This window comes from Chroicocephalus ridibundus, chromosome 14 (assembly GCF_963924245.1).
Source record: "Chroicocephalus ridibundus chromosome 14, bChrRid1.1, whole genome shotgun sequence".
Taxonomy (NCBI): domain Eukaryota; kingdom Metazoa; phylum Chordata; class Aves; order Charadriiformes; family Laridae; genus Chroicocephalus; species Chroicocephalus ridibundus.
The window spans coordinates 2373210-2440801 of NC_086297.1; the positions used below are offsets into that span (position 1 = coordinate 2373210).

The 67592-nt window shown below is 45.6% G+C and overlaps 1 long non-coding RNA gene across 1 annotated transcript; it reads right to left on the bottom strand.

Annotated features, from left to right (window-relative positions):
* Positions 1-20972: 20972 nt before the first annotated feature.
* LOC134523384 (uncharacterized) lies at positions 20973-52665 on the bottom strand. Its single transcript, XR_010073312.1, has 3 exons — positions 52385-52665; positions 22230-22485; positions 20973-21753 (listed from the first exon to the last, which is right to left on the bottom strand). It is a non-coding gene; the product is annotated as an uncharacterized LOC134523384 (long non-coding RNA).
* Between the last annotated feature and the right edge of the window lie 14927 nt (positions 52666-67592).

Consider the following 67592-nt stretch of genomic DNA (forward strand, 5'->3'; position numbering starts at 1 on the left):
CAGAATGCCATCTGCATGAGATGGCATCAGTGCTGCGCTTGCAGCAGCCGTCATTTGTCACAGCAGCACCGTCCTCGTCCGCGAGCCGCAGGCTGCCCTGCACCTGGGGACACCGACACCGTCCTCCTCCTCCTCCTCCCAGAGGAGAGATGTCATTGTCACACAGGGTGTCTTGACAGGGACATCTCCCACCTTGAGAGAGACGCTGCTGGTGTCCCTACAGGGAGTGAGGCGGGACGGGGGACACGAGTACCACGATGCTCGGCTGGGCTTTGTCCCCTGCTTTTCAGGGCATTTGGGGCAGGCGCGTCACCTCCCCACAGCACTCCATCTCCATCTCACGAGTCCTTCTTTTCCCATCCCACACATCGCACAACAGGCTGCAAACCCCTCGGAGAGCACTTCCACCAACGCACAGGAAGAGCTGTGTAGCAAACGCGAGTGATAGCTTGTGGTTTGATTTTATACTCCATAAAAGTCCATTCCATCTTGGAAGGAGAAACAAAGAAGTGGGGAATCCAACTGTATCCCTTGGAAATCGCCCAAGTGGCTCCAGAGGAGGATCAAATCTCCACAATGCAATAAAGCAGACAAATGAAAAAAGATTCTGTAATCGAGGTGAGGTCCAAATTTCCTCCATGTCAATGGGGAAAGTCACTGGCCTCTAGTCAAAAGCATGTTCCGTGCTGACCAAGTAAGTAATGCACAGGATCAGAAGCTGAGCAGTTTTGGAGAGATCGTACAGTGGGAGAATAAAGGGCTAAACTGATAATCCTATCAGGAAAATATAACTTAATCTGGAGCTACGTATGAAAGATCGAATCCAAATCATAGCAAATTCACCAAATTTGCCTCTATCTGCTTCTCCTGCTGACAGTGGAATGGGCTGCCCAATGTTTTCTCTCTAATGACCTGCGTGACAAGCGAAGTGCACAGCTTTCCTTAGAAGAGAACATTTTAGTTTGTTTGGTTTTTTCCTGAAAGTTTAATCCTCGTAAGAGGATTCCCGTTCTGTCCTTGGCAGAGTCAGAAATCGGGCTTTTCACATCGCCCTTAGCAGAAAAAGGAACTTCTACACGCTTCACATCCGCGTGCTGCTGCTCAGCAGGGGCTCCTCGCACAAAGCTCTCAGACTCACCAGGGAACTAAGCCAAGCTCTGCTCCAGTTTAGTGCCCTTTCTTTTCACTTTTTTCCCATTTCCTCGCTTTTTTTTTCTGTTTCTCCTAGAGACTCCTCATGGCCCGTTAATGGCACGTGCCTGGGAATTGGAATATGCTCCACTACACGGAGCCTGAGCTGCAAACATCTCGCCGAGGGCTGGGGCCCGTCTGCCAGCGGGGCACCAGCAGAAGCAGCCTGGGGGCATCTTGACCTGTGCACCGAGCTCACAGAGCTCCAAATAATACGATTTTACTTCAGTGGATTAAAAAGGAGTAAGCCTCAGACTGCCCGTGTCCTGGACGGAGCAGTTCCACCAAGCCTGGCTTAAAGTTTTATCGTGTATACGAGGAACACAACCGAAAACGCAGACGTTTATCTAACCAAGCCCACGGGCACGCAGCATATAAAAGAGCCACTGATTCACTCGCCTTTGCTGGCACTGAAGGAAGCCCGCTATCTGCGAAACAGAGCTGTCTTCCAGGGATGAGGATGTCAGCACTGGATTAACTCTTATCTCTTGCCAGGGATGCACATCGCTACCGCATGCGACTCCCTCCAGCTGCCCCAGGCTGGAAGCTGCAGCCTGGATAACGGAGCCAAGAAGCACCTGAAGGATAGGAAAGGATGGATGGGGAGCTCACTAGAGAGAGCAGCACTGGGAAACCGGTGCTCCTGTGCGCATTCACCTGGGAACAGCCCCACTGCCCCTGTGCCACCCGAGCCCGGGTGTCGGGGCATCGCCGGGCAGAGCCGTGCTCCGGCCGCGCCAGTGAGGCCAACGCCTCCCGTTCACACGCATCGCTCTGGTGTCACGCACAGGTCTGTGCCAAAACCTGACCCAGCTCTCCCTGCCCCCAGACACACTCCAATCCATGGGATTGATCCATGGGATCAATTAGTGCCTCCAGCTGCCACAGCAGAAATCATCGCGCTAATGAGACCCTGGTGAGTCTGTGCTGACCAGTGGGGCTCATGAAGCTACTGGTCCCGCTGACGTAAAGTGCCATGTAATAACAAATAAAACTCGTCAGTGCTGCTGCTGTGAAGTCATCAGGCAGCAAATAATGGGGAGGGGGAAGAAAAACAGCAATTCACAGTTGGATGGATTTTATTTGCACTTGCTTTAAAGAGACTCCTGTCTTTCAAGGGGCTCTCCAGGACACCTTTGCAGGAGCAGCCCAGCTCCGGCTCACCCCAGACCAGCTGGGAGCCCCAGTTCCAGCAGAAGGGAGGGTGCTGGAAACACCCCACCACTGACAGGGCTGGAGGACATCGATGCTGCGAAGACGTGGACGCTTCACGAAGGGCGAATGGGAACAAGCCGGCCCTGAGCTGCTCATCTCCCACCGACACTGGCAACCTGCTCCCCCGTCCAGCAGCAGAAGTTATAAACAACTTGTATCAGGGGAACAATAGGTTTAAAGATGTACCCTAGGAAAAGATAAAAGCGGGAGACTCATGGCGGGTACGAGGGTACATGATGTTCTGTGAGCCCTGACTGTCCTCTGCAGCTTTCAAATGCTTCTGTGGCAGCGGATCTGTCTTTAAAGCTGTTTGCAAAGCATCTGCTGCCCCGACGGTGCTGTAAGTACTGAGGAAGGACAAACACAAAACAGGCTAGAGCTGCTCTGGGGTTTGAAGCCACTCAGTAAAAATAAGGTGAAGCACCACTCAGCTCCCCGTTCAACAGAAGCAGTTCTTGGAAACGAACGAAGGAAAATAAAGCGCACGTTCATCTGCGTGGTACATAGCAGAGAGGCTTTTCGAGAGGAAAGCATTTAGAATCCGGGCTTTGTAACAGCAGCGATGAAGTTACCTCCTTGCTCCAAGGCTTTGCACATCTGTAGGATGTTGTTGGTTGGGTTGCAATAGCGGGGCCACATCTCGCCCCGGGCGCTGGGAAGGTCGCGGGTGGGCTGCAGGGACACGCTACCCATCACTACGCACGCGAGAGATCACCCAGACACCGGGACCCCAAGCGCTGTGTCAGCGCTGGGCTTTAACCAAAAAGCACCCTAAAAAGGGGCTCTTTGGTGCGTGCTCAGCAGCCAGCTCTCCACAGGAGAAACATCTCCCAGCGATGCTGCCCGAGGCTGGTGGGTCGCTGAGTGGGACGGGACAACGCTCTGAGCAAAGCAAGACTCTCCTTGCTCCCAAACTGCCCTAAATTGCCGTAACTGCCTGCAAATTGCTTCCCTTTCAGGAGAGAGCACCTGAGCCCACCCGCCAGTCAGGGATGTGCAAACCTGCCAGCCCTAATAAAAGATTTTTATAAGGGCTACATCTATTCAAACTCCTTTTACCGTTCCATCACAAGGCTGCTAAATCTCTCCAGTCTCCTGAGCTAATCTGGCCTCCTTCAAACTACTCTAAGCCCAAGTAACAAGTGCAACCAGCAGGGAATAAACCTTTTCCAGGGAAGATGGCCTTTCTCCTCCGTGCTCCGCTCATACAAGTGACTCTGGTACTTCAAGAAACTGCGAGGAGCTCTCTGCACACTCCAACCACGGGGTATCTTGCTTAGCACATGTGTAATTTGTTAATGGGGTAATGTAAGCATGATTGGCTGCAGATGTTGCAGCAGCTTCAAGCGCTGGGCCTGCATCAGAATTCCTTTAAGGTTGCTAATATAGCAAACTGATTGATTAATTAGCTTGCGAAGCATCTGACTTCCCGCTTTTGTGGCAGTATCTGTTGGAATATCAAGTCACTTGACAGTGAGTAGAGAAAGAAATATGTAAGATGCCATGCATACCACAGGCGGCAGCTTCATTTTTTGACCAGCAAAATAAACATTTCAGGTCCTGATCGAAAAATATCTTGTTTGGAGATTGCTGCAGTATAATTAAAGGCAGGAAAAGGAAAAAACACAGCTGCCACCTCCTCACTCCACCGCTCACAACAAGTTTGGGGGCTGGGAGCGGGGGGGCAAGCCGGGCAGGCCAGGGTTATGGAAAAATTTGGCAGGTCTGAGGTCGAGTGTGCAGTACCAGAAACTGGTGCCAGATTCTCAGTCCTGCTCAGGCTCCTTCTCTCGCTCACGGAAAACAAGATCAGCCCTCCAAGTACTTGTTCAGCAGAGCAGCTTTGCAGCTCGGCGGTGCTGCGGGGAAGGGTCTTCGCCCACGTTCTGCCTTCGGCAAAATGGCATTTGCCGGCACGTTTCTGGCTGCGGGGGCAAGGGCAGCAGCTTGTTTAAATAAAGATTATTTGCTCAGAGGAAGCTTCTTAATTGTCACCCAGTGTCAGGAGCAGTGGAGAAACGGCATGACGGAGAAGTTCAAACGCTGGGGAAACACAGTCAACCTATAAACAGGAAGTTAAAAAAAAAAAAAGAAACCCTAAATCCCAAGGCGTGTCCTGCCCTTAATCTCCACACACTCAGCTGCCACCGCGCTGCTGTGTCTTCCTTACCGGACCGAGTTCTAGTTCCTTGTCCTCGGCTGAGCCCCTGCTCCCCGGCAGCAGGAGGGCTCTCGGGTAGCAGCACCAGCATCAGCATCTCTGCTTGGCAGAACATTTTTAATCTCCAGCTCCATGCCATACAAAACTCCCTTTTCTGCTCCCACGTACCAAGCTTCAGCGTCGTGCAGAGTTTTGGTGGTGGCTGCAGGCCTGGCTGTGCAGGCGCGTGGGGGACAGCAGGCACCTGACGCCAGAATGAGCCAGCGCTTGCTCCCTGTGCCACCATGAGCATGATGGACCCCGTCCTGCACATGTTTTTTACCCCAAAATAAGCCTTGTTGGCCTCAGGCATTGCGGTGACTGCTCATGCCCTCTGCTGGTTGGATTCCTGGGAGTTTGAGGGATTTTGTGCAATGATCTTTTTTGTAGGAACAAACGCATTTGATTCAGCCTGGCTCCAGGGCTGGGATTTTCAAAGAGCTGGGTGAATGTCTGACGGAAAGACTCAAGCCAGGCTTATACGATTTCTAGCAGATTTGCACACACGTTGCTCTTTTCTGAAGATGTCCCACACTGATTGCACCCCATCGGATGGGCTTGAGCTGGAGAGGACATGCAGGACTCCAGCTGGGGACATCTGTGGGAGGTGGGATGGGATCGCATGTTGGCAATGCCCAAGTGCCAAACTCAGAGCAGGAGAGTGGGATGGAATGACCAGGGTTTGTGCTGCATTTATCTGAACCTACTGTGCAAAAAATGGGAGTTTGGTCCCATGGGATGCTGCAGCTCCAGACCTTGAGGGTGGAAAGCTGTGCTAGCTCTGTGTTTTGTGGTGAGCTACAGGAAAAGCCTGGATCTGGGAGGGAAACAAAGTTCAATGCAGACATCTTACGCTCATTGCAGCAAAACCCCAAACTGCTCGAGCACCTCCCACCGATCCCGTCGGGGAGGATGGCCAGTAACACTGACCCACCATGCAGGCTCAAACCTCCATGTTTGCATTCATATAACTCCCTCCATGGAAATGATGATGGGAAATGAGGCAGTATTCCTATAGCTTTTGAGATACAGTTGAGAAGGGCGGTTTGCCCAATGTCTTCAAAGATGGTTGCAGACCATGACTTGATCTCACGTGGGACCTTCCACCAGATGGGGCATCGCATCTCTTCCGAGCATTTTGCTTTGACTAAACCCACGCCAGCGTAGCTGGACCCAAACCCAGGGACACGTTTTTGAGCAGTTTAGCTGCATCTGCCGAGCAGACGGGCAGCTCCCGGCGTGGCTGCGGGAGGACACGGGGTGGCAGCGGCAGGACGACTGCTTGCCAAGGAGCCAAGGGGCTGACTCACGGGCCCTGAGCCCCTGCCAGCACCGCCGGCTCCTGCTGAGAGAGTTCTCGGTGTTTCTCCCTCTTCCCTTTCGGCACAGGAATCGTTACTCATTCCGTACACAATGCCAGGTACGTTTTATTGTGGAACGGGCAATGACATGGAGCGGCTGGGCATGGGAATGCAACTGATTGGAACTCTGGGTTTCCTACATGACTTCAAATTATAACAATCCCAGATATTAAGATTTTGGCACCGGGAACAGTCCGGAGGATAATTATGTGCTATGATCTAATTTTTGGGATCTGCAATTAGTGCCAAATCTCTACGGCTTTCCTGTCTCCCTCGAGAGCAGTTGAAGCTGCAGGTTCCTTAACCCTCTCATCCCCAGCTTGTTCTGAGTTTTTCTCTTTTTTTTTCCGTCTTTCCCTTAAGCCTGTCGGGAAAGCCTCTATCCAAACTTGGAAGAAGTCAGGCTCCTCTTCTAAGGTCTCTATCACTGTAGTCCATGGGGAAAAAAAGAAATTAAAGGGGGACAGAGTTGGCATCTTTTGAATTTCATGCACCACGCGATTCCAAAAGTTGGTGCTCCTGTAGGTTAAATAACTGGTGCCAATGTCAGGGTTTTACAAATGTACACAAAAAAAACCAACCCTCCAACTTTATCACTATTGATTGAAGAGTCATTTTCCTAAGTATCGGTAAGAAAAAAACAAATATGCAAGTCAGGAGAACTGCAACATCGCAGGGCTGATGTCCCCTCTGAATGAAGCCCTTGTAAAGTGTCTTTAGACACAAGAAGTGGGGGCTTCAGAGGGGACAATGACGCTTCACTGGTTCTCTGCACCCTGTTTTGGAGTCCTGACACCACCGCACCCCCGCTTCTGCCCGGGATTCCTCATATTGAGGCAAATTCAGCTCCAATCTGGTCCCTAACGCTGGCAGCTGCTTTTGGATTAGTTTTGCTCTGTGTAGATAACTCAGCAAAAACAAAGCACGGACCTGACGTGCGCGGGGGAAATATTTCTTGTGTATCCCTGCAACGTGCAGCAAACGCTCCCTGTTTCAGGCCGTGCTCCCAGCCAGCAATTCACGCTCTTCCAGCTAAAATTTCTCTGGATATTATCTCTTCTGCGATTCGCTTCTTCACACCAAATTTAATTCTTCTGAAAGGCTCTTTCACTTTCTATGACTAATTTGAGGCTTTGTGTTTACCCGCAGTAGTGAACCTCGGCGGCAGATATCGTTAGGATATCGTGTGATATCGTCAGGAGCAGTCGCTAACGACGGGGCAGCTCGGCGCAGAGACACGGAGGAGCTGCACACCTGAGCCTGAAGGAAAAGAACCCTGGGGTACAGTTTGCATTTGGCAGGATTCCTCCCGACGCTCAGTAAGGGCTGGCATTGCCACAACGTCCTGGCATTTCAGTTTTCAGCTTATAATGTATCGGATGGCCACGTTTTGGGATCACTGAAGCTGGTTATTTTATATTGGAAATAATGTCTCTTAATGTCTACAGGAATCATAAATTATTTGTAAACGATCCATGAGCAAAGAAGAGTCCCGAAGGCATGGAGTTCTCTCGGCAGTCCGCGGGCCTTTCACTAAAAGCAGAGTTTCAAACGCACAGAGCGAACAGCTCTGCCTTTTTTCTCCCAAAAAACCCAGGTGCACTGTAATTTTAAAAATGTGGGCTTTGATTTTGAGCATCTCAATTTTGGGGACACTTTGCTTCATTTTGCTCCAAAAGTACCTATTTTCTCGCAGCAGTAGCCCCTTTACAAGTCCCTCCATCCCCGCACGGCTGAGTAGAACATTTCCTTGTAGCAGCAGCTCCATCCATCCCATCCCCGGAGCTTCCCCAGCTCCATCAGCATCCTCAGATCCTGCTCCGTGGCACTCTGGTACCCCCAGCCAAAATGCAGCAGCCCTGAGACAGCGCCTGCCTGGACCGCCCGAGCTTGCTCCAGTAAATTTATTCTAATTTCCTCCTAAAACAAGCCATCCCCCCTCAGGCTTGCTTCTGGGGGGGAAAAAAAAAAAAAGAAAAGAAAAAAAAGAAATCAATCAAATACTGAAAACATGTTAAAATAAACAACACGCACCGAAAAATCTGTTTTCCCTTGTTTTCCTTAGTAGGAAGTCAGCAGCCTCGGCGGGGCTTTGATGTGGGGATGCACATTTGATGTCAGCGCTGCTGACAGACGGGCCTCAGGAGGCTCCGGCGGAGGGTTTGAGTTCACACAAACACTCCCAACGTTCGGGTTCTTCCCCCTAAGGGTGTCCCAGCGCTCCCAGTTGCCTGAGTCTGCAAAACCCAGACCTTGTGGGCTCCTGGGGACGGGCTCCCGCCGGCACCTGCTCGAGCCGCTGCCGCAAAAAACGATGTGTGAGGATTATTTTTTTTCACTTCGGTTCCTGTTCTGGCTGGAGATTAAACTGCAAAGTGTCAAGAAACTGAGCGGGAGCCCCACTCTGCTCCAAGGCACAGGAGACGCTCGGGGAAAGGTTTGACTTTGCCGAGGTTTGATCTGAACCTCTGTGAAGACTCAGGTGAGCGTCAGAGCCCGGGAGCTACGCGGGCTTCTTAAAACTTGTGATCTCTGGAGCAGAGTTGCAGTCGCTCCCAGAAAACACCACGCAGTCATCTACAGCGACGTTCAAAGCCCTGAGAAAAAAACAACAAACCTCTGGCTTTTTTCTTTACTGAACGCTCGAGGCTGCGCGGAGCCTGGGTTTGCTCGTCACGGTGGGTAGCAAGGTGCCACACTCTCCTCAGCGCTGCTGAAAGTCATTTTTCCAATAGTCATCGTCCATCTGAAGCTACTCAAGGAGGAGGATTTGTTCTTCTCCTGGAGTTTCGGGAGTCCCTTTGCACAGCCCTGTCATTGCCGGTCTCCCAGTCACCTACACCACACTGACTGCCAACGGCCAAGTTCTCCAAACTCTATGAAAACACAAGAAAAGGGTAAAGACAGCTTAACGACAGATTAGCAGGACTCTTCGGGTTTGGGTGACACCATTCTTGTTAAAAGTAGCGCTTTTCTGCCTGTTTCAGCAGCGCTGGGCTGGAACCAACCAACCTTTCGGCCCCAGGACTTTTAAAACAACATCCACTTGTACCAAGCTGTTGCTTGACCATAGCGATGGTTTCTGTTGACACCAGATGGTTTTCATATAACTCAGTATTTTTGTTCTGAAATAATAACATTGCCAATTGCGAATGAATTAAGTTGTCTCGACCCCCACTTTCCCACCAATTATAGTGAATTATGAACAACTCTTGAATAAGAGAATCTCCCTTATAGTTATTGGTGCTAGAAGATATATTTGCCTTGTGGCCAGCTCTATATTATTTGACTGATTTATAGATCCATAACTTATGGAATTAGAGGTGATCTTTTTTTCAGAGCTTTAACTCAAAGTAGTTTCCTTTTTCTTTGAAATCATGTGGAAAATGAAGATGATAGATTTTCCCTCCATATATTTTCAGTCCTCTAATAACGAGTTGAATCTCACTTGCAGCTTTCTAGCCTGCACCTTCACCCTACATTAACTCAGGAACTCACCATTCCAAACTCACGCCATCTAAGCTGAAATGGACTTTAAATTTTCTAAATTATTGATCAGCCTTCACCCCTGCAGAGAGCCAGTGTGAGACTCAGGAACCCCTTCATAAATTTAGGCGTATGGTGATTTTTTTCCATTGAAAGCCAAACCCCCAGCAGCAGATTTTATATGAGGAATAGTTTGTCAGCGTTATCAGCAGGACTTGTCTTGCAATGAATGCTCCATTGCTGTTGCTAAAACACAGTTTTTTGCCCAGTTTATTTGGGACACAGAAAAAAAAAACCTACAACCTTTACTCCTATCTGAACAGAGCTGACACAATTCTTAAATGATGGAAAATTTTAAGACTATTGTGTTAAGACATTGCTATGTCTGACCTGAAGTGGAAACATCGGAGTCAGAAAGCCTCCCCCTACGAAGGCGGAGGTTTCTCATCAGGCCTACTAAAATTTATGGGGTCTCCATGGTTGAGTTGAGGTTGGAGGATTAATTTAGCAAGATAAAGATGCCAACTCTCCTACACTTATCTGAACCTAAGGCAGACTCTCAGATTTCTCCAGAACAAATCTGTACTTGGAGTTGTTGACAAGATTAAAAAAGAAAAGCACCCTTGTACTTCAGAAGTTATTCTGGGATTGAAAAAATCCAAGAGATTTAGAGATTTTTAAAATGCTCACTCAAGAAAACAGGTCCTTTGGCTTCCTCTTCTAAAGGCTGCTAATCTACCGGAGTAGATGGCTATGTGAAATTTTGCTGCTGTTGGGCTGGAGTTCAGTCAGATTACTATTTTTTTTAAAGTTATTTTTTCTGGTAATTTCTAATAAAATGGAAAACTGACAGTAAAGATACCTCTGCCTGGCCCACCTGCAAATGATGTCATGGAATTTCTCCGTTCCCTACGTGCTGGCCAGCCAAATGTCTCATTAGAAAAGGGGGGAGGGAAGTATTTGTTGTGAAATAACAAAAAAAAGACTATTTAATAGGTCAGGCTTGCAGAAACGCCTCCAGACAAGCTGGGCCAGTTGGGGTCAGTTCAGTCTTGCAGGGCACGAGGCATTAGTAGTATTTTCCATGGGCTAAGTACAAGAGAAAATTGGCTCTGGGTGTTCCTCCAATACCTGTGCTGCCTGCAATGATTTTTTGAAATCCTGGTATGAAACAGCATTTGCTGTTGGGGCCTTTCAAATTGGGTTATGAAAAATCAGTGGCGCTTTGCCCCTGTTCTTCCATTTATTCCATTCTCTGGATCACATTTTCCTTGACCCAGAAGTTACCTCTTTGCTCAGAGCTCCCCTTGCTTGAACGGGTGCCCCATCAGTCGGTGCTCACTGTTGGCACCGCATGGCCACCCTTTGAAGGCGTCGAGCACCATCTGCATGAAGCACATGCTGCAGAGCCCTGGAAGACCCAGATCCTGCAGCTCTCCAAACCCCCTGAAGGGATGGGACAGGCTCTGCTCCTCGGGGAGCTCCAGCTCCTGTGCTCACCTCCTGGCTGGGATCCTGACTGGGATGCAAGTATGGGGTCGAGTCCACTCTTGGCTCCCTGATGCACTTCCAGAGGACCCATCCAACCTCAAACAGCTACACTGGGATGGGTGGAAATACCCTCTGGAGGTGCCCACCTCCCTGCATGGACTGCAGAGCGGTGGCAGGGGAAGGAGACCCACCGCACTGCCTGATGCAGACACGGATATTTGCTCCTGCTGAGCTCCCCCCACCCAGGTCCCACCAACGGATGGTTAAGACAGCACCGACACCCTGCCCCATCACCACTTTCCCACAGCCAGGGGAAGGTACAGCTGGGAAGACACTGGTGGGACGTGGCTCATGAGGATTTCTAAGCCTGTCCACGACGGCGCAGTCCCTTCTAATGCTACACACCATTAACGGGGTCCCGCAGCCCGTGATGACTTCTGGACGGATGCCACCCAGCCACTTTGCCTTCCTCGGGCTCGCATTCTCCTGCCATCTGCAGACAATTATTGCAAAGCTCGAAGTCCACTGGCTCCTGAACAACCCCGTCCAGTTATCCCAGTAGGCTAATTCGATGCGGTGTGTGCTGGGGAGGGAGGGGGAGCGCTGTTATTATTCATCTCATGAACGAAAGGTGCTCGGCTCTGGTTTGTTTTAATGGCGCAGTAACCACAGGCTAATATTATTAACTGGTCCTCAGCAGCACGCCAAAAATCCAGTCCTGTTGTGAGAGGAAAAAAGGAATAAAGTACTTGAGAATCCAATATCTTTGGTGCTAATTTTAGGCATGTATGCTGGCACGGGGAGCTTGTTTCATCCACTCAAATCTGGTGCTGTGCCACAGAGTCGGATTTACAGACTATTAGTGTCTCAAATAGCACTTCATGTGCAAGAAGCAAGGGGAAAAACACCGGGTCCCTCGACTTTGTGGGGTTTGAGCTGAGTTATGCAAACAAAGTTACTTTAACTGTGGAGTTATTTACAGGTTGGCTCGTAAAAGTCTTAGTGACAGATTTAAATGAATTAATTTTTCTGACTTTCATTTGCTGTCTTTCCCCTTCTTCCCCCTCTAGCTATTACATGTAATTACAGGAAATCTTAGTATATCACATCTTCAAAAAGACACAATGAAAAGCAATAGCAAAGATATTCATTTCTTCCTTCTTTAATATTTCTCTTGGATGGGAAGAAAGGGTGTGGCGGCGTTTCCCTCGCAGCACCTCCGAGCTCTGCTCAGATCACCCCGCACAGACACCCCGAGCGCTCCTCTCCGCTCCTCTCCCTCCCTACAGACAAGATCTGGCAACCCTGCAACAATTATTTAGTGCTTTCTTGGCCTTTGAAACGGCTTTTAGTGATGATGTGACACCCCCACAGTAAGCCGTCTAAATATGGCCCCCTTTTTTTTTTTTAAGCATTAAAGGAGGAATGTACGTGTCTTTTAAACCTGTGTTTTGGACCCCGTGGAGCAAAACTGTTGTTGACAGTCGTGCTTACATCTAAGCGGCAAGGTTCAAAAGCACAAGCTTCATTCTGAGCCCATCGTTAACTCAGGAGAAGAAAAGATACGGCCATGCCTGCAAACGACTCCTAAAGTGACGTGTTTGAGCCCAGAGCTTTGCTGCACAAAGATGGGGGATACGGGAAGAAGCTGGAATTTGCCATGATCCGCTCCAAATATCACCCAGCGCATCTTCATCCCAACCAGAGCGTCTCTGCTGCCTCGGTGAAGCCACCCACCAGCTCTGCTTCCAGCGGGTCTGCCCCACCGCCCAGAGGGTCTCACCTTCTGCAGCTCCTTGGGCTTTAACAGCATTTTCCAGCTTGTCGGAAGAACAGCTCCACATCCCTTAAGACCAAAGAATACTTCTCCGAAAGTACAGCTGATACAGAGCTACTGTATTGTCTCCAAAAGCTCCACCAGCTGCTTTGACATGTCCAGTAATTGATTATTCAAAGAAAACATAACACTCAATTAGGAGAGAAAGAGAAGTAAGTAAGACAGATGGTGGACACAGTTGGATAAGAAGAAGGAGAGAGATAAACACTGCTAGTTTGGTTGCCCTCAAAGAAAGAAATTTGCTTTTTAAATGGAAAAAAAAAAAGTTTCCACTGGAACCTGGGCAGAAAGTCAGAATCAGAATCAAATAGATACAATTTGAGGCACAGTCCCAAATGAGGGCTTATATTACTGATCCTTTTCTTTTTTTTTTCTAAATGATCCTTCTTTTAATTTTACATACTCTCAGGAAAACCTCTTAAATACGCAAATACTGTTGGAATTTAAATTGTTATTAAAAAATCTTGGGGTTTTTTTTTTTTTTCTTTTCTATCAGAGGCAAGTCAGATGATAATGGCTTGGTCTACGAAAGCAACATAACAAAGTTTACCTGCAGAGCAGTTATTACCACTTACATCAAGCGCAAAACACTTGCAAACCACATTGAATTTCAAGGCACTGGCACAGACTGGTGTAAAGGGCGCTTGATTTAAAGCAAAATAGGGTCCAATTCCTCACCCCTGTTTGTGACTTCAGGGCTGGGGATGTGTCCATGGGGAACCATTTCTAGTCACGATTCAGATGGACCCAAGGCCTCCTCTCGTCACAGCCATCGCGCTGACATCTTCTTTGCAGCTCCGTGCGTTTTTACCGCCGTATAAATTGCATTGAAGCCCAGTGATATCGCTGCTCCAGAAACCCCCTTAATCCTCCAAGCAGACACAACCACAGGATTTTAAGCACCTTTGTTAATCCCCGCTAGAGAATAATAAATCACTTGTTTGATGAAACCTTATCTTTCAGACATCGACACAGACATGCCCGTGACACGAAACGCCAGAAGTGATCCGTGGGTTAAGCGCAGGAAGTCAGACTGAAAACGCGACTCAATTAAATCACAGATTTAGACATTTTTTCTGATCTGCAGATGAAGGCTGAGTTACTGGCAAGTGATGTAAGTGGTACCTTGCTGATCGACACCACTGCCGATGGCACACTCTGGGTATCCCAGAAGAAGGGGATGAGCCCAGCTGAGGCATTTGCCTAATTCCCAGCAGAGGCTGTTTCGCAAGACTCTGCTTTCCCGAGTGGGTGCCTGGTCATGAACATCAGCAACTCTAACACGAGCTCTGGAAAACGGTCCCCCTGTCCCGAGAAAATGCCTGGTCTACGGAAAAACCATGAACCTTTACCCCATACAACCAGAGCAAAGGGACCTAAAAAGTCCCCAAAAGACTGCGGCAACCAGAAGACATCAATCTCCTTATACTTTGCAGACACGGGCATAGCCAGGCTGATGGGCTTTAACAGCTTTGCCGAAAGCTGCTTCTAGCTAGGAAATGTCCTTAGGGATTAAAAAATGCCACCCATACACTCCCATGTGGATAACTGACTCTTATCTATGGCAATGCCCCTCCTTGGCTGCTTGAGGGATGTCAACCAGCAGGAGATGAAGAAGGACCACGATGTGGGGCACATCCACAGCACGTTGTATTTTTCCTCTTCTCAGTTGTTCCCCGCTGGTGGCCAAATATAAACAGATTTCCCTTAAATTGGGCCATTATGGTAATAATCCTAAGTTTATTTAGTCTCATATTCTGAGAATTTACAAACCGTAACAGCAACACAAACAACGGCGCTAACAACAACTCAGCCCATCGCTGAAACGGGGCCAGGGCAGCAGTGAGTGCTCCGGAGCAGGGAATTTGGCTTTTTCTGTGGGAAACTGCGGGGGAATTTAGGGAGACGAACCGTAATCGCGCCCAGAGGACTCTGCCCAGCTGATACAGATGTAAAAGTCCTTTGCATCCCTCGAGTTTGATTTTCAGCCATATTTTCTTAGAAAATCAGGCTGAAGAGGCCAAGGGTAAGCATGGTGCATCGCCCTGCACTCGTACGGCACGTTCTGGGTACCCAGGCTTCCCCCAGGCTGCAGCACCGGGATGCTGGAGCTTGATGAGTCTTACTGTCTTTAATAAGATCACTGGAAATGTATAAATGCTGGTCCAAATCCAAATGGAAATCTTAAATTAGGTAGAGAATATAGTAGTGGTTGAGGTGTTTTGGAAGCGTGGACATGCGGCAGTGAAACGCTATCCTTCCGCGGATGCTAACCTCGCTGGGGCTTGTTTGTTCTGCAACACCTTCTTAGCCCTGTATGGTTACAATTTCATTTGCGTTTTTTTAACCTAAAAAAGGGTAAAGTGAGAAAACAGAAGGGGGAAAAAAAAAAAAAAAAGTGATTTTTAAATCAACTGTCATTTCTGGCAAGGCTGAGGATCCCAGCAAGGTATTTGTTTATTATCAGGTATTTCCTCAGGATCAAGTCCAGAGGAGAGAAGTCTGGTACTAGTTAAAGTCTGCTTAAAATCCTTCTTGAAAAGAGATTTATGCGAGGAAATTACCTAACCTCGGGACAGGGGCTTAGTCAGCGGCCGCGCGGCTCTGCCGTGCGCATTGTTGGTCGCAGCGCGGGGTTTTTTTTAGCCCCGCCGAGGGCGCACAGTGAGAACAGCGGCAGGTTTTCGCTCACATAACGGGATCAAAGCTCCCAATTGTTTCGAAGGAAATGACCCAGCAGCAGGAGCGTGTCGGACCTCGGCTTTTGCTCCCAGCCCTGGCGAGCGCCAGGCGGCTGCTGCCTGTGGCTCAGGGGTCCCCCACCTTGGGTGAGGGGTACAGGGGCGTCCCCCCCAGCAGCCCCGCCGACTCCATCCTTGGGGAAACGGCATTTCCTAAATCCCGCCTTATCCCCAGCCTGCTGCTTGTGAGCTGGGGCCGTACAAAGATTCCCACCTCCCCGGCGTGTTTTCCCAGTCCTTGGCCGCTTTTCCCTCTGCAGCGGGAGAAGGGGACGCGCGACCTCCTGGGCTCGCAGCGACGATGCGCGGCATCGTGGTGACACGCTGCTGGCGGGGACAGCAGGAGGACAGCCCTGGCGGCTGTCACACAACCCAGCGGGTCACCACTGATGCGCTGGTGGGTGCCCGGAGGACGCAGCAAGCAGCGGCAACGGGTACGTGCAGGGACCCATCCAGGCAGGAGATTTAGAGCACAAAGGATGGAAAAGACCTATGAGTTCATCCCTGCCACTTCCCTGCCAACAGCGAGTCGGACGCATTTAATTGTCTCATGATGGGACTTCCACTGTTTCTTTGGGAAAAAAAAATTCCCATACATGGCTCACCTCAGGGACACTTCAACCCACGGTCAGGGCAAGCAGCTCCAAAGCACATGAGCAGGGTTGAAATGAGGTTTTGGAGGCAAAACACCGACTGAGCAGGTTGTCGTATTATTTTTTCGAGGTCACCACTAAAATATCTGGCAGGCTTATCTTACGGCTGGGAAATTTTACTGTACTTGCAGAAAACAACCAATATTTTTTATTCTGGTGCCCGACTCCTTGCTGTTTGTGTTGGTTTAACTTCACTGACCCTAAAACGCGAAACTGGAGTAACGTGGTGTTGAACTGGATCCCGATATGGATATGAATTATGTGTGTAATACAGTAAATTATTGTGAAACAAACATTCAGCAAGCATCCTGTATGGAAACTCTTTCTTCTTTCATCTCCATTGATCATTGACGTCTCTGCTGACAGAACGTGGTTATGCCGGCAGCCTATGATCACTTCGAAATGTCCCAGAAATATGTCTCCATGCAGTTAAGGTTTTCCGCTGCTAAGAAATATCTTAATGCTAAAGGTTTGTTTACAAGGGGTGGCTGTTTCCACTTGCTGGAGCATTTAAAAAGTTGTTTTTTCCAACCACTAAGTAGATCTAAACATTAAGTGTTTCTTAAGTTGGGTTTCCAGCTCCTAGACTGCTATAAACATTAACTTTCATTGGTTTAAAGCAAAATTAAACAAAAAAAATTGCTGCTTCCACTTAGCCACTCATAATGTAAAAAAAAAAAAAAAAAAAAAAGAGTATTTTTTAAAGAGGCTTTATTTTTAAAAGGCCCGTTGTGCAATGCCAGTGCCGGCCCCGCAGGGCTGCGGTGACAGAGCGGTTCCCCGTTTCGGTTGGTGGTGCCAGGGGGCAGTTTTGGGTCCCGTCCCCCCCCATCTGCAGCATCACTGCTCCCTCGAGGAGGGGAAGCTGCGAAACGCCGGCTCTTCTGCTACCGACTTCAGCCAGTGGAAGTGTGACTCATGGTGCCTTCCCTGGGGGGACATTACCTATGGGGGAGCTGCTGTTGGATGCTTTTGGGTCTGCAACGGCCGTGGGGCTTGAGCTCTGCTCTGGGAGAGTCGTCCCTTTGCTTGCAGTTGACCCCACAGTTTGCAACAATTGTCCTTGCTGAAAAAAAAATCCCTTTCCTACGCTGAGCATCAGGGTCATTCAGGAGCTAAAGCCAAGGAGAGGTTGGTGCCCACCTCCTGCCACGTGCTCTGGAGCATCTCTACGTGTCTCAACACCTCCCGCATCAGGCTGGATTTGAAGAAACCACTATGATGGTGATTATCACGGTCACCTCCTCTTCAAGGGTCAGCGATCGGGCCCCCAGAAACATCTGGCTCCTCTGCAAAATGTTACGATGGTTGTTTTGAAAAGCGACAACCAAAATCAGTGATTTGTGTTTGAAAATACAGGCTGCTGTATCATTACACATTTCCAGTTAGATCACTGGGAACGAATGATCGATAGTAAAATAATTGCTGTTTTGGAATGGAAAACACGGTGTCTGGAAAACACTACTGCAATATAACGGCAGAGCTTCAGTCAGCTGTAAGAAATGCCACTAACCACTCCAGCAGCCGAACGTGCCCACCGGTCTACAAAAAGAGCTCTTATTCATACCCAGGTTTTATTTACCACAGTGTTTTTCCAAACTCTGTAAAATGACGGAAATTCTGGTGTTGGTGGGAATTAATTCATGACTTGAGCGTCCTGAACCTCCGATGAACTCTGCCTAGGCTGGAACTCATTGTGGCTTCAATATCTGAATGATTAAACTCGAGTCGGGCCAGACTGGCTGCTAGGTGTTGGGAGATGCCTTTCCTCACCTGGGAAGGGTGAGCCACTTTCTGATGGCTTCACCTGGGGCTCGGGTCACCATAAATCTGCTGTGAGAACGCGCAGCAGTAGATCAAAACGCACGACACGCCGCACCGGCCGCTTGGAGCTCACTCTCCTGTATCCCATCGCTGTCCCCATCACTGCCACGGGTATCGCCTGCCCTCCCGCCCTCCTGCCGCTGCCCTCGAGGTGATACGGGAGCTCCGACGTGATCTGGCCAATGCCACAGAAATGAGCTCAGACTTAACACATTTCACATCTGTTCTGCTGGGTGGTCTAGTGATGCTCAGACGCCACGTTAGCAATTCTTCAACTAGATTGTGAAAACTCCACACTTTTTTCCTTTCTGGTGTATCCTCGCTTCCCTTACGGAAAAGTTCAGGAGCTGGAAGCTGTCAGTGAATCGATCTGAAGTCATAGAAATTCTTGAAACAAGACGGAGGTAACGTGCGCATTCAAATTCAAATGCCACTTCAATTTCTTTTGCTCTAAACATGGTGTTGTTACTAAGAATGGCACATCTCAGAGCTTCAGAAAAGTCCTGGATGCTTGGGGATGACTCAGAAGTGGAATGTCATGGTACTGTCTCTCATGTCCTCTGCGCAGAGGAAGGAGAGATGGTCATGAGCTGCCGATCCCATAGCGGAGTTGAAATGTCAAAATTAAGTGATCTTTAACAGAAATTCTGAAAGTAAAAACATGTTTTGCTTCGCAGTTGTTGTTATTTTAAGGTACCTTTAATCAAAAAATTGCATGGACCTTTTCTTGATGAAAAGGAAAGCTACTCGTATCTCCAAAACAGTTCAAGTGGAAACTGTAGATGCACTCTCATGTGAGACAAAAATGTAAAAGCACTTCACTACGATTAAGCAATAAGTATCTGTCATTCTTCTCCGCAGTCACTCCTCTGTTTCCCTTATTATGATGTTGTTCATTTAAATGCGACCACAACATCCAAGTTTCCTATCATCGGAGTTTATTCTGGTCTTCCGCATTTCCCTCTCTCACCACCTAGCGATCTCCCTTCACTCTCTAGCTCGGGACGCTCAGCAGCGCTGTAGGAAACACGGCGCATCAGGGCATCCACGTGGGAAACGGACAGTGAGAACTCAACGGCATCAAAAAGACTTCCTCCTTTAATATTTTTCCTGGTATAAGTCAGCCCAAAAGAAAGAGCACAATGCTGCCCTCGGCGCAGCCTTAATTCCCCGCCCGAGCAGGACAAGGACACCAGCGCGGTCTCTCCAGCTTGTTTGAGCGCAGCACAATGCACGGAAGCTAGCGAAAGTTTATCACCAGCCCCCCAAGCAGGGATGGTTGCAAGGAGACAACGCACGTTCCTGCACCGAACAGAATATGCAGCGCCTTATGAATGGCACATTTCAGAAATGGGAACAGGATATGTTTTTCCCATGGTTTGGGAACAATGTGAATACTTTCTCACACACTGGTGGTGAAGTATTTTGGCACACCTGTGCGTTTGGAGAGCTCTATTATACTCCAAGGTCTCCTAGTCAGCTGTTAAGGACTCTTTTCCTCTCTAAGAACATGGATTGATTACGTGGAAATATGATTTGGTTTTGTATTTGTGCTGGATCACGGATCAGAAGGAAGTTACAGTATGTACTAGCTCCTGAGCGCAGCCTTCGGCTCCGCGGCTCGGGAGTGAAAGACAAGCAAGGGCAACTCGGAGATGTTTATACAGCTCCCTTTTTTATTTTTGACCATACCGAACAGGGAAAAATTGTTTACATGCTACAGAGGATGTTTTACCACTGTTACTTCCTACAGAAACGTCCTCAAGCTTCAAGTGCTGGCAGAGACAAACGGCTCCTTATATCTTTGACTGGTGTCTCCCAGAAGAGGGGACAGATCCTGCTCCTCTGTGGGACCATCAGCCCCGTAATCTAATCAGCTCTGCCAGGTCTAAACAAATCACCGTTGCTCCAGGGCATCTGCATCTCATTATTCCAGATGATGTAATTTCGGATTGCGCGCGCAGCCTTGCGCAGTACCAGGAGCTCTCGGCCCCCCAGGTGGGCGGTGGTGGGGTGAGCGGTGTCCCCAGGTCCCTCCATCCCACTCCTGCCCCGGCTGCAGGCTCCTGACGGGAAACAAACAATTGTTCAAGGCAGATGGCTTTTTCAATATCAACTCCAATGCATTCAGAGCCAAATCTTTTCTTTGGATAAGGTCAGGACCGGGTTGGCACGGCACTCGCGCGATCAGGGGATGGGGACAGCACAGGGAAGTGCTGCTGCTCCGAGGAGTGGATCCTACGTCACCTCCTGTTTTGAGGGTCTCAGCTGCCTTTTCCTTGCGTCCAGACGATCCCTTGGCTGTCTCGATCCCAGCCACAGCCTCACTCAGCACTGTTAGAAGTCAAGAGCCCCTGAGAGTGTAAATTTTGAATCCATCATATTTAAGCATCACCACCTGGGCCAAATTTTCAGATGTGCTGAGCTCCATCAGCTCTGGATGGATTAGTGCCGTTGTGTCACGTAGGCATGACAGCAAAGCCCCTGGAAGAGGGGTTTTTTTCTAAGCTGTGATACAGGATGGCTGCAGTAAATTGAAAGTTTACCAGTTTCCATCCCCAGGAAAAGTTAAACGGGGCACAAAAAGCCAGCGAATTGCAACATTTTCCCCATAAATGTTCTTTAAAAATGTTTTCAGTGGTCATTTGGCACAGGAATATAATTTCCATCAAAACCTGTTGAGGGACAAGAATGGTTTCCCTCCTTTCCCCCCACAACCGGGAAGAATAATTTGTCCCTGCAAAAACTATAAGCAGTTTTCCAGATTAGAAATCAAGCTAAACCCAATGCCTGGACGCACATGTGGAGGCAGAGGCACGGGCTGACGGAGCAGCTCCGGCGGAGCACAGCCCGTGCCATGCTGCAGCCCGGCGAGGGAGCCGGGAGAAGAAAAATGAAAAAAACACATGAGGCAGCATCACGCACAGCGGCCGGAGCTACCTGTATTTTATAACATCCACTCTGTTTCCAATTTCATCAGCTTGGCAAACGCTTGCCTGGTGGAAATAACTGAGGCCTGAAAGTCAAAAGCAATGGAGGAAATATCTAAGCTATGAAATGTCAGGTTGCTTTCCAAAAGGGTTCCAATCTCTAACCACATCAAGAAGGGTGTCTGAAAAGACAATCAGGACTTCGGTCAATTAAACGTCTTTTTTACTTTTTCTTGTGCTTGGGAATGCAGCGCCGGAGGAATGCCCGGCACGGCGGGGCGGTTCTCCTCCGCAGCCCCGCAGACCTTGTTTTTCAGCTGCAGGTTCTGTTTTTTTCTCCCGAAGTATTTGTATTTTCTATAAAGCTCCATTCAGCTTGTTATAAGCGAGCCATTTAGGATCTCGTTGTTTTCCTTTTATTTTTGCATTGGGAAGGTGAAACCTTCAACACTTACGAACTGAAGCCAAGGAAGCAAAAACCCGAGCTGAAAGTAAATACTCGTTCTCCAATTAACTCTACCAAAACCACGTTTCGACCTGAGAGCGCAGAGCCTCCTGCACAGGGGGATTAATTTCATATAAATATCAGTCACATCTACTGCCCAGCAAATCTTTAAATATAGTGGTTAAGAGTCAAAAAGTCATTCCTGAACATGAACCATGAGCACTGTAGGAAGATGTCTTACAGCTGGATACCAAAGGTCCCGACCACTCGCTCTTCCATGCGATGACTGTTTCTCATCCCTGCAGACGGAGGAATTCAGTAGCAAATCTTTGAAGCCTTTTAAACTTCATGAAAGAGGGGAAAGACAGATGAATGGATTCTGAAACGTACCAAAAAAAAAAAAAAAAAAAAAAGTCAGCTTTATTTTCCCAGGGGAATTTAACTATATTAGTTTACATCCTGTGGTATGAATAAATAAACAATCCCTAACCAATTTCAGACTTGCCGCTGTTTTGGCTGGCAGATCCTTTGCTTCGAAAGGCTCGGCCAGTGCCGTGCCGCCGAGCTCCCATTTTCTCCTTCCACCCGCTTCCGCGCCGCTGGGCCTCCCCCTTCCGCCCTCCCTCCTTGCTGATCCCTTTCCTTTCGTGCCTCCCACCTTCCTCCGTTGCCTTTCTGTTAGGACACATGGGCCTTTTCACATCCATATTTTTCTCTCCCCGCCCCATCATTCTCAACTGCCAAATTGTCTCTTGTTCCACTCCACCAAGGAGGTCTCCGTAAAATTAATATTTACAGACTAGGGATAAATAACACATGGACTAGGGATAAATAACACATTTAAAATAAACCCACTGAGTCCCGTAGGATGGCTCTGGGTTCAAGTCCTTGCAATCTCTGCTGTCACTGAATCTTGGTGTCTCCTTCCCCGCGCATCTTCTCCTCCCCATCGCCCTGCAGCCCCTGGCCGTGCCCCGTGCTGCGGCCACGGCTCAGACCTCTCAGCACAAACAAGATGCTCCACGTGGGAAAGGGACCGAGCCGCTCGCGCCGTGGGTGGCAAAGGACTCCTCCGCACCAGGTTCCTGCAGTGCTTTAATCTTCTAGAGCTCTGCAAAGGCAGCAGAAAAGGAGGTACTGAAATAACAGCCTGCAAGGTGATTGAAAGCTGAAGTATATTTAAGGCACTTTGAATAACAATGGGTGTGTCTTCTAATTTAAAAATGGCATACTTTCCTGCTGAAATCAAACAGGCCCGGGGGAGCGCGGCACACCTCCTTCTGCCACACTGGGCTGATAATACGGTAACAGCTGGAATGTACAGGGGTTTATTTTACAAAATATGAGATTTGCCGATCTGCCATCTCCTTCCTCCAGCGACACGGAGACATTAACGGGAGGGTTTCCAAGAGTCCTGGATACGGTGAAGGTGAAGGGAAGAGACCTCAGGACACCCTGGAAGAAAACACCGAATCCAAAGAGCGCGGCTGACCTGGGGACAAGCTCGCAGGGAGAAAGGTGTGCTAATCATGCCCGATTAGAAATGAGAAGAATGGTCAGTTTACTTGCTGAGGAAGCACGGGTGTAATGGGGAAAAGCGAAGGCCACTTCTAGCCGCGCTGTGCTTTGCCTTGGCGAGGTTTCTCAAGGCGGTTGCGTTACACCTGCTCATGTGGGGCTCTTGTTCAGGTGCTTTAAGCTGCCCCTTCAGGTACATACATTGCTGAGCTGTTTAGGGAACCTAAGGAGTTGTAGCTCTTCATGCATGTGTCTCATTTGATTTTAATTTCCATGTCTAATTTCGAACACAAAGTTAACCCTGCTTCGGTGTGGTGACTGCTTCTTGCAGCCCCCTCTGATGCAGCATTGGTCAGTCCTCTGAACACCACCGTTTCCTTGGGATGGGCTGTGCAGGGATGAATCGCTCCGGACATCAGTAGGGAAGGACCCCAGTGGTTCCTCACCAGCCCTGGGCTCGTTCCCACCAGCGGCTCTGAGGGCGCCTTCGGCCATGGCTGCGCTTCAGAGGAGGATGCTGCACTCTCGATCATACGAGCTGCCTTGACTGTTTGTGTGTCTTGGGGCTGAAGATCTCAGGGGAGCCTCTGGGGACCTCATTCTTCATTTCACGGGACTCCTGGGTTTGCTCCACACTGTCTCCTTCCAGCCCCCAGCCTGGGACAGCAGGACACTTTGGGACAGACTCTGAAAGTGCCTCTACAAAACCAGATGCCGAACCTGCACCCTGGTAGGTGTGCAGCGCATCGATCCTTGATTTCTTGGCTTAAATAAAGCTAGAAGGGAAGACAGCCATCCCGGAGACTAAGCTGGGTTGGAAAATGCTGTTTATCCCCTTGAACTCCCTGCAAAGGACACAATAGAACAATGGGCTCGCGGCAATGGAGAGGCGAAGCCTGAGGTCACCTTCGCCGCCTCCCAGCTGGTGCAGCATTGTTCCCCGATGGGAATTTCTGCGCGGCTCAGCTCTGCGACCATGTGTTTCCTACGACTGTTACCCTGCTTCTCCCTCCCCCAGTCCTTCCGCCTCTTTGTTACTCCCACAGCGACTGCGGATTATTAATTAAACCCACACACAAGCCTGAGGTAGGTAGGTATTGGGAACCTTTATCTTACCGATAGGGAAACTGATGCAAGAAGAATGAGAATGACCTTGCGAAAGCCACAGTAAGAGGCAACATGAGCACCAGCCCTGGTGCGCAGGATCGCCCACGGGCCTCGGTGCTCGGCAGGGCAGAGACCCACGAGCAAGACCGACAAGTGCAGCCCCTGGTATTAGTGTTTGTTGATTGGCATCCTGGCACGCCTGAGCTAATGAGATGTGCTAAGAGGCACGGTCTACTGGCTTACTTGAACGACACCAGCATGGCTGTCGTCCCTTTGGGGCATGAGTTAGGATCTGCACAAAGCTAAATGCACTTACACGCTTCATCAGCCCTTGCTGGGCACCACCGGAGGATGTAAGACAGGTACCCTCAGGTGACGTGCAGCTTGGGATGATACGTGACGCGGGACACTCTGCTCAAAACAGCTTAGCTCCTGTCGATTTTGCACAATACCTTTTGTGAGGACGCCCAAATCATTTGTCGTTCAAAATCTAAAAGAAAACCTTTTTTCCCCCACCCCCCACCCCCCACCCCCAAACTGCCTGCAAGAACGGCGTACAGCAGAGAAAGACAGAGCAAAAGACTACATGAAATCATCTCCAAAATCTACTGCGTGGTTCATAGGGGACTTAGGGGACTCTGTCCCCTCCATTAGCACTCGCAGGCACAGCTGCGTGTTCTTCCTGGTTCACTCAGGACCGTCTCTGTGACTTCATCAACATGACTTATTTCAGTCAAAAAAAACTCCTATCTTTCTGGGTAAGAGTCTAAGGGGAGGGAAGTGCCAGCGGGACTGCAGCACCTCCGCGGGAGGCACGTGCGTCCATAAAATGAAGGACCTTCTGTTATTACTAGGGATCAGGTATAAGAGCGACACGGGGGTCTCAGGGAGGAACTTGTTATCATTTACTAAATATCTGACACCCCTCTCTTAAAATATATATAAATATATATATATCTCTGCACATATGTAATACAATATAATGGCTTTTGCAGGATTCCGAAAGTGATGCTGTTCCAGTTGTCTGAGCTGGCGGCTTCCAGTTTGTGGCCATATGGTTGGCTGTGAACTTGACTAATAAAAATGGAGTGAACTTTTTTTCTTTTTTCTTTTTTTTTTTTCTCTCGTTCTTCTTGACCCTAGTCAGTGCCATAAATACCTGTATGCAGCAAAGGGTTTATAAATAGCACAGTAGCATCCACTGACACCAGACTGGTGTTAAGTCTGACCGGCGGGCGCTGGATTGCAGTAATGTGGAGCTGGAGCAGTCTGGGAGAGGAATATGTGGCCAATAAAGATTTGTGAAGCTAAAGTCATTCAGAAAGCTCAACGCTAGGCAAAACTGGGCAAAAAAACCCCCAACAATCTGCCACGGGACAAGGTTCTGAAATGGAAACACCTTAAGCCAATATTGGCCCTCTGAGATAGCACTGAAATTCCATACAAATTTATGGCGTAGCTGACAGCGAGCTTGAGTAACTCGGTGTGTCTGGACGTCTGGCCCAGGCCAATAATAACATGAAAGAGAATTTTGTACATATCCTTTGCTGATCCTGAGACTTTGGGCTTGGTTTTTGGAACTTTTTTTGTTCGACGGTTGTCTACAAACTGTCGGATTCTGAAATGAATTTTGTTACTCAAAATTGTTCCTAAATTTTCTCAGCAATAGCTCTTGGTAAGCAAGATCTATGCAATTTCAGTGCTGCTCATTAGTCATTCAGCTCATGCTGAATATTCCAGTTCCCTTACTGGATAGTCTCTGCTACTGTCTGTCCCAAGCGTTCAGAAGTCATGAGCCAATGCCCAAAACTCCAGGGACTGGCTTAAAAACCATTATTATTATTTTTAGTAAAAACATATCAAAATTGGTGCTTTTTATTTGCTTTCTCGCTTTGGAATCTGTGGGGCGCTCACACCCGACCTCCTGGAAACCAACCTCCAAAATACAGCAAGCTGCCGTTCCCACATCAATTCCATGCTTTGAAAGTTAGACATGAAAGTTTGTCCCGAGAAGCCGGGTTTTTGACGGATATTTAGCCCGCTGGATTCTTTGATGTCTAATAGAAGGGTGAGTGCCAGCTGAGGCTTTTCCCACTGTTGGGAGTTTCCTGATGTGTCTTTTTGGTGCCCGCGCCCTGGGGGGTTCCAGATGGTTGAACTCACCCTGCAGAGCATCCATCCCCCAGCGGAGACGGCGGCAGCGTCTCACCCCACATCTGGCTGCCTCCCTCCACACAACTGGCAAAAACACTCTGCCCGTGGCTCATTAAGGGCTTATATCTGCCATAGTCGGAGGAGCGGCAGCCATGCGCAATTTGCACCGGTTCACTTCAAAATAAACTATTTCCAGGAAAAGGCTTTTGAGTATTTTGAAGCTGAGTGGAAAGATAATCTTTATCTCGGTTATGATTCAGAACAGCAGCGTCAGAGCGGAGCTGAACCCACACAAGCCGGTCTCCCTCTCGCCGTACAGTCAGACCTCTCTTTTTTCTCTTGAAGAACAGAAAGAATTGAAAAATTGGAAACTCTGGAGTGGAAAGGCAGCGTTTTCCTGTTGGCAACTGAATGGTTCTTACTCAAGTGTCTTCTAAGGGATACTTATGTCCAGAGAGGCAGCAAACACAGGGGCTCAGCTTCCTCAGGAGTACGTGGGATTTTTGGTCACACCATCTATACCCATCTTAGGACGCTGCCAGACTGAAGGCATCCGACAGGCCGGAGGAGAAGGGTGGCACACCACAGCAGATGGAAAGGGAAGGAGCTGGAAGGCTGCCGCGCTCCCCTTCACCCGGAGGGGAAGATGCAAATGGCGGGCGCCGCTCCTTTTCGCTTCCGTAGCTGTCAGGATGAGAATTAGCCCTTTTCCCTTCCCTCACCTCTTTTAATCCACTGCAGTCCTGCTTCTGCAGCTTCAGTCTCTGCCTCACCCTGCTGTGCTGAGGTAAAACCCCATATTTTAAAATATCGGTTCCTGTCCTTCAGCGAAGCATCCCCAGGTGAAGGCAGCAACCGCAACGAGCGAGGCGGATCCCTGCACCGTGTCCCTCTGGAACGCAGGATTTGATCTCCCTTCACGAAACCCTCCACCTCCTTCACTGTTTCACTTCAAACCGTCTCCTCTGAACAGGACCTTTCTTTTTCTCCCTAACATCCCAAGGGGAAATCTTGAGTACATTTTTCCACTAAAATGTTAAAAACATCGGGTTTATTTCTCTTTTCTACTGTCCTCCTTCCCTCTTTTCCTTACCTTTCCAATCCTTTGCCCTCTCTTTTTTTTTTTAATTTATTTTGCCATTGACAGAAGAACAAGAGAACTGAAACGATAACCACAATTTTGATGTTCAGTTCTCAAACCTCAGTTACGCTTTTTCTTTTTGCTTTGCTTTACAATGTAAAAGTTCTCTAACTTTTGGAGCAGGTTTTATCTCACAAGAGAAAACGGTGCTCAACTTACCTACAGGCATCCCCCAGCCACCCCAGACGCAGCACTATGCATCTGAAGGACTGCCTTTTGTTGTTTGTTTGTTTCTCAAAGCAAATTCCACTCTATTTCATCCATTAAAGCGGATGGGAAATCATTTGAGCCTCCTGTATATGTCAAGCCTCTCCAGTAAGGTAAATGTTTTTCCTACAAATAATGCCTTGCATGTTTGATCAACTTTGTAACCACAATATCTATAAGCGCCTCGAATGTTAAACAACGTAAGAGCCAGATATATTTACCAGCCAGGAGATTTAAAAGCCATTCTTGACGTCAAGCTGTGAAGATCAAATATTCTAACTTGGTGGCTGCCAATACGGTTCCCAACCATTGTCTAGATCCAAAACCCATTGTACTTGTTTTTGTTTTTGTTTTTGGCATCTGAAATAAGACTTTTACTCAGACCACTTATGTTCTTAAATAAATACGTTTCTAGGTCAACTTGCTGATGGATGTTAATATAGCTATAATTTAAATCTGATGGTGATATCAACTTCTAATAGGGTATAAATTAGAGCTGTACGGTACAGGATGAAGTTAGTAACTTTTCCATAAAGTAAGTCTTTTTTGGTTCCTAGTGCAATGATCCAAATTCAGAGATTTAGCTTTCTTCTCCCTCATGCTCCCTTTTTCCTTGGGCCTAATTATACTGCAACCTACGCGGGCACCTCGCGAGGAAGCACCGACTCGCATAATATTCCTCTCTCTTTCTTCCATGTTTGATACCTCTTCCCTCAAAGACACGAGGAGACAAAAGGTCCTCTGACCACGTCACCTCCGGTGTCTGCCCCAGCATCGGGGAAGGACATGGAGCACCGTGTTCCTCGGAGCTGCCACCTGAGCCGAAGGGGACGGCGGCTCTACGGGGTGGCTGGAGCTCAGGGATTATCCCAGGCTCCAATCACGGTAAAACTTCATTGCTCTGGTCAGTGCGCATGCACACAGTGAACAACCTGGGCCTCTGAGCAGCTTTTGCATGAGCAGGGTTGGATTTGTACTGAGGATTTCTCTCCGCACCTACAGAATGACTGTAAAAGTACAGGGCCCGATTCTGATATCATTACTCAGGCTTAATAACAGCGTCACTAAGCGATGATGCTTGGGGAGCGAATGGCTGTTAAACCTGAACAAGCGTGTTACACTGTGCCTCTCCAGCCACTGCAGTCAACAGGTACATAAACATCTTGTTCTGACACCTCTGGGACAAATACTTCAATCTTCCCACATACTGATAAGCATTTATGGCTTTTGTGGAATTACAACTGGGAGTAATTATTATTCATAACGGGTATGGATTGCTGAACTGGACCTAGAGATAATCTGAAGTGCCATTATGTTGTTAAAAAGGCAATAAACTTCATTCGCATTTACTCAGCTCTGACGGAATTTATGGGTGAGGACATCATTTCAGGCTTTTCTGTTTCCTTCTTTCTTTCCAGCTTTGTTTTAGCGACAAATTTTCCCCTCCCGATGTAGGTGGGGGAAAGTGTCCTAGGTTGGGAACACGGGGAGACGGGGTTCTGCTGGTGTTACAGAGGCACCGGGCATCGTTTGTCAGTCACTCACGGAGCCGAAGGGACGCCCCAGGCTACGTCCCCTCCTGACCTCAGCACCTGGCTATCACGGTACCACTCCCAGCAATGTACAGAACCGGTTACTAATCCCAGACGGAATAATTACGGCACGTTCTACATTTTATTTTAACAATGCAGGTCAGGGAGAAAGGATGAAAGAATAAAACCTGGCACCCACCACGCTGTTCAGGATGAACAGTGAGAGAAAAAAGGTACCTGGCTTAGCCATCCTCCGGCTAATCCAGACACCACAGGGCTCTGCAGCGTCTGCCTTCCCCCAAATTTAGCTACTCCGTCTAACGCTGCTCGGCCTTTACACCCCAGCGCAAGTCTGAGCCGGATGCCCGTGATTTAGCGCTTGCTGTGTGTCCAGGAACACAAAATGTGTTGCAAGGTAGAGAGGCAGCAGCGAGCATCCTCTCCTCTAGCCCCTGAAATACAAATTAGCCAGTCTGGTATTTGATCACGGGCTGTTCTTAAAGCAGTTTTTTATTCTGTACTTTTATTTTCCATGGCTGCTGCCAAGGCAGAGTCCTCTCCAGGACCCCCTCCCATCCCATCCCATCTCGTCCAATCCCCTGGTTCTTCATCCTTGCTTTTCCCTTTTTATTTTCCAGATCAAGCCTTGGCTCCTTCCACCCCTTCTCTTCCACATTGGCTTTTGTGGCCTGCTTGCGAACTTGCTTGTGTATTTTATGCGTGCCCATGAAATCTCGCCTCGCTGGCACCGCATCGTCCTAGTGTTCCCAGCAGTTACCGGGTTTGTGTTTTTCTAATATTAAGCTGTTCTGCCTTACTCCTGGGCATTGGACTGCAATGAAAAAGACTGTAAATTAATGAAATATCTATTGCAGCTGACTTTAAATGATCCTAAAAAAAATAAAAGTTTAAGTCCTACTAGTTCTGATTAGCTCAATTACCTGCCAGTACAGGCTTCTTCTTTATATTTCCTAATTCTTTGCCCAATCTATTATTAAATGTCTGAAGGAATCGCCTTCCTCTGCTTTCATTGAGGAAATAATTCCAGTGCCTAATAGCTCTCCCTGGCAGGAAAACTCTTCTTAAAATCTTCTTTTTGCACCTCCTCCCTTCACCCGGACGACACTAAGCAATTCCCGTCTGTCCTTGAGGAATATACATCTTCACATATTCATGGGTAAGTATTATTTTTTCCACTTTCACAAGTAGTTGGCCACAAAGTGGTTACACTGAAAAGATCCCTGTCTCAGATCCTTTCGGAATATTGCCTCATTATCTGCAGAGTTGCCGGCAGAGGCAAGACATCCAGTTTCTCATCTGAGCTCCAAAAGCTGGCATCAAACCCAGCCAAGAGGCACCTTGGGCTCTACTCTTGGCTTTAGGAGAAGTTTTGGACTGTGGGGGTTTGGGAAATGACACCCAGTCACGGCAGCGTTTACTCTGCCCTCTTCACTCCGCAGGGAGCAACGGGTTACACAGCCTCAGCCCTAATCCAGCCCGTCAGGACGTCCTCGCTTGGAAATAAAACATAATTAGCTGCATTTGCTCCAGGAGACACAGCTGTCTTCTGAAGGGGCTCACCACCAGCTCGTGGGCGGCCCTTGGGGAGCGAGGCTGGACCACTGGGTTTTACAGGGGTCCTTGGTTTGCCTCGACTTGTCCCCCCTGCCAGCAAAACACGCATCACATAAAACGTTTTACTGCAGAAATTTGTTGTGACGGGGCAATAACGGCCTCTATGGTTTTATGGCATCTTTCAGGCACGACGGATGCGTCCAGCTAATTTTGTCAGAGAGACACACTTGGCAAAACGAAATCGCAATGTCAGAGGGAGGTGAAGTCTGAGGGAGAGTGACAGAGAGCCCCGCCGCCTCCCCGGGGGCCGGGGAAAATGGAAATCACCGGTTCTAGGGAAGAATTAAGTTCCTGTGCTGCAAACAGATCTATTACATTATTACAGTAATTTAATACAGCAATTATTTCCAATGTATGCCCACACGCATCAAGGTTCTCAGACATGGAAGTCTTTCACGGCACACGGGCTCTGACAGCAAGCCTGTTAGCGTGAACTTGGGCAGCAGCTTCGGTCCTGGTTCCAGGGGCTTTGCCGGGGGGCGAGGACGGGACCTGCCCGCCCCACGCCTCTGGAGGCACAGCCGGACGCGGGGAGCTGTGCCGGGGATCGGGGCCAAGAGCGCCAGTGCCTGATGGCGCTCTGGGGCTCGTTACATGACTCACGCTTGAAAACGGCATTTTAAAGACCTCTAATTCTCGGAGACAAACAAATATGCTTAATTACTGCTTACACGGTGCTTTTCACATCCCTTTTTTAATAACCAGATATTGTTCTTGTCACTCTGGGGGCTGTAAGGCTTGTCAGCTACGGGGGGTGCCACACAAAGGCGGCGCGTAGCTCCTGTCACATCAGGTGAGCCGACGGAGACCATCCCATCCCAATCCCACCCTTGATTACAAATATTATTTGCAAAACAGTTCGCGCTCTGCTGCCACAGTCTGAGCCGATCAGCTACAGAGCTCAGTTATCGTTTCATAAAGTGCTCCGTAACTGAACTGACTGAGGGCGTTCCTGGGGGCTGGGTGGGATGGCTGAGCATCCGGGCGTGCCAGACGTCAGGCTGATGGGAATTTAAATGGCTTAGATTTAAACTCCCAGAAAATAAAATAAAATGGTGAATGCTCTGAATGGAAATTATTCTCTGCCACAATGGCATCAGCTGAAATGCCAAGCTTATCTATTTATAGCATTATCTGTGTCTAAATACCCATAAATAGCTATGTAAAACACTGCAGTTATATGTGTGTGTGTGTGTATGTCTTTTCCAGCCACTGAAATGTTAAATCAATTTTATAACAAGTTGCTTTTCCAGCCACTGAGTGGCTGTAAATGTTAAGTGTTTTTACAGGCGATTTTTTCCCCAGCTGCTAAGCAGCTTTAAATGTTATCAAAAAAAGTTGCTTTTCCAGCTGTTCAACCACTCTGAGCATTTTTAATGGATTTTTTTTTTTTAACTTGCTAAAACCTATTTATATTTTACTCACAAAGCAAGTGCAAAATTGTCCTGGCTCTGTCTAGGTCTTGTTTTTATTGTATTTTTTTTTTCTTTTTTTGAAACCTGTGAATAAAAATTCTTTCTCTGTCTGAGGAAATTTTTTTTTAAGAAGAGAAGGGGCTTTGGTTTAATGAGTCCAAGATGAACATTATGAGTTCATCTTAGCATTTAGATACCTCAAAAGCACCGTCCTTGTGGTATGTTCAATGGAAACACTGTTCTTGTGGTATGTTCAATGGAAATACAGTACTTGTGGTATTTTCAATGGAAAAAATATTATTGTGGCTTTTCCAATTCAGGAAATGCTGGTCGGTCTTTAAACCAGGGGAAAAAGAGGGAGTGGAGGGTGAGAGAGCTAAATTGAGGTGACAGCGAAATGGAAGAATTACTTTATTGTAACGAGGTGGGGAGAGATATACGAAGAGTTTAGGGTAGGAAAATGGAAAATTCTTGCGGCCCTTGAGGATTCATAACAGTGGGAGAAGGAAAAAGATCTGGGGTAGCGTTAAGGAAAGGTGCGGGACAAAGTTAGGAAGGAAGAAAAGAACAGTGTGAAGGAAAAAATGAAAAACAAAAGAAATGAGACAACGTAGAGATGTGTCAGAAGGAAGGGGAATAAAGAAGAGAAATCTCCTGCTAAACGTAAGAATTAAGAATGTGCCTCACTTGAAAAGACACAAGAAGTCCCTTTACCTTTGGGTCCCAAGGTCAAGTGTCCATAGGAACGTATCACCACACATTCGGAGGAGCTAAAAGATTGTGCCATTGACTCAATCGGAGAGAGAAGTTCCCCCCAGCCGAGTCCACCCTGCAGCTGCACCCGGCTTTCTGTGGAAGAAGACTGGTAGCAATTTGGATCCTCTTAATCAAGGCTAGGGATCAGCCAAGGAAAGGTGACCCTCAGGTGGCCCTTCCTACCCCCGCTGGAGCTGCCGCAGGCTCCGAGGCAGCAATCGGATGATGAGATGGCTCCTGCAGGACCATCTGGTGAGGATCCCTCCAGACTACAGTGGCTGGGTGCTGGCAGAAAAAGAAATGCATCATTTACAAGTAGCAAAGGCTAGAAATCACATTTCTGGCTCTGAAAAGACTGAGGTTCTGGAACAATATTCAAATTATAATAATTTAAAAAAAAAAACAAAAAAAACAAACAGGGAGAAAATTCAAATTAATTTTGATATCCATCAATTCCTTGGGAAAAAAAGGAGGATTTGGTTTAGACAGAAACAACCAAGACGTTCTCTCCAGTCTGGTACTCCTAATTGTAATGATTTTTAGTGAAGTTTACAGACGTGTAGGGGACCAGTTTAGTTCACCTACACTTGCGGTGGGATTCAGATGCCCCCTCAACTAAAATAACTTGTCCAGCAGAAAATACAAAATAGACACATAAACAGAAACACCGTGTTTTGTCCCCATCTAGTAAAAGTGTGTATTCCATATTCCCACGCATATAACAGTGACACAATCCCAACTGATTTGCTTTTAACTCAAAAACCCCGAGGTTTCCATCTGCTCTAGTACTAGTTCAAGTACTGTGCATCTTCTCAAGTCTTTACAAAAGATTCGATTTTACTGCAGCTTTAGCGTGTGCTTTAACTGATACTAGATTCATTCAAATTTGCAGTAAAGTCACTTTGGCCACGTTCACATCTCTTTGTCTTTGCTTTCTAAGAACTTTTGAGTTATCAAGTTTTACTGGCCAAAAACGTAGCGGAGAGCAAATTTCAGAATCACACAGAGAAGTATTTACAGAAACTGACATTTTGGTGTCTACCAGGAAATATTTGCACCAGATGTGCTTACACACGCCTCCACTCAGGGCTGGAAACGCCACCACGTGATTCATCTGACCAGTCAGAGTGAAGGAACTCAGATCAAATTCTGAGGACTCATAACGAGTCCCCGGAGCAAACCGTTCAGAAATGGGGTGTTTGTGTCATAAATGTAGACGGTCTGATAAAATCCAAGGACCCAGCGAAGTCAGTTGGGCAGCTTTCTCGTGTCTTCAGGAACTTCTGGTCAATACCATCCCGAATGGATTTTTTTAAAAAACAGAATTTGCTTTTAGATCATCCATAAAGAGAAGGGGAAAAGGCAGCAAGTGGATTAAACACTACTAATCTCGCTGGGAAATGGTTACGGCTGTATCTTCGTTGCCTCATGTCACCTGCCCTTACTACATAAAACAAGTTAGCGATTTAGATCATCTGATACTAAGTTATCCACACTGACAATAATTTTATTATCCTGGTACTTAAACACATGCGTATTTAAAACTTAAATTCTCTCCTGAACGTTGGACCCTCTGATAGGAGGCACTTAAATTCTTTTGCCAGAGTGACACAGCAAGTCCGCAATCACTGCTGGCTGCTCTTTCCTCATGGGTATCACCACTGGTGCTGGATCTGAACGGGTCCTTTAAGGACAGATGGCAAGTTGTAGGGCATAACATCCTTCTGTTTGGCCTCAGTTGTGCCACATTGATTTCCGTATTCTTTCTGATGGTCTAAAAGCATAATGTTTCTTTGTCATTTTCCTCATGCGCTTTCCCAGGCTACTCCACGGGGATGAAGAAGGCTCTCAAAATCCCAAGGTACAATTATCTCTCTGGACAGTAGAGCAATTCAAATATACATATATTTACTTTCCATTTTGCTGGTTTAAAACTGCTATATGTCTTGCTAAGATGGGAGGTTGCTGGAAAGTCCTACTTTCTTGCGTTGTGCAGGTTTTCTCTTCGGCAGGTGATGGAGTCAGAGTCCATCCCGGCAAGATGAACAAGGGGAGGGAATTCGCCTTTAGGCAGAGGCGTCTCGGCGATATTCCCGCTCTCTGGGCACGGACTGGTTTGTGATCAATGAAATCGAAGGAGGTGGTGTTGGATACACTGAGTTGGCCTCCTCACTTCACCCCCTTTGCTGGGGCAAGATTGTTTAAGCTTTATTTTTAGTCCTTTGTCCAATCTAATGGCAAACTGCTCAAACAGTGGAGCTTCTCCCACATCCTTTGGAATAATTTTCCACAGTCTAGTAAGATTTCAGCACTTGGAAGTTTATCCTGTTATTCAGCCTAAACTTTCCTCTACTTAACAGTATGCTTTCAGTCCTTATACCCTTTTCACCATCCTAAACAATTCATCTTCTTCTCAGTGTTTACAATCCACAAGGTTTCCTTCTTTCTTCCAAGAAGAAGTTTCCAATCAGTATTTATAAAATGGAAAAATAAATGACAAACAGAAGGTTGAGTAGAAAAGAACCTCCTGCACTACAGCACTCAGACTTTTGTGCAACAACTGTGCGTACTTCAAAATAGACATTATTTCTATAGCCTACCCGTATCCAACTATACCACCAAAGGTGCCAGACACCTCTTCAGTCCAAACAAACTTTGGGAACTAGAGAGCTGCATACCTTGAACTTCCAAAGTAATGCTTTATTTAACAAAAAAAAAAAAAATTAAAGCCAAACAAAACCAGGATTTATTTTTTTCTTATTATTTTGCTGTTGTTATTTTTGACTGAGCATGAAACAATTGCGTTTACACGGTCGAGGGTTTGTTTGTGAAAGAGAGCTGTACGATGGTGCTTGGGCATCATGTCCATATAAACAGTTAACCTCCCAGGATGCAGGATCTTTGTTGTGTCTGATGAAGGCAGACTTTCATTAGGCCTTTTACCACCAGCTCTTGGAACTCTTCCACTTCATGCAAGTAAAAAAACCACAAATATTCCTCTACTTATATCAGTACCAGAAGCTGGAAGCATGGAATGCTTCAGAATGCTTTGAACCCCATAATTGTCTCTTGTAATAATACATTTTTTACATTCGAAGTCGTGAGGTATCAAGGAGAAAGAACGGAGCAACTTGGTTAAAATAAAGAATTAAATTATGGTCATGGAAAAAAAAAAAAGGTACTTTCCACTGTTCTCAAAAGAAAGTGTCTTTGGGAAAGAATGAATCAGAATCAGAACAGATCTCTGTCCTTCTCTGTATGACTTTGTATTATATTTCATGGACCGAGGGACGGACAGTAGGAAGCTCATGGTTAGACGGACCTGAGATAAAGGTCTTCCATGTCTTGGAATTATCTTGTGCTATATCACCTTCTGCGAAACAGAAAAATAATGTTATTAAGAGTAGGTTTTATACAACATATCAGGCTGTGTAAGAGAACAGGTAAATGTTATCCTTACATGTTCTGCCCCAGACAAGGAGCTGTTCTGCACCTTATCTAAATCACTGTAATTAACACAGCTCAGGTCCCTGGCCGTATTCCCTGCTGGCTGGTCTCCTCCCAGCCCTGCCTGACCTCAGCTCTGTTCCACACAGCACTGAAATAACTTTTTGCCTGGACTTTACATCTTATTTCCGTGGGGTTCTTAGATCTAGATTGGTACCTCTTTTACAGGAAAACACCCAACGCTATTGAGTTTTGATTGTCTGATTGTAGACGGGGCTCTGAAAGGCTGCTTAGTGCTTGGTCTTCTTATTCTGGGACATCTTCCTCCTACAGATTCTAGATGAGATGTATCATCATTTCACCACCATGATCTTCCCAAAATATATTGCAGAATTCATCTTGAGAGATCCTCTAATATTTATACAAAGAGTTTGGCCATGGGAATCTTAATCCTCCCATTGCACACCACGGCAAAATGTGTTGCCCTCCTGAGAAAGCCCATGATGAAGAGGTCGGAGAGAAAAAACAGTGCTGCAAAGAGACTTCTTTTAAAAGCTAGTTCAAATCATTGCTATTACTCTCTAATTAATTTGTACCCCAAATCCACAAAATATATATGAAAATGAAAAACAAAACCAATAATGAAACCTAGCAATGTTATAAAAGAATTTACAGTACAATAATTTTCTACTAAATTAAAGGAGTATTTACATCTGGAATTATGTATACGGAAACAGTCTTTTTATTTCTTCTAGATTAATTTGGTGACATTTTCTGGGTTAAGACACCAGTGTACAAAACAAAATGAGACTCCCTGACCCCTTTGGCTATCAAATTAACTGGAGCAGGGGGCTAACACTGTACAATACAATGTAGGTGGCTGAAAGGACTGGACCCCTTTGGTGTTGCACAAACTCAGCCATTTCTAAACTCTGCTTTGAAGAGCTTCGAGCTTCAGATGTAAGAGCAGGTCCCAGTGCAGGACAGCCCAGGCTTTTGCTGGGCTTCATGTCCCTGTGACCCCAAGTTGTCTTTTGAGAGGGAACTGGGAACTGACACCAACGGAGCTGCCTAGAGCTAAACCCGTTCCCAAGTCCTTGCTCAATTCCGGCTGTAATTTCAAAGCAAGGCAAGCAGGGAAAGCAAGAGGGACTCAGAGGTGGGAAGGTGTGGATGGGTAGCAATGAAGGAACAGAGGAGAGCTGTATTGTGATGAGGAGGTTCTTGTCAGCATTTTAATATTTATTTATAATTTTAGGAATTTGATTTAAGAACTTGGAACTTATTCCTGCTTCAACCCCATTACAACCTGATGAGAACTTTGCTTCTTTGTTGCTTCATTCTTGAGCCACCGTCAATGGCCCTTTGGGAAAAGCGTCCCTTGTTTGCCCGAGGGGAAATCCAGGCACTGCCTCTCCGCTGTCATTTGGGATGTGCCCAAGGGGACCCAGCCGCTGTGATGCGGGACGGCCATTACCCGGGTCTGGATTAGTGGCATCTCCTGTCACTCCATGGCAGAGGATCAGAGCAGACGGACCTCTTTGATGGAACGGTGAATTGCCTGGTACTTCTCACTACGGATTAACGGCGAACAAAATCTTTTGTTACTAGGCTGCCTTTGCTATCGAGAGCAGAGTCAGATAAGGGGAAAAAAAGACCATTTCTGTAACTGGTTTATGTCAAATCTGTCCATCTTGGTGTTACGGTCTCACATGGTAATAACTCACTGCCACACGTTATCGACCCTAATCAGCCTCGGGCAGAGCCACACAGCAAACGCCGGTGCAGGGAGAAAGCATGCCAGACTTTGTAAGAGGAAAGAGTGAAAAAAACCACCAAACCAGCCCCCAAATCTAGGGAGAGCGTGAAAAAAGCTCTTGGAGATAACTTCACAGCCCCCTCCAAATCACAGGAGCCAGCTTTCAGCTGACGCTCGGCCACGCTTGCAGGGTGGGAGCACCCATGGTGGTCCAGGGGGAGCAGGGCACGGCGGGACGCAGCCCCACCACGCCCCTCGCCGAGGGAAGTAGCGCGTTTCTCTCCCCTTTAATACCATATCTCCCCTAGTCACTCACAGAAAAGCTACGAAAAAGTGTGGGGAATTCAGAAATACTACGGCAAGTCGCAGCCGTTTTTTCTCTACAAGGATCTTCTCCCTGTGGGAACCTCCAGTGCTGGTTCCTGCTAATCCATGACTTCAGCGACTATAGATAGTGGAAGTTTTCTGTGCTTTACTGCCCCAACAATGGGCTCGGGAACTCATACAACCTTTCATTTCCGTCCTTTTATTTGTAAATTACTTTCCTTTAAGAATACTGCTATTTAATAGATGGGTTATGATGTCAAACTCTTTAATAAGAGCTATGCTTTTTCCTCTGCAGTTTTGTTTTTATTCTAAACAAGGTTTTTTTTTCCTAAACAGATACAATTTTAAGGAAAAAAAAAGCCAAACATGACCAGAAAAGACCTTATTTGTTATGGAAAAATTATAACAAAGATTTTCTGTGGGTTTTTTTTCCCTTTGCTCTTCCTGTTGTTGGTAATAAAAGAATTTTTATTGTTCTTTGGTGGTAATCCTAGCTTTATGTTGAAAATCAGAAAGGATTTTTTCTGTCCTTTTTTTTTTTTTTTTCCTTCTTCTCTGTTTTTGGTTTGGTTCTCTGGTTTGTAGCCTGAATGGAACTAAACCAAGCATTGAAAAAGCTTGCCACACACGGTCAGAAACGGCACCGCTCTCTGCGAGCCGGCCAGGCAGCGCGCACGCCGGGGCTGCTCCGCAAAACCTTACTTCGCGTCCAATGACTCCGAGGGCATGAGGAGCATATTCCCCGGTAAATTCCGATCTGGGTTCCACAGCCCTAAGTACAGAGCAAAATCCCAGAGTTTGGAAGATTTAGGCCAGGTTTGCCCCACACTAAGAGACCACGAGCAATGAAGCGCGCACAGCCGCTACCTGGGAGGTGCCGGACACTAGGGATGGCTGAAATTGCTGCGCTGACATTTCCCCCCAGATAGAAATAGCCCTTGTGGAAATTTATTTTGGGGGATTAGGCTGTATTTTATTCTATTTTTTCTTTTTTTTTCTTCCCTCCTGGTGGTGGTGGTGGTGGTGGAAATCAACAAATGGTTGGAATTTTTGTTTCTGCAAAACGGGAAAATTAAATTTTATTTTTAATATGGAAAATACAAGCAGCTGAAACATTATAATTTGGAGACTAATTTGACTGATACACTGCCTAAGTAAAATCATGTGCTAATCACGATAACCTTTGTTTTCCTTCTCCCATATAAGCTGTTCTGCCAATATTTATGCAAAAAGTCTACGCTTGGATCCTTGCCTCCTTTAAAAAAAAATAAAAAAGATCCCATCCTTAATTAATAAAAACATTACACAAAGACAAATCAACAGCAAAACAAAGAGAAACAAAACAAGAGAAGGCACTCTTCTTCCCCACCTGTTAAGATGACAGTATTCCAGAGGCAGAGGGATGCCCGGCGCGTGGTGGCAGAGGTGGCCGGGGCTGGTGCCCGTCCTGCTGCGTGGGACTCTGCTCTACGCCATGGACATCCCCGACAGCATTTCCACGAGCTCCTGCACAGCGCTCAGACGCCTCCCTGGTCCCTCCATCCTTAGGAGCTCAGAATATGAACTGAGCAACGTGAGGGAGATGGATCGGAGCACTGAAAAGTGCTTCTCCTTTTGCCTTTACCCTTGCATGATAATACCGAGAGGAAACAATTACAAATAGTGCATCTTTTATTATAACTGAGTCTACAGCTTTTCAACATGATGGTTCTGGCAAGACCTGGAGAGACATCAGTGGGTCCAGGGAAGGGCAATGAAGCCGGTGAGGAGTCTGGAGCACAAGTCTTGTGAGGGGCGGCTGAGGGAGCTGGGGGTGTTCAGCCTGGAGAAGAGGAGGCTGAGGGGAGACCTTCTCGCTCTCTGCAGCTCCCTGAAAGGAGGGGGCAGCCAGGGGGGGTCGGTCTCTTCTCCCAAGGAACAGGCGATGGGACAAGAGGAAAAGGCCCCAAGTTGCGCCAGGGGAGGTTTAGGATGGATATTAGGAAAAATTTCTACACTGAAAAGGTTGTCAAACATTGGAACAGGCTGCCCAGGGAAGGGGTTGAGGCACCATCCCTGGAGGGATTTCAAAGCCGGGCAGACGCGGTGCCCAGAGATATGGGTTAGTGATGGTTTTGCCAGAGTCAGGTTGATGGTTGGACTCAATGATCTGAAAGGCCCTTCCAACCTAGGCCATTCTATGATTCTATTATTCTAATAAACCATCCTTAAATATCACTTTTGAAAGTTAATTCATTTGGAGTCATGCTTTTTTGCCAGAAAGGGAATTTTTTTACTGCAAATGTTTGTCAATTTTTCGGACGAGTGGAATAACACAGCACGCCCAAGAAGTCTTCTGGAAGTTATCAATATCCAATTTGCCACTCGAGCTTTCGCATTCACCCCGCAAACGAACTCTGCAGCGACATCCTTTGTGGTGGGAGAGCAGCGGAGCCCAACGCGTTGCCTCAGCTCCGGGAAACGGGGCAGAAAGGCTCAGCCTCGGATCTTCCTCCCTTCCTGCCCCCTTCCCAGGGAAAACCAGACCCTGGAAACCACAGGGGCTTTTGCTGCCTCTTGCAACCAACGGCAGCCCTGGAAGTAGTGCAAATAATGTTTCCATTGCTCACTATTTCGGATTGAGAGCATATTTTTCTTGGAGCACTCTTAACCTTTGGGATCTTTTCATGTTCTTTAGCCATTGTGTTCGCTTCTTCCTTGTTTTCTTACAGGGAAAGCCGAAATGGCTTACAATTAAAATCTTTTTTTAACAGCTTTCTCCTGTTGCTTTGGCAAAACAAATTTTGAACAGTTGGAATGATACAGGGCCATTTACTCCTTCCTCAAATAGTTTTCCCCTTCTACCAAGAAATCCTGCTCTATTTGGATCCGATCATTTGCTCGTGTAAAGGGATACCTCTAGGGCCTTAAACAGAACTAGAGAGATCTGCAGCAGATGAAAATGTTCATTGTTAAGTCCAGGGACAGATTTAGTTATGCTGGGCCAGATTCTTTTAGCACAACTTGCTTGTTTGTTTTGAAATCCTGCAGGACCAACTCGTGGTATAACTGAGAGCAGAGCCTGCTTAACGACCCGACGGTGCTGATGACCAGCCAGTCTACAACTGGAGGTGAGCCGGAGCCACAAATCACTAATGTGATCCGCACTGCAAAATATGGGAGGATTCGGGATTTAGGAGTCTGGTTTTACCCCTGCTGGAAACAGAACATGACCACGACACTCCCACGTGAAGGCAGGAGCACTTCGTTGTCGTCTCAGCTCATCCCTGCGTGCACAGATCCCCTGCAAGCCTTGGAGGTTTTCCAGTTCCAAGCTTGCACTCACACCCCACCTGGACTCCCAGCCCGCCCAAGCCGCGACCCCTCTGCAAAGTCACCTCCAAAGAGACCACGTCCTCGGCAGCACCATCTGCCATGACCCACTCTCACCCAAAAACTTCATTTCTACAGTGTAACATGCTTGATTATTTTCCTCAATGAGTATGTTTACTCCAAAGATAGACACATAAATCACACCAGCTGAAACCCAAGCAAGCATATGACAAATACGGTATTTTTAAAGGTTAGCTGTTGTTCTTTTTAATGAAAGAAAAGCAAGAGGATGGGGCTGGACTTTTATGATGTGCAAAAGAGGTTGTAACCACAGAAAAATCTGCTTCCCAAAGCCAAATATTATTCATTTTGGTGGAATGCAATGTTAAAATAGCTCAGCCTTTCAGGAAGAAGCACGCTTATGTAAACCATCTAGTTTACTTTCTTTTGAACAGACAACCTAAAAAAATATCCTATCTGCATGTACGTGTGGTGTCCTCCTCATATGTATGTGCACAGACTTATACACATCCACTCAGTCAGCTGTGGCCTCCAGCAGACTCCTACAGCACATGTGGGAGAAGAGGTAATCACAGAAGGAAATGTCGTAAGCCATGACACCTGACTGGTGCCATTGATTAGCATCAACAAATCCCGGTGCTTTAACAGGAGCCAATAATGCTCCGCTCATGCACCTTGCTGATCCACCACATCTTTCATTTAACATTTAGAAGGGGGACAATAAGGGCTGAAATATCATCGCCCATCCTCTGTCGGAGCCTGGAAACACCTGCCATCAACAGCATGTCCATCAGAGAGGATGATCAAAATACTGGCCCATCTTCAACTTTTGAATAGTTTTTCTTTAATTGACTCCTAACTCTCTCAAGTTTCACATTAAAGTTCAACAGAAACGACACTGAAAAGCTCATAGTGTGGTTATTTAAATTGAGATTTTCAGCTTTCCTGGGATCCTTAATGGGATTAAAGATGGGTTTGCACACATTCACCTCAACAGTAAATTTATCCCACATTGGTTCTATCAGCTTTTTGTTCGCTGCATATGCAGGACCTTTTCTTCTTTCCTGTAGCCCCTATATTCTTCCAGTGCCATCACACAGTTAACATTTAGACACAGCCACGAACGGCTCAGCTCCTGCCGCCTGGTCGCCTGTGCACATCGATGCTGTGGTTTAATTGCCTCCTGCTGCCTTTTCCCCTTCACCATCCTCAGGATCTTCCAAACTCAACTCACCATCCATTCCCCCAACCTCTTCAATATAACATTGAAGTCGGGTGACACTTCACCTGGAACTAACTATAGCATTCTATAATGCTATTTAATAACTGCCTTGGCTGCAGTGGGGAGAACTCAGCGTAAGGGAACAAGAAAGAGGGAAATTGTGTTTGGATGCTGAAGTTGTTGTCCATAACACCAACACTACAGGAAATTGTGTGTGGCTCAGGTGTCTCAGACATACAGATTACGTTTCAAAACAGACACTATTGGATCTTTGCTTCTTTCCCCTTTTAGTTCTCAACACTGTTGGCATTCACTGGAAAACAGTGGCCAGTCCTTAAAAAGACCGTGGGGCAAGTCCTCATGGAGGCCAATCCCAGGCACGTGAAGAACAAGAGAAGCAGCAGAAGTCAGCACTGATCTACCAAGAGCAAATTATGCCTGAACAACCTGATTCCTTTCTAAGATTAAATAACAGGCTCTGCAGAAAAGGGCAGAGAGAGATATAATACGGTTCTCTTTCTGGTCTTTAAATGGAGATGTCCAGTGCTGTGGAAAACCCATTTTCCTTCTGAACCAAATTTTTATGGAAAATATATAAACTTAAATTTGCACTTATTACGCAGCTCAAATCCTGCAAAATACTTCAGATACGTGGGCACGCTACTCCAAGGGGGGTCTTTCTGGTCTTTCTTTCACCCAAGCCTTCCTTCTGCCCTCCTCTCATTAATAGATTAAGGGCCATTTTCAGCACAGCTCCTCTCCAAATGCTTACGATCCCCACATGCAGATTATTTGCGTAAAGATGATGAGCTTCCCTGGATAAGGATGCTCTCGTGAATGGCTGCTGCTGTTCTGCCCCGCGGTCAGGCAGCTAGGAAACTGCGCTTTGAAAAGTCAGCAACAGTAACGCGCAGATTAAATATTCATGTTTCTATTTTTCATCCTTTGATTTTTGTCCCGTGTAGCTGTAGGGGGCAAAAAAAAAAAAAAAGAGACTGAAAATATGATCATTCAATTGAAAGTTTAATTTGAGAGAGTTCAAAAACATTTAAAATAGAGGACAAACTACTTAGAGTGATTTCTGTACACTTCATGTTGTTAATTTGCATACTTCAGCTTCTCTTCTCCCACCACTTTCTGTCCCCATCAATTAGATTTATTTTTTTTTTAATCCTGCTTAATTTTTGCTGGGAATAGATGAAACGCTGTGGCTGCTTTTCTTGGCCTAAGGAAAAGTTATGTGTGTGCAGTAAAACTACTCCCTGCTATTATCACCCTAGGAGTTATACACATAAAACCCATTTTTATCCATGAAATAAAAGAGAATCGGAAATGCTTATAAGTTATTATAATTGGTGAAAAATACTAAATTCAATAGGTGATTTTCTCTACCGTTACAAGTGGAAGTAGAACCTCTCTACTTCAGTGGAACGAACGATGTTGATTTATACCACTTAAGGATTTCACCCATGGTAAGACGGGAAAAACATAAAACACTTAATTTTTTTTCCTGGAGGGGAAGAAAGAAAAGGAAAAAAAAAGCCCTTCCTGACTGTGAAATCCACTGAGTTTTAAAGGAGAAAGTGTGTAAAGAACATACTCGCACGGAACTTAGGGTTTGAAAAATGACAGAAAGGCAAAGCAGAAGAGAAGGGAAATAACCCGACGCAGGTGAGAGAGATTGTGTTACTTTTATGATTAATCTCATGAACACGTTGCCCTGAAGTCGACAGTCATACACAGAGTTTTCAAGGAATTTTTCAGGATCAAAAAACCCCTATTAAAACGGGCGTTATTTAAGATGCTACATTTAAGACGACCTAAGATGACCAGAACTCTCATTGAATTCAAAGAGCCACAGAAAAGCCCTAGTGCCCATGAGACTGGCCATACTCCAAAGCAGCCATAGGGTATGGGTCACTTACTCGCACAATACCATGGCACTAAGCCACTACTCCACTTAACTGAGAGGTCTCCACATCACAGGGTATTTAGGTAGTAGGAATGGGGCTCTCTTTCAGTTTCCTGTGGGATCTACACAATATTGAACCAATTATTCATTCTTCACTGTTCTATGCTCATGAACATGCTCATCTTCCTCACCAAAAATTAACGCTAGAAGCAGAAAGGCACAGACCCTCGTGATGTCCCAGGCTTCTCTACTGGTTTCTGCAAAGGAGAACCTTCACAAGAGATCGGTTGTGTTTCACATTTTGGCTTGTGCAGCCTCCCGTCCAGTAGACAGTGGGACGATTGCAGTTTGATGATGGGGGAAAAAGGGCTTTGATAAACACCAAACCCCATCATTATCTCATTTTGGTGCACTCTACATTTTTTCCTAAACAAATTCCATGGAAAACTCATGTAGGAAACCATAACATGCTACGAATGAGAACCCACAGATTTAATTTTTTTCCTTTTCTTAATATGCGAATGCAGGGATAAAATTACTTCATTGAGAAATACATGTCATGAAAAAGAACAGAGGGATAAAAGAAAAAAATTACCCCAAATCTACCAACGTCTAAACCAATTTTTCTGGGGAAAAAAATACAGTCCTATCTTAAAGCTCGGCTATGCCACTGTGCCTACTAAAGATACTTGAGACTGATGTGCCGAAACCACTGCTCATACCAGTGAGCAATTATTTATCATTACTTCTTTCCACTCCTCTATCTGGTCCCAGTGATGATGTTTTTCCAAACGGAACGTATTTGATAAACATTAAGGTATTAATTTACAGGCGACTTGGAAAATATACCAGTATGATAAGTAAAGGAATCATTAAGCTGATCTTTAAAACTCCCAACCAAAACACTAAACCTGAAGTTCAAATGAAATCGGTGTTATTCGTACCAAGTTCAGCTCGGGACGTAGAAATGCCTGAAGATCAACTTAAAAGCTTTACAGTTACTATAATGCTTGTTTCAGTATATTTTACAGTGTTACTTGAGAGCGACTCAAGCTTACTCATTTATTACCAAGTCAGTTCTGTTGTTGATGTGTACCAACTCCCTTCCCTGGTGAACTGTTCACCTCCAGCATTAGCCAAGCATAATAGCGTGGTGTTTGATACTCTGGAAACACACACAAATTACAACCCAACAACCACCACGATGCTGGCCTTACTTCTGTGGAGGGTAACAAATATAGGGCTCTCTTCTTAAGAAAATCAATGCTTTGTCATTTTTTGGTCTACTGTTGTACAGGATGTCTATCTAGTTGGAAATTGCTCTATGGAAATCATTCGAAAATGCCAATTTTCCATGTTATAATTTCCTGATAGACGTTTCGCTGAAATGTGTCTGAAGTTCAGGATGACAAACACGGGTAGCAAAAAAAAAGACATCCACTCCAAAACTAGCCAATTACTGGGCCATCTCTTGGCATTCAAAAATGCCGCATTTAGACTCTTTCCATGGTCTACCTGATTCCCATTAAGGTGCTGGGTATTCTAGACAGAACTGGGGTTAAGTTCCTTTTGGAGCTCTCCCACGGCGGATAATTACACCTTGGCTTAGTCCTTACACCTATATCTCATTGACGTGGATTAAAAAAGTATCACTAAGTTCCCACTGTCGTAGGGGAGTAGCAAAGGTTTCTGAAGACATCTGGTATGTCACGGTGCTCTCCATCCTATAGTAACTCCTGTGGCACTCCATGTTAAAAAGCAAAGCAGCCCCGCAGAAGTCGCAGCAACTGGTCATTATTAAAAGCAGACAAGCAAGAAACGTGCCTGCAAACATGCAGGGGGGCAAGAAGACCGTTTTGAAAGCATTTGGAAAGATTTCCCCTTGTATCGAATAATAGCCTGGTTTATTGAAGCCTTTATTAATCATCACTTACTGACTGCCCAACTCCTAGAATTTCTTTATATTTACGGTGCACGCTTCTTGTTATCCCTTCTCAGGTCAGTACTACTCAAACTGGCGCGGCTGGCATTTGCTGAGCCTGGAGTTCTGCACCAAGGTCTCCACAGGATAGCAAGAGCAGTCCACTTCTTCACAGCTCCTGTCTTCACCTCCCCATTTAAAAACACTCACGCAGGGTTTTAGATGTTACTTCAGCCCTACCACGAAATGGCAAATCCTTGGAAACAGAAGCGCATAGCGGCAAGAAAGTTAATCACCAGTGGTGCACCTGGATATACAGTGCGGTTTCCTGCAGGCCCACTACCACGTGGTGTTCTGAGTTGCAAAGGACTTCCCCTCCGCACTTCTCATACGAATTCTTGATATGGTGGCAGAAATAAAACAGCTTTAACAGATTTAATTCTTTGTTGTGGCTAAAGAGTCACTTCTGGAATGGCAAGGAGGAAAATCCCACTCCCTAATGCAATGTACATCCACGTCTATAAGCAGGATTTAGCATTTTCAGACTCCACACACAACCTCCTCACTGAAGTTCAGACCAGAAATCAGGGTTGATACGGTCGTTATAAAAGCTCTGGTGCTTCAACAAGCCCAGCAGCTCCCGGCTCCTTCTCCAACGTTGCTCCTCATGAATTCTGAGCTGCGATTTGCAGGCAGAGGAGAAGGACTGAGCGGGGACTGTCTCACTTGTCATCAAACATTGAAATCACATGCGTCATTTCTCTTCCATTCATGAGTCTTTTTGGCAAGCGTTCTCCTTCAGCTCTGCCATCTCCATGTAACAGAGAGGTGAACTGCAACGTGTCTCATTTGCTATTTAATATTCACTTGAAGAAAAAGGACTTCCCTGTGGAACTGGTTTTGTCTAAACTGTTTTTGGTGAGCAATCAGGTTTTAAACTTTTTTCTTGTTGATGTAAAAACAAGTGTCTGTCTCTCTGAAAAATTGGGAATTTTTATTGGAGACTTTGGGCAAAAGGCAAAAATATTTTGGCCCCAAACCAAAAACTTTAAGCCTAAAATGGCAAACCTCTCATTTTCAGCCAAACAATGAAAACGTTGGTTTTGGCTGGACATTTTTGGTTTTTCAACAGAAATGATCTTTTTCTCTAGGTCAAAAATTTTCCATGAGGTGAGGAATAAACATTACGGGTAAAAGCCTGGTGTAACTGGAAGGAAGGAGTAAAAAGAGAGATAAGGGATAAAAACAGCTTATCACAGCCATCATGAAGCTTCTGTTACCAAGGTCTGTTACAAGCCACTGCACCAATCCGGTAAAGAAACCCTGAAACCTATAGCCTGGTATATTTATAGCATGATTCATGGCCACTGAATGTTCTATAAACAAATTTATGGAATTGTTTTTCTCTTGGCCGTTTCCTTTTTTAGAAAATTATCACCAGGAAAAGCATTTGCAGACTATTTCTACCTGGACAGGGTTTTCATAGCTGTCCCGATGATCTCCTTTGCTACACAGGCAGTAAAAAGTCCCAAGCACTTGTGAGCAGCCTTATTAACTCATGAAAATCAGGAGCCCCATGCAGGCATCCGGCAGGCAGAGGAGATGCCTTGTCACCTCTCTCCCACCAGCCGCACACGGTCCGTAGGGAGAAGGGAGCATGTTTTAGAGATGGCAAAGCCATCTCAGACCGAGATGCGAGCCACCGGAGCACCGAACACGATGTGCACAGATTATCCCGCAGAACTCTTAATCACCCTGCGGGTGATTAAATTACTCGTGCAGCATAAACCGCATCCAACCTCCCCGCGGCGTGTTTCAATGGGGAGCGGATTGAGTAATCACTGCAAAAGGGCTAGGATGGGAAAAGCCGGAGGGCGGGAGGATATGGATCCTCGGGGTTAGGAGAGGGAGAACTGAAATGTTCTGCAGCCAAGAGCTGGCCTGTAATGAAGCTCTCACTGATGGTGCAGGTTTATTTATTTACTTTTTAATTTTCTGCCTAATACTTGGCTCTAAAGAGCGTGTTTCAGCATACAGCAGGAGCGCTGAGCTGAAGGGTAAGCTGAGCAGCATCAGGAGAAGAGTGTCCCCCCGAGCTACTAGGGCAGGTCCTGGTGTTTCCCTTTTCTCTTTCCGTGTCTTCAGGAAACAATCATTCCCGAAAGCGCTGCCATCCGCATCATATGTGTAAGTCTGACTACTTGGACAGACAACGGTGAATTAAACTGCCAAGAACTGATGCTTCCTCCTCCTAGTTTTCATGCAGGAGCCATGATCAGAGACAATTTTTTAATCACTGTTATAATGTTTCCCAACCAGTTCATAAAGCGGCTTTCAGGACATGACGCAAACCAGCAGTCTAAAGCCATAGATCTTTCTAGTTAATCTAAAAGATTAAGCACCTCACAGCCACTGGAGAGTGCTCCTTGGAACTACACTATTATGGCCCTGAATAAATCTGGTTTTATAATCCTGCTTAGTCTACACTGATCTGGATAAACAGAGACCCATCGTTTGAGAATGAAGCTCAGAAAAGCACGATTTAGGCAAAGGGAGGAAAATCGGAGCACATGGAAGGTGGCATAGGATGTTAAATCCTGTTAGGGACAAAGCATAATCCCCAGCTGCCCTTTACAATGACACTTCCCACAGAGTCACCTTACTGTTCAAGTCCCCGCAGACAGAAACAGCCGGTCAGGCGGGGAGGAAGGCTGTGCAGGATGAGGATGAGGAGCAGGAGAAGCTCAGACGGCTGTGCGGGAAGTGCTGGCACCCGCAGCCAGCACGGGTAGAGCTGCCACCCCCAGGGACCCTGTGGGCAGGTGGCACGTGGAGACACAGCATGGCTCTTGAACGTGCTCCAATGCCGCTGAGCTCAAGGAGCTTGTAGGGCAGCCAAGGCTGAGGGGGGAAAAATAAATACTTATCTACGCTCCTCACCTCGGGGAAAGAAGCAAGAACAGAAGTAAGCACCTACACAAACCAGCTGATTACCAGGAATCCCACTTCACCTACCAGCACTGAAACATGGGTACAGTTACTTCTAGCAGAACTTTGCACTGGGAACTCAGCTACTAACCCAATGCACCACCCCTGCTGCACCGACACCAGCGTTCACCAACCAACGGCCCGGGATCCTGGGGTAGCACCATTTGTCCTCCTTTGCCTTGTCCTTCACTGCAGGACATCGCTGCACAGCCGCGGAGAGAGGGAACACGTCTTGTAGGCACGACCATGACATGATGGTGGGGAGGTGGCACTACCTAATGGATGCAGCACTGCACCTGAACGCAAGGAGACCTAGATTTTTTCTTCCATTTGGCCAGTGGATCATTGATGTAGTCGAAGCAGTTGTTTTCCCCTTTTTCATCATACTTGAGGAGAAACGAAGCAACAGACACCTTTCCCCAAAAGCTCTCTGATGCAAGGCTGAAGTGCTGCCTGTATTCTGCACTAAGAAACCCTCTATTCTACAGATACTTCACTTACAAGTTCTTATATTCAGCTGCAACCAGCTCAAGTTAAAGTGCATGAGATCATTCATTACATCACCAGCTTATCTATGGGGTTAGTAACACGCTGATCAGACGACCGAAGAACTGGAAATATTTGCTGCAACTGAGGATCTTAGGAAGTACTTTTTTAGCGCTTGTACAGGGAACAGTTGCCTATACAAATATTTGCGAATAGTGTGAAATAAATTAGAAAGGAATATATCTTTAAATCCAGTATTTCCCGTATCTCTGAAGGAAAGGGAATATTGCCTGTATTTCTGAAGATTACTAACTTAATACACGAATTGCTGGGCAATATTCCCTCGTCTGTGTTTTGCAGATCATCAGATCAGCGGGTCACAATGGCTTTATATTCTGAAGAAGCTGTGAACAAACAACAAGCTGGGCACTGGATCTGCATTTGCAAACATTTTGCAGTTATCCCACAAAGAAAAATGAATGTGAATTACAGCTAATATATAGCCTTTGTCTATTCTGAATCGACGCAAAACTTTTGGCAGTGAAGACAGAGAGACTGGAAGTGTTGAATGTACAAAAGTTAGCTCCTACTCACCCAAGTGATAGTATTAAAATAACTCTCCCACAAACTTTATGGCAGCAAAATTCAGAAACAAGAAAAGGAAGCTTTTAGAAAACAAAGCAACTCATGAAACTCATTACTATGAGACAGGAATTATGACTGCTGTTATTATGATCTAGTGCCTATAAGCTGCTATGATGTGTAAGGACTTGTACAAATAAAAGGATAAGAGATCATTGTCATCACAAATTTAGTGGATTAAGAAAATGGTATGTGCATAATGAGTCTGTTTAAACAGAATGTTGGAATGATTTTTTTAAGGTAGGTAGAAATTGTCGTATCATTGACCACTAAGTAATTTGTACTTGGAAAAAAATCCCCCTTACATGACTTAAATCTCCCTGACATGGCATGTTTTTAAGATGCTGGAAGGGTTCGCCTTGGGAAAGCGGAATTGTTCTACAGGAGCAGAACTCCCTGCTGAGCCTGGTGCTACAGTGGGACCTACACTGGGGTACATCAGAAGGTGAGAGAAAAGCAGAGACTTCCAGACCGGTAGAGAATTTGTCTCCCTCTCCCAAAGGAAGAGGCCGTTTTTCCATTTATGTTTAGCACTAAACATAAAACCCCAAATCCTTAAAGGCCGGTAGGTACTAAACCAAACAAAAGCATAAGAACTGACTCCAAGCCAAGGCAAAAGTCCTGAGGTCTTTTCCCGAAAGGCCATTGCACGCCATCCTTACTACACTTCTGACGCCAAGAACTTAACGTAGGCAAGAGTTCCCCTTCCTTTTACTCTTCCAAGTAAGACGCTGCCTAGCATGCAAAGGACACAGTTCCATGGTAACAGGCTTCTGGAAATACGCAGTGTCGTGCTGCTTCCGGCCGATAACCCAGATTGCTATATGTTGTGTGACTACCTGAGTATCTTTTTTGCTCACAAAAGCTACCATGGGACCATGATAAGAAAGGAAAGATCCAGTTCTGAACACCCTTGTCATTAACCAGAAACTCAGCTGTCACGGGAAACCTGGAGACGATTTCTCCGCTGATAGCATCAGAGCTATGGCTGCAGAAAACTTTGGGATGTAGTTTTCCTGTTATTCCCCTCACTAAAATGTTTGCATCAACTATACAACAAAAAGTGTCAAATCAGCACTGAAGATCCCTCTTCTTTCTGCCCTGACACTCTTCTCTTTCCATTGCCTTAGAGGAAAACTATGTCACCGCTGGTGTTAAAGGACTGCAATCCAACTTAAGCAAAGGTTACACAAGCTAGTACAATTACTAGAGTCTCCATATTTTCCCAATAACGAATCTCACTCTAATTCAGAAGATATGCCCTGCCTGGGAAACAATGCGAGGTTGAATGAGGACAGAGCAAAGAATGACATGTCATAAAAGCCTGATGTTCTTGAGTGCCAGCAGAACCGTTTCCTTCTGATGGGTGCTCTTGGGTAGCTAATTTGAGGCATTTGGAGCATTTGGTAGACAGCTGTTCTGCTCACAGTGCAATGGCAAGCGTTTTCAGCTAAAACCACAAGAATGAACCGATGATGCCATTTGGAAGCCATGTTCAGAGAACTTACCTCCTCTGACTACGTTGCTGGTTTTTAGGAACAGAACGCAGCTTTTTACCCTCTCCCTTCCCTGCTGCTTTCCCTTTTGTGCTTCTCCAAGCAACCAAACCTTGCCAGAGCTGCAGATACCGGAGGCGACGCAGGCTGGCTCCGAGGGAAGATGGGAGCAGCTTCAGCCATCTTGGGTGGTGCCACTGGTGGGAGAGAGGAGGAAAAAGAGGTCTCGCTTTGTGAGCATCTCCTCCTTCTCTGTTAGAGAATCTGCACCTAGGAGCAGTTAAAAAGGACCTTTTCTCTCTTCCCCAAGGCACACGCAGCACACAGCACACTTTGTCCGCATGGGATAGTGCCAGGCACTGGTCCCAGTGAGAATTGTCCAAGAGAAGGGGGTAAGAATCAGCAAAGGTCTTCCCAAGGTCGACTGCTCTTGTCAACTGTTAACCTGTTTATTGTTAACTATTTACTGATCTTCTCCTGACAGTGGATGCAAATCTACCGGACCTGCCACGTGCAAAGATATTCATTAAACTAAAGAAGATCAAGACTAGTGAAAGAGACAGAAGGAGGGTGTTTCGTTCAAAGGGTAACGCACGAGACAGGAAGGCAACTATAGGTTCTCTGGGATCAGTCTTTGAACTAATCCGATTTTAAAATTTTCAGGTTCTTGGGCATGTTAAAAAGCTGGGGTTGAAATGTGGATGCTGGAGGAGGGGAATACCAAAAGGGAAGAACCAAGCAGTCCCAAGGGACTGAGTAATGGCAATGAGATGGAAATTTAGTAATACATACTGTCAAAGTGTGAATAGTAACAGCAAGAATTTTTGCTACATATTCAGAATATAACACACAGAAAACAGGCAAAAGAGGAAGATGTGGTTATGAACAGAGGAAAAAGATGAATCCGGCCCTAGAATAGACCAGAGGAGATATTCACAGACAAGGAAGTATTACTGTCGTACTATCGTAGATCACTTTTTTAACCGGAAGACTATGTCTTTTTTTTTTTTTTTTAACTCTATTCATTTCTTCAATATTCTGCACATTTCCTTTTATTTGGTGGAATGGAGACTCAAACATTGAATTTGCACCAAAAAGGGCATGCACCACTAGTTTATTAACTAACTACAGAAACCTTTGCAATGCTTCACTGGGAAGTGTAAGACTACACAACTGACTTCCAAAGAACAACCCATGTTATTTCCGTTTCTTCTTTTTGTTTTTTTTTCTGGTATTCTAGAATACCTTAAAATTGACTCTTACATCATTAGGATGCTGAAACTCATTTTACAACTTTCTTGATTTTTGTCTCTAAATACTTGTGCTGCTTTTCTATGGCCATTCTCAGTAATTAAACTACTTTTAGAAGCGTATCAAGTTCGTTCAAAAATTAACAGGTTTTGAAGACAAAAAGGGGAGAACAATTCACTAGAACGATCTGATTCTGTTCCAGACCTACCAATCATCTAGTCTGATTACTGTTTTAAAAACTGCACCTTGCAGGCTCCTTGATAGCTGGTACTAGTGCAGCTCTTTAGATCTCATTCTGCAAATATTTCACCCCCTTATTAAAAATAAAAGGAAATAAAAAAACATTAGATGTACTATGTCTTTCAACAACAGCCTTTGAATATCTTGCTTGGTGTTCTAAGTCACTTTGAATGAATACACGCACAGACAGGACGACATGGCCATGCAGACCACAGGTAACAGGACCACTAGCCTTCATCCTCCATCCCCCCAAACGATGCCTGCATTCAGTGCTCGTTATTCTGTTTAATTGTCTCTGAAAGCATTCATATCCAACTTCATTATGATTATTATGTTCCTTTATGCTGCCGATGTTTCCATCCATTCCTGCACTTGAGACCAAATCAAATTAAAGTGATGTTTAGCATGTGCACGCTGCGCATAGCACACTTGCTTGCCTATGTTTCACTTCCGTTTCACATCATTCTTAATGGGCCTTTAAGGACATCTCTGTATTCCCGCAGTGTTATTTATGGTTCTGACATCATCCCTCAAGGTGAACAGTACTTTGCTGTAGAGTATTTACTCTTTTATAGTAAATCTGCCTGCTGCTTTCTATAAAAACAGGAAAACAGCTGCAACTTTTATAGGTGAGAATGAAGGTTTCTCCCTCTTCTTAACGTACATTTCGTCATGGGGAGGTTAAAAGTGATCTTGGGAGCAGAAACACAAAGCATGAGTGTGGTCTTTCATGGCTGAATTTTATCTGTATCCCTTCAGCTGACGTTAAACAAAATGCATAAAGCCACACCAGATGTTTTTATTATCATTCGTTACTTACACGAATGCAGTATGGGCAAGCGCAGTATACAGAAGAAAAAAGTGGCCTTGGCTCATGGGACCAGATCTGTCTTTATAAACATCTTGTTAAATAGTTACGTGTATGCACAATGCCTTTGGATTAATAAGTGTTGAGTGAAACAAAATCTATAAAGAAATATCGTCAAATGAATTAACAGGTAAGTGGCTGTTATTATCTGAAGTCCAGGAAGATCTGTTCTCATTTATATCGATAGTAAATTGCTGAATGAGCTTTAAATCACATTCAACTTGGTCAAAACACAGGGACCAATATTTTTAAGTGCAAACCAGGTACCTAACAGGGTCTCATTTTGAAAGCATGCAGTGCTAGGTTAACGGTCGGACTTGATCATCTTAAAGGTCTTTTCCAACCTATAAATCCAGGGACAAACCAAGAACCAACACTGTTTTGATGCAGAATATTTGTTTGCTTAAAGCCTCAATGTTCCTAAACAAAGCACTGAAACCAAATTATCTTTATGTATAGACTGCAATCTGTGCAGGTGCTTCTGCTTCCTTGATACTCATGCAAAACCTCACAATTCTTGTCCCAAATCCGGCTATAGTGTTTGCCACATCACGTATGGCCCTACACATTATGTTGCAGGACTCGAACCTTTAGACCTTTGAGTTTTTCTGACTCAAATTTCTCTTCTTAACACACTAATCCATGCTACTGCAGTTGTACCAGAGCAGAGCTGAACTCCTCTAGCCTTCAATAACAACTACAGGCTTTATTCTGTAAATTGGTCAAACACTGTTTCTGGATCTTCAAGTAGCTTTTCCTCTGAGCATTCTCCAGCAAGCTAATGGGGATGTGTGAGCACAAATGTGTTTAAAGACAACTGGTGGAAAACTTTCCTGAGGACAACGCTGCCTCTCTCGATCAGTGGATCTTGCTGATGTGTGCAGCCTGGATGCTGCCACCACAGCTTCCTAAGAACTTCAGAATTTGCTCTCTCCTTTTTTCCACTGTCAAGTGGCCAAGTATTTCAAACATTTTCCTTTAACAAATGTGTCCTTGTGGGGGAAAGTACATTAGTAACAAAGTAGTTGCATCTTGTCAGGACCAGACTTTAATGGCTGTTTGAATTTTAACTATTATTTGCTAACTATTCCTGTTCAAGCCAACTAAGACCATAATAAAAGCCATTAAATACCAAGTAACTGGCCTCAGTGTAGCTGCAGGGTATAACACTGAGTATGATCTGAATTTATCCACTGTAAAGCAAAGACTTTGACCCTCAGACTTTTTGGAAATGGAAACTTTTTTTTTTTTTCCAGAGAAGATTGCCTAGAAGAATAGAAGTACTCTTCTTTGTCCCAGGGAAGGCCAAACATAGTCGGAAGGTAACACGACACAGTGGAATCCATTTTCCTATTTACAAGAGGAATGAAGACACTGTAAAATATCTGGCACTGATTTGCTAAAATATATGGGACAATGCAACCCGGTGTTTGAATCCATGGAAAAGTACACTGTGTAGGACAGAAAATACAAAGCGTTGTCTCACTGTGAGCAGGGAACTGCCAGGTGAACAGGGCAGGCGACTCAGACTGAGCTCCGCATTCTTTCGCCCTTTTCCTCCCTTTGCTTCTCTCTGAGCACCAGGAAGCCCTCGCGGCACACAAAGCATCGTTTTGGTAATTGCTGCCCGGTGGAACAGCAGGGAACGAGCAGAGGGACTGCAGATACAACAGAGAGAAGTGGTAAGAACAGAAGGGGTTACCCATGGCCAGATGAAGCCCTGACTGTGTAATGTCAAAGAACACACCAGCAAAAGGCCTCCAGGACATCTTCCATGGGTGAAAGGAGATGGCTCCTGCTCTCTTTCCTCCTCAGGAAGGGGAGCACAGACCCTCCTCAACCACAGCCTTGTCCTGATGTAGCCTGAGACGGGAGGCTGGGGTAAAACGGGGGACACACTCTGCAGATCCTGAGCCGGCGTCTGAGTGAGAGCACTGCATCCCAAATCAAGGGAAAATACAACACAACCCCTAAGAGAGTTATCCTCCACATTCTTAACGGGCTTTCTGCAAAAACCCGGGGACAAAAATTAATACTAGCAGCATTTTCACTTACACAACAAATCTGATTTTTAGCCATTTAAGGTGGTTGGAACTAATAAATCAAAATCTGTAAAAACCTAAAGAGAGAAAAGTTAAAGGCATGAATCTTAATCTGAAGAATTTGTGTCTTTATATTTAGAGGCAAGGTAAGAGATGCAAGTAAAACAGTCAGTGCAAGAAAGCAGAAAGGTAAGAAAAAGGTTAAAATAATTTCCTGGTTATTTACTTATGGCCCAATCAAAGTCTACTGAAGAAAACAGAAAGCCTCAGTGGGCTTTGGAATAGGCTGTTAAGACATTTGCACATCTTAAATGATCGCTGGATGTAACCAGTGCACTGAGAGCGGAGCGCAGAATGGAGAATTAAAAATAAGCAACACATTAGCTCAAATGGGAGCAGAACAGAGATCTCACAAAGCAATTTTCCATGCAAAGCCCTTAACTCACAAAAACAACAACAAAAAAAGACCAGTCCAAAACAAAACGCAGCCCTCACAAGTGATGTTCAAAACAATGCTTGGCTAGAAAGATGAGCTTTACACCATGTTCCAAATGTGAGCAAACTCCACAGCTGGAGACACTAATCTGAAAATGTTCACTGCATGAACCGATCGCTGCAGGGATCAGGAAGAAATTTATTTCCCTGAAGAACAATAACCTATTGGCAAGGTGTACCACAGAAATGTTTCACCTTTTGGAACCAGCGAGTGTTGCTGGTGGCTGGACATCAGACTTGACAGGCCGTGAGGTATCATCTGTTGAGGCAGTATCAGTGCAATATTGAAGGTGGCCCAGGAAAAGTGTAATTTAGCTGAAAGGGCTTCCCATGTCATCCTGCAGAAATAGCTTAATGCGGCTTCACTAACGAGGAGTCCAAAGCTGAGATTCTTACTCGCAACCTTTTGCTCGCTATCCTCAGTAAATCACAGCACACACTTTGATCTAAGGTGCTTAATTAAAATCACGGGGCAGCAAGGTAGAGTTCCCTTCTCTGGATTAGCTTGTTTGCACGGGATCGGCCCTCCCTTTCACTGAAAACCAAAATGCTGTGTAATTTCACAGGGCTGAAAAGCCCACACTGACATAGGTTATGACTTAAACTGCTTGTAGAGCACTTGGATTATCTCTGTGTTGGAGCGAAACGTGCCAGTTGTCGCTCAGGCCCAGGCAAGCATTTAGGAAGAAGCTCATCCCAGCTGTCCAGCAGCAGTTTTCACAGAATGATATTACAGTGCCGGAGTTACAAGACTAATTTGCTTCTAAATATGTTCTTTTTTTATTAGAATCAGCTCAAGGGTTTGCATGGTTTCAGTGATGTTTAATGGGGATTAGTTTGAAGTGAAAATGTGTTTTCCATTTGTCTGAGAAAGACACAACAGGGAGCCAAGCCCTGGAGATTATTCAGAGCTTTGGGTGGTTCTGGGAGGCCAAAGGCCGAGTGACTTCAGATTTCAGTGGAGTGTAATAATCCCCTAGAAATGCACAGCCTGGTGTGGCTTGTTGTGCAATTACGGGATGGAAATTGTAGTGCATTTCTGACCTGTGGATTATTCACCGGGTATCATTAACGCAGGTATGACAAGACTGTTAAGCAGCCAGGCAGCGCCAGCTGCACCTGGAGCTACCCACAGAACCTTCTCCGCTCCCGTTCTCCTGCTCCCTTCGGATGTGGACCCTCTCGTTTAGTTTAACAAGAGATTAACTACAGGGTAGCAAATAATGGAGCTGGTAAAGCTTATTCCCTGATTGATGGATAATGAGTTAGTCATTTTGCCCACCTCAGGATATTTATACAGCTAAGGAATGGCACAAAGAATTGCTATTTCAGGGCTCCGAGGGGCTACACTGCGCATTGTTTTTCTACTCAGTGGTGTCTGTGACATACGGTAGACTTAAATCTTTGTACTTATTAAATGGCTTGCCAACATAGGAACATACTGGCTTGCTTCATCTTACTTATTTTATTTATTCACTTATATTTGGTTGCTAAAACAAACATTTTCCTTGGCTGCAGAGCATCGCTCCCTGTATGCTGCTGGAGGTACGTGAAGGATGCTCGGCAGCCCGGTGTCTCTGCCTGCATCTGTCCTGAAAAACAGCTCCAGATGTCAGCACCCTGAGTGACATCTCAAATGTCACAGGGACCTTACTGCATGGCAGACCTCAATTTTTCTGAAGAACCTTCCCACCATGATTGTCTAACACCTCATTGTCCCGAGAGAAAGGTTTCGTATCTTCTGGGCATGCAGCATCCCTGTGATCCCTCATCATCCCTTGGATTTTTGCATTTGGAGAGCCAGGTTACTTTATCCACAGTGCAAGATATACAATAATATTGTTTCTATTGATTTTTTCCTTCATTTCAACTATTCGCTAGCTGCATTTCTTGGGACAGATTTGAATGCTGTTAGTGACCTTGTGAAAACACCGTCTTCATTATTAAAACCAGGTCATAAATACCCCTGGGCACAATGAAATGCCTCACCTGCAATTCTTCAAATAGTTTCCACTGCTATTAATTCTTTTAGGTGTATGAGGTCTCGCACATGTCTATTCACTAAATAGATATCATCTGGAGGTAGTTGAATATAACATTTTGGCATCAAATAGCCTGTATATAGAACACCTAGAAGTATTATTTGTGGATTTATCAATGTACCAAATTCTTGATTTTCCTGGGATAGCTCATCTGGAGGGAGGAAATCCAGCTTCAAACAGGAAACTGAACTTTTCCAGAGTTCATTGGTGTTGGAGGTCAAGCTTTAGTTCAGCTCATTACAGAGACAGATGTTAAATTCAGATTAGGAGTTACATTTTGGGAAAGTTTAAGAGGTTTTGGGATCTGTGGTTTTGGCCTAACCTACTCTTTAATCAAAAACGACATCCCTGGGCAACAGTCTTCAGCTCTCTCATACCTCTCAGAAATATGCATTCAAGACGTACAGAAGCTATTTCAATCTCAATGAGGAAACTCAGGTCATGCTTATTCCCATAATACAGTTGAATAATCTCCTCCGGTTCACAAGAAAAGTGTTTTCCCCACCCACATTTTATTTTTTGCCTCTGACTTTTACAACCTTGTGGGTGTGTTCTGTTTTAATAAGAAAAACGGTTTGATTATGATTGTCAAGTCAAACACATTTGGTTCCGAAGAAAAATTTAAATGAGGACTTTTCTAGTTTGTCAGCCATGACTTTGCTAAAGTGGTGGTTACTATAAATGATACGTTATAAATATGCTCTTTTAGACAATACTTTGTTTTGGGATGTTTTTAATTACTTTTATTAGAAACACAATGACTACAGTGATGTTAAATTTAGAAAACAGCTTCTTGGGTTTTATACCCTGCACATAAAGGTCCGCAAAAGTCCTAATATACCCTTTATGTGAAATACGTGGGTAGCGAACTTGGCATGTAGAAATACTTTGTCAGGTATCCCTGACAAAACTGACGCTATGTGCTCTCACCTACAGTAATTTTCTGGCCGGGGAAAGGCGCCTGAGCTCCTTGCACAGAGAGCCAGGAATTCACTAGAGAGGAAGGCACTGAAATGGGGGCTGCTGGAGAAAGTCAGCTTGAGAAGAGGTGGCAGCGCTGCCTCAGTGCTGGGCTGTCCTCCAGCCACCTCCCAGTCAGAGGAAAGTTACTGGGCTGTGCCATATCTTTGTTTAAAAAAAAAATAAAACCTTAGTTAACAGTCAATTTACAAGATCGTATTACAGTCACAGCTAAAAATCTGATTACCATGACGTATTATGTAAACAGCATTTATGAATACTTATAAAAATGAATTTAGCTACTACATGTTACCTCTTCAAAGCAGGTAAATATAATTTGCATTTTTATATGTAGGTGAATAACACAGTTGGCCAGAGTCATGTGAAACCTGGAACTGACCCCAGGCTTCAGGACTGCTTTTTCTGTCTAACATTACTCTGGACAGAAATGGAACTTACTAATATATAGCATTTTCCATCCACTATATATGCCAAAGATTAAGAAAAACAAGTTAAAAGAATGCAGGTGAAAGAAAAAGGAAATATCTCAACAACTATTTGTAGAGATGAGAGTACTTAGTTCTTGGTAATATCATACAAAAATATCATCAGACTGGATAGCATTCAGAAGTGATCAACAATAACGATTTTGAGCTGGAGACACTGATTCATAAAAGTAAAATAGTATTATTCGTTTGTACACCTTGTTTTATCAAATGTAGTATCAGCACTGGAAAGGGGTAGCTTAGTGTGGTATACAGAACACAGCTATAACTAATGGGATGAAGTCAAGGAAACTAATGCCCGAGACAGCAGGGAAAGCTTTCTGAAGCTGCAAGTCTGCAAAGAGAAATGGTAGAGGCCACATCTCTCTGAACATTTGGAACTTGCTTAACCAAAGCACCAGAAACTGCAGCAGAGAGAGCAGTCCTGGCTTGGCAGGGGAGCCGACAGGATTAGCAAAGAGGTCTTTCCTAGGGCTGCCGAGGGGCTGTTGTAGGGGTTCAGAGCTATTTTTGTCTTTTACGACAACTGTTTGATGAACAACTCTATTATTTCCCAGTTGTCAATGAATACGAGGAAAGAGTTCCCTACGGAGTAAAATCTTTCCTCCAAGGTGAAGAATCAATCGGAGACAAATACCAATGTCACATTCCAGCGCTTCACTCCTTATTGTGCTTGGCATGTCGCTTCCTCCATCCTACGCTGCAATTGGTCCATACTAGGGCAGAACCAGCCTGTTCTGTCTAATAAAATTTTATTGCGTTGCTTTTCAAAATAACAATTCCTATACTGGCACTTTGAAAGCCAGGAAGGCACACAGGCAAGAAAAAACATGCCTACAACTCATTAAGGCTACTAGAATAGTTGCATAAAAGGATCTGACAATGCAGCACAGTTTGTCATTACAGTTTCATTCCACTAATTGTTTTGTTGGTTTTTTTTAAATGAAGAACCATCACCCCAAAATAGACTGTTTCCGTAAGAAAGCACAAAGATGAAACTGGAAATAAAAATCATTAAGTCTTACTATCTGTACAGTTATGCCAACTTTTTTTTTTTTCTTTCCAATGACCTTCTCAAATTCTTTTTTTTTCTGTCAGTTGTGCTCTCCTAAATCCTGCTGGAAAGGAGGGGAAAGGATGAGGGGAAGTGGTCAAACCACCATGTCCTCTGGTGTTACAATATTGACAAGCTGACCATATTCTGAGTTGTAATTCCTACACAGGTTCAGCCCCTGCAATAACCACCGTCACTGATGGTGTGCTGTTTGCACCGTGCCTCTTCACTCCTTGACTTCCAAAAAACTTAAAATCTATCAGAATCTAGACAGGAACTGGCTTTGACTTAGGATGCTAGAGCTTCCCTGAATGGGTCCCATCTCTGGTTATGGAAGCAAAGTGGTTTCTGAAGAGACTTGGTGGCCTCACATCAGTGCCCCAAATCTCAGCCCCTGCCAGGGCACCTGCCAGCACGCCTCCGTCACCTCCCTTCCTTATTTCTCTAACGAACAGGGGTAAGTCAAACTTTGAATAACTCAGCGTCGCCTGCTTTTGGTCCCTGCCTGAACTCTGCATCGCCCTGAACACGGGCTGGAGGCGACCGTGCGGCCCTCTCACTAACGGCGGCGACGGGGGGCCCAGATGGCTCCCAGCTGCTCCCTCAGGCCTCGCTTTGAAGCCCGGTCGGGCTGTCTGGGGGCTGCTCTGCCTCTCACACACCCTTCGCCTCCGCCGTTCCTGTGAACTGTTCCCCTCAGCGCTGGCGGTGGCCCCCCAGGCCCCCAGAGCCCCCTCGGAGGTCACCCACGGTCCCGCCACCAGCCGCGCCCGCCATTTTCACCCGCCCGTCACGTGACGGCGGCGCGGCGCGGCGCGCGGCCCCGGGTGGCGTTGCCATGCCGACGCGCGGCGGCGCGGCCTGTGGGGCTCAGGGGCCGCGTCGGGCCTGCAGGCCCTCGGCGGCTCGGGGAGGCCTGAGGCGGGGTTCAGGGCTGAGGAGGGGAGAAGGGGCCTGTTTGGTGAGGAAGGTGAGGGTTAGGGGCACCTGTGGGATGCGTAGTGGCGAGGTGGAGAAAAACAGGGTGTAAATAGGCAATAACCGAATCCCTCCTGTGGACCCTGAGGGGGATCAGCAGGGTCTCAGGCTTTCCTGAGGCACACCACTGGGAAAGAACATTTTAATTATTAATCCATGTTATAATAACCTGCACATGGAGGTGGGTTCTAGGCCATTATTGACTTCACTGGTCCTGAAACAAGGACATTGCTCAGAGCTCCATTTACAAAATGTATATACCACTGTTCTGCACTGGAAAAGCAACCACTGATAAAGCCTGTGCCCATAGGCAAGCTGTTCCAGGGCTTACTTAGCCTTAAGGGGTCTGGGTCCTTTTCAGAAAGCATTCACTGAGTACAATTAGATTTCTTCTTCCAGTCTTCTATTTATTGTATTTTTTTGCTTGTCTGCCAGGGTTCCCATCACAGCAGTGCTGCCCCTTTAAGAGCACCCCAATTTCCAGTTCAGATATCTGCCAGTTGAGGGGAGAGGAATACTGGCACAAGAGCACAGAAGGGTATGTGTAAGCTCCCGTGAAGGAGACGGTTACTGTGCATCAGAAGGATCTGCCGTTTTATCCTAGAAATGCTGCAAAGCAAAGGAAGTAAGTGTTTATATTTTACTTCACTTAAAAATAATAGAAAACTGCTGCATCTTTTTTTGGACGTCTTCCCTTTCTCTCACAGCCTTGAAAGCCCAAGGAATGGTCTGTGAGAATGGGAGAAAGTGTTTCTAAGCTAGTTGCAAATGAACTGTTTAATATGAAAAAAATAAGGGCGCGTATCTCCATTTAATTTCCTCTGTTTGCCAGCAAGATAAGTCCATCCTTCTCTTGTTACATCCTGCAACAATGGAAGTCGCAGTCTATAATTTCTTCTTCTGTCCTTCTGATAGATAAGTAAGAGGGAAGCTAATGTGTCCTTGGCTCTTGCACAGGTTGATGAGGCAGAGTCACCCACATAAAGTTAAGAGCAGTTCCAGCCTGTATAGGTCCCTTTAGCAACCACCACCCCAGAAAGGCTTGGGAAAAAAAGGTGGGTCATTGCCAGGCACAGCCCATTACACACACTTAAAGGCTGGTGCGTAGTCAGTGCACATTGATCCTCGAGGCACAAGCTTCTATTTAGGCCATGCATCTCCACAGCATCTGTACTTGCAGGCGACAACAAACAAGCGCCATCAGGCTGGTGGTATCGACTGCCTTTGTACTGTCTCATTCTGTGCACACTTTGTTTGCCTGTCTTATTCTGCTGATGCTGAAAATAATTCATTTTTAAAAGGGAAAAAATGGAAAAGGAAAGCATAGTGCCATTGAGTCCTAAGAGTGCCATTGAGTCCCTAACTCATTCCCCAGCTGTTTGCTCCAAGGCACTGGGGAGTTGTAAATAGCTGGAAGCAAGAGTGCAGAACAGTGGTATATACATTTTGTAAATGGAGCTCTGAGCAATGTCCTTGTTTCAGGACCAGTGAAGTCAATAATGGCCTAGAATCTACCTCCATGTGCAGGTTATTATAACATGGAATAATAATAAAGAAGTTCCTGGATTTTCACAAGTTCAAGCCATAAAGAAGAGGGAAATTATACATTTACTCTGCCTTCCAGTCACTTTTTGTAGCTTTTATTGTAACATTTCTTAGGGAAGAGAAGGAAGGAGCAATGTTGGCCATCTCTGGGTAAAGAAGAAAAAGGAGAGGGGGGTAAAAGACACACACTAAAGACTTGAGTCTATCGTCAGTTCTGCTGGCGTCTTTCAGGCTTAACAGTGCTGCAATCAGTAGTAATAATCATGTAAGCAAGCTGGTACCTGTTCCAGCGGCTTCCAATTATAGACAGCTTTGCAAATAAGGGAAGCAGTGACAAAACCACTGTTGATTATCATGCGTTATTTGCCAGTGCAAGCAATGTTTCTTCAGTATTACCAAGGAGAATTACTGTTAGTCATTCTATCAGAAAATTGGAAGCATGCACAATAGTTAATAGTAAATGTTAGGTATATTATGGCCTACAAAAGAACATGATATAATGGGTTCTTATGTAGTATGGCACTGGGTACAAGGATTTATGGATACATCTCATGCTATTCCATTGAGGACTATCACAATAGCAGTCTCCTGAAACCAAGATTTGTGTGTATGTGAATACAAAAATCAGTTAATTGAAATTTCCCTGTTTGATTGTATTTTGCTTGATTTTTTGTTTTTTGTGTGTGTGTGAAGTAGAATTACACTGCTTGAAGTCATTTCTTGTCTCTGCACCCCAGTTTGCTACCCATACAATGGGACTACGGATTCTTACTACAGGATGGAGTACATGGAGTTCTGGGACTGTAAGATATTTTGTTAATCTAGAGCTAAATACCTCCTAGGGAACAGACAGTTTTTGAGCCTACCTTGAAGTAAATGACAGATGAAGACTTCCACCTGATGGATGACAGATGCTCTGTCATTGGTGCAGCTAACCCTGTCACTGCCACTGATGGGTGTATTTGACCAGGAGAAGCTGTAGAACAGTCTTGAAACTGTTTGAGCCCTCAGGGTAATTTCTACAGCAGGCTATTGCCTTCCCTCTGCTTGACTTCTAAGGAACTTTTTACTTCTAACCTGAAGGTGGAGACGATGCCAGTGGCAGCTGAAGTAAAGAAGACAGTAAGTAGAAAAAGAAGGAGCATCTGAACAGTTCAAGGCTAAAAGGAAATGCAGCATGCTACAATCATCAGGCAGGGCAAACGGTGATTGGTTCAAAGCGGAAGAGCTGAGGCAAAAAAGACAGTACATGTGCAGCGGCTTCAGTTCCAAGTGGTGTGCTTTGCACATGCTGCTGAAGCCCCAGCTTGTGTGACGGGAACATTCGTCTGCAGGCAAAGGGGATGTTGTATTATCTGCTCCAAGATGATCTTGTTTTCATTTTTATCTTGCGTGTGTTGTCATCTCCTGCTTTGTAGTGCTACAGACTTGTCTTTGCTACAAGCATGAGGCTGCACTCAGCAGTATGTGGTAATTAAGCCCTTTGAGGGTCATGCATATTTTAATTATTACTTGTTTTATTGTCAAAAGCTTGCCCACATGAGATGCAGTCTTGCATTCCATGTGGGACTGAAATAAGGGTCAACACATTCCTTCAGAACCCCAAATATTAAACAGACATTAATTTGTTTTGAGCTTTGCACATTTTAGATGAGCATAAATCAAGTTGTATAATGGTGAAAAAATTTCCTCCATATGTTGGAAAGTTGAACTGAGACACTAACTCTAAGTGACAAAAAGTGGTGGCTGCAACAGAAAATGATTAAATGATTTGTTTAGCGTTTATGTAATGTATGAATGCACCTTGTCTGTGTTAAAGCAAAGTAATGATTGGTTTTCCACCAGCAAAGGCTCTGAATTTTAGCTGTATTCCCTTTTGGGATTCTGAAGTTCTCAGGTTCCGGCTTACACAACAGCAAAGTCTAAATGCAGACCAGTTTTTCATCCATGAAATGGAAGTTAAATAACGTTTGACCGAAGTAGACAAAACAAGAAGATACCTAGACTAACTGGAAACATCAAGATTTGAAAATTACCTGATAGGAAAAGGGAGGGGAGGGGGATCAAAGACATCCCAGGGAATGAAAAATTCCTTCACAGGGCTTCCTGTTCTCTCTGTTATGCTAACCAAGGTAGGATTAGGTTTCAGCTGCCAAAAGAAATAACATTTGTAGATTTTTTTTGGTCTGGGGAAGTGGGATAGAAAGATTTAAGACAGCTTTTTCCAAACTATTTGCTTTTTGTCAAGCAGTCAAGTCTAGTTATTGTTATTAATTTGTATTACAGAACTACCAAACCGAGACTGGATTTCCATTGTATTAGGTGCTGTACAAATATCCAGTCAGAGACTGGTCTTACCTCAAAGAGCCTGTAGTCTAAATAGAGCAGACAGACAAAGGGCGTTTTGCCCTAAGCTGTATAGCTACTCAGCAGTTGAGCTAGGAATTACGCTCATCTCTCCTGAGTCATAGCCTAGTACCTCAGCTACTGGAGCGCAGTTCTGGAGAACAGAGCTGTCATTAAAAGGAATAAGCCTGCCTTCTTGTATCCAAACACAAGATAGCATGAGATTGTTTCGGCAAAACCAAGATTAATGTCAGTTAGCATAACTGACTGCTGTTGATGGCTGCCTGTGTGAGCTGTAGAAACCTCATCCCACCTTGCACCAAGTCATTCCTCTGTTTAGTCTCTATGGTTTGCTGTTGGTTTGGATTTGTAACGGGTTCATTTCATAGATAAGGCTCAGAAACAGAGAGGGTCTCTGTGCGGGGATTACAGTTTGGTCTGCTCCTGACCTTGCATGGTTCGGAACCATAGCTAGAAATTCAGGTGGCCTAAATTCATCTTTAAGTGCCTGCATTCATCTTCAAGTGCCTAAATGAACAGCCTGAACATAACATTGTGAGAGGTGAAAAGCAGTAGCTAATACACTTTCTGAAAGGTCCCGAAGCAGCAGAGCTTCTGAGTAGGGACGAAGGCTGCACTTCACCCTCACCTTTTTCCAGGTATCTGCCTAGCAGGTACTGATACATAATGCTGCCTGCTCTGTGACGCCGATAGAAAAGGAGATTGCACTTCTTGCATAGACTGGAAATCTTTACCTTAGACTTATGCTAATATAGAAACAAAAGACTTTCTGTAGAAAAAAAAAATATGAATAAATAAAATAGAATGCAAGTATAAACTTGAACCTGTTTATTCTGAAGTGGTATATCAGTGGGTAATTCCAAATCCAATCC